The following is a 55,287-nucleotide window of genomic DNA, read 5'->3' on the forward strand; positions in this document are numbered from 1 at the left end:
GTGAAATGATTCTTTCCAAAGACAGGGGCATCAACTGATAATGGCTGCTATTACATATTCATATACCGCTTTACATTCTGTAGCTTACTTGGCAGGAATTCTTACAAGTCCCTCCTCACAGATGCCATGTCAGAGGTGAGGTGGGAACTGAGCGTGCTCTCGTGGGCTCTTTCAACAAACAGAGGAAGAGAAAGACAGGACGGCACATGGGGAAGGGAACCACACCTGGCATGCAGGTGCCCTGTGCCTCTCCTGCCTGCCCTCCCACCCCCACATATATTGGGAGATGCACTATCTAGAGACCTGGTGCTTCAGACATTATTGAGGACCATTTGCAGAACACACGGTTTTAACAACAAGGAGGACGTCTCAGTACTGGGAGGAAAACAAGAAATACATTTTGTGCCTTGAAGAATTCTCTTTCTACATTGGGGATAATTTTTTTTAAATAAATTTATTTTTTATTGGTGTTCAATTTGCCAACATATAGAATAACACCCAGTGCTCATCCCGTCAAGTGCCCCCCTCAGTGCCCGTCACCCATTCACCCCCACCCCCTCGCCCTCCTCCCCTTCTACCACCCCTAGTTCATTTCCCAGAGTTAGGAGTCTTTACGTTCTGTCTCCCTTTCTGATATTTCCCACACATTTCTTCTCCCTTCCCTTCTATTCCCTTTCACTATTATTTATATTCCCCAAATGAATGAGAACATATAATGTTTGTCCTTCACCAACTGACTTACTTCACTCAGCATAATACCCTCCAGTTCCATCCACGTTGAAGCAAATGGTGGGTATTTGTCGTTTCTAATGGCTGAGTAATATTCCATTGTATACATAAACCACATCTTCTTTATCCATTCATCTTTTGATGGACACCGAGGCTCCTTCCACAGTTTGGCTATTGTGGACATTGCTGCTAGAAACATCGGGGTGCAGGTGTCAATTGGGGATAATTTTATTATCCTCTAGGAAATAAGAAAAAAAATTCAGGGTTTTTTAATGATTAAAAAAAAGGGAAGTCATATCATGAGTTTCTACATACAGTTGAGATTCCCAGTTGCAATGGAAGCAACATACACTTCTCTGGAACCTGAGTCCAGTGAAAGAGAGCTAAGTCAATTCCACAATTCCTGCCATCTGGGGGCAGGAGGCACAACATTGGCAACTTATCCCCAGACAGGCCCAGTTACCCCACACAGATACAACCCCAGACAGAGTTCCTAAATAAGCCCATAGAAAGCAGAAGCGTAAATATGGGTGGATCAGCGCACACCCATCCCACGTTGGAAAGAAACAAAGCATAGGGATTCTTTACACAGAATCTTTAGCTTCACATTTTTAAATCATATTATTTGTCTCTGTCTCTGTCTCAGTCTCTCTCTCTTTCCACCCCCTCCTCCTCAGTTATTTACTGACATGGCCAATTGCTGAATTGCTTTTCGTGATTAACTCTCTTCTTTCAAGGTCAGCGATTGCCCTTAGCGTGATGACAGTGCTGAAGGTTAACACACAATTCAGATAAACCCTGAAATGTTGACCCATCATAAGTTCAGTGTAATTAAAAGGTGTGCCTATGCCTGAGCCAACTGCTTGAAACATGTTTTCTAGAAACCTAATGTCTCCGAACTTACCCAGAACATCTGTTCGTGAATTTCTTTCACAGGCCTATTGTTCAGAGCAATTTTCATAAAGCACTAAAAATCTGCATGTAATTAATGACAGCAAATAAGCTTGAGCTTATTTTTTTAACTAACTTTAAATAATAATTCCTGACTTAAAATTAGGAGGAAAGGACTTTCTATTTACATATGGCCCAAGGATATAAGGTAGATTTCGAATACTTTAGGAGTAAATGACTGCCCTGTTGGTAGACTCTGTGTTTTGACACGCATTGGCATTTCTTAAAGGATTGCTCCTTACAGTTATTCTGACCACAACTGTTTTCCATGCAATTGATTTTTTCATTAGTAATGGGATTAGTGCTCCCAGATATATAACACAGAGAGAGAAAATAAGAGAAAAAGAGATAGTCCCACTGAAACTATTCTAGAAAAGCCTTCCCTCCCTGCCTCTAGGCATCATTCCAGGATGCCAGGATGCATTTTGGCCATGTTTGGGTCAGGAGGCACTCAGGGGCATTGCTTAAGGAACATGAGGCAAAACTCTTGATCCATCCAAGTTCAGCAGTAAATCAGTGTGAAATGGCTGAAAGTGAACAAGGAAACATGCTAAGAATGAGGAATGTGTCTGGATAAACTAAATTCATTTTGAAAAATACCTATCTAGGGGTTTGTAATTTCAAATATAGAAATACTTAAAATAACCATGTCATCCAGAATGGTAAGGCCAGAAATTAGTGACCAAATGGACCGAAATTCTGAGAGAAGAGCTCGCCCAGGTAGTGACTATGGCAACCCATCCTTCATCTATCAGACCCAGGGGCAAGGAAGGAAGCAAAATGACAGTTACCAAATCCATTCTGGAACCTCCCATACATGAGCTCAATTGCAAAAATAATGTTATCTTTCTGGCTATTCTCCACATTTTAAAATACTGTTACTCATCTATAAAACAAAGACCATCATACCTACCTATTGTGGTTGCTGTGGGAATTACATGAATAGAAAGAAAGCTTAGCACCATGCTGGACATACAGTGAGCTGTCAACAAATAAATATTGTTGCCATTTCACATGTTTCACTTTTCAGCATTTGACCAGGAATGGATTTTATTGGAAAAGATGTATGTTTGATCATAGTCCTCTTTTCCCATTCACCCTTTGTGCTGCATTCCTTCTCTGCTCCAGGCACTGGGCAGAGCAGAGGAACTGAAGTCCCAGGTGATCAGGATCTTGCCGATACATGATTCACCATGGCGATTGGGGTTCTGAGACTGCAGCCCAGTCAGGCAGTGCCAATTTACAACTCAGGACGCCTTGCCGGCCCAACCTTTGGACAAAAGTGAGTTATTCTGGCAAAAAGTAAATAGACAAAACTTTTGTTTTAGTGACCTAAGTAAGGTCTTTCTCAAAAGGATCCAGGTGTACTCCAAGGGAGTATGATCCAAACAGGAATGTAATCAGTCCATTTGGAAGAACCTATAAGCATCTGAAAGTCAGGAAAATGAAAAATATAGACTCACATAATGGAAAGAGAGCCTCAGGCAAGACTAAGCCATTAGGACTGATGGTTATTCTGGTGCCAAAGACTCAGAGGATAAAAACCTCATCTCCCAGCCCTGTTCTGGGTTTAATCACATTGGTCCACACCCACATCCCTGTTCACACTGGTTCTACTCCCAGGCCACCCTGCAATACACATTTTGCTCAAATATTGATCCCTGCTGCCTCGCCAAGGCCTTCAATCACTGTGCAAGTTCTAAAAGATGAGCAAGTGTTACCTTAGCCTTAGCTAATACTTTAAGTCTAAAAGAAAAAAAAATGCATGACTGTTTTGTGGTCTTTAATACTGATGATTTTTTTTCTGCCTTTAAAACATTCTTTTTGATATAATTCCCTAAAAGAGACCAATTTTATTCACAATAAAAATTTGCTATGTGCAATACCATGGTCTCCTTATAATTATTTACAACAGTTTGGAATAATTTTTGTTGCTTTTATCATAATGTTAGTCTTCTAAACTATCATTCTTACATTTTGAATATTACAAATTATTATTAGTACAAATTTTAAGTCCATTGAACCACTCATGGCTGACCACTGCATTGTATTAAAAATCTTGCACCTTCCCTTTACATTTACAATTATTTGCTTTGTCTTTTGAATGTATCCCATACCTTTGTAAATTTCATCCTTCATCTGCATTAGTACTAACTTTTCCACCTAGATTCTCCTTTTGTAACTACTCAAAAAAAGAAATCTGTAGTAATACCAAAGCAGGAGCTCTTAATGAAATGGAATATTACCAATAATGTGGATGAAAAAATGGAATTTAATAGTGAATTGTAGGACTTTTCTAAGTACCAGATAAAAAGGGAAGCACTTTACACATATTATCTCATTTAATCTTTAAGGCAATCTTATAAGGTGCTAGTGTCATTACACCCATTTTTACAGATGAGAAACTGAGGCTGAGAGACACTAAGCCCTTTGACAAATGTCACAAAACTAAGAAGAGACAAAACTGAGAGTCTCATCTGTCTAGCTACAGGACCTAGCTTTTTAAGCATTATACCACGTGTGTAGGAAATTTTATGTGCACTTTTATGCATGTGCTTTCATGCAAAATAATTTTCATTGTTGAGGCAGCTAAAGGAAATCCCCACACAATGGAATAAAGGCTTTGGCACTTATCAGCCTCTTTAAACTTTCATTTTTTTCCTTCTAATGTACCCCTTGCTATTGCTTGGTTTCCATTCAATCACAGCTAGAATGTCATAAAAGAGGTAATAATACAAATGATACTGAAGGAACACATGCAGCCCTAGCCAAACTCCAAGGGGAAAACAGAACGACAGGAAAGCACAGTCAAAAGGCCCTCACCTTGTGGTGGCTGCTGCCTGCCCAGCACCCTGGCTTTGCAGCCATCAGCTGCACACGGCATAATGAAAATTTCCATCTCGAAGATGTTATTATGGGCCTCATAGAACAATCTGTGTAAGGTCATATTTGCATAAGTCAAGTGTTCCACAGTCTGTACAGCGTCTTTACCTAATGCAGGATTAAATCACTGGCATGGACCATAATTAACCCTCCAGATTGCCTTAAATGCCAGCCAGCTTTCACTTAGAGAAGTGGCCAGAACATAGAAGGAGTGAGGTATAGAACTGTAGTCAACACACACAAGCAATCAGGGCTCAGAAGCCATTTAAGAAATACCCTTCTATGCACCAGTGTCCTTTCATTTAACAAGTTAGTACAAACAAGAGAAAAGTTAGTGTGTGTGAGTTGGCAACAGTGAGGACTTCAGAGGACCATGTGTGATATTGCCAGATTGTCATCAATGCAACACAGACATCCTTTAGGGCAGTGGCTTCCAAACTGAATTTCCAGAAGCCCTGGCTTCCTGCCTCACAGATGCTTTAGGAATGAGAGTAAAAGGCCCATTGACGGGGGTGACATGTCTTCAATGCTTCCCTCAACCAGTGTGACTTCACTTCTATCTGTTAGGCATGCTGAGGTTTCGCACATGACTTGACTGGAAAGAGTATCTGATGCTAACACTGAAGTTGGAACACTGCTAATTCAGGGCAACTTCTACCTTTCAACTACATGCAGATGGTACTGGTGAAAGATTAAGTATCCTGCCCAGTGAGTGAAGGCTGGATCGTGGCAAAACCTAGGCCAGACACTAGGTATTTGTATTCCTGCTCCAGTGTTCAACTCACTACACCCTGTATCTTCATTCATGGCTTCTGTTCTTTCTACTCCTGCCCTGGGACAGACTTCCATGCTTAATCTTTTCCAATTTGGGTAACACACATACATGTGAGAGAAATACAAGTGGTTCCTTCATCAACCCTTTCAAAAAGTGGGCAGACCTATGAATCACATAAAGCACATGTTCTTTGGAACAGGCATACCTTTGGTGAACTATGTGTGCTTCCAAATCCCATGTTATACATCTGAGCACATGCATATTAATCTGTCTGGCCCTTATTCCTTCAGCAATTACATTGTGTGGTGCGCTAAGCTTTAACAAGCACCTGCACATATTTTGTCTCTATGGAAAAATTGGCCCTTTTGCAGAGAAGTGAGGAATTATTTATCCTACTGGGAATGTTGAAATGTACAATTAGATAGGGCTTTACAGATGATCTGATCCAACTCTTTCGGTCTACAAGTGAAAAAACTGAAATCCAGATATATTAAACATTAAATCAAATGGTGGGTGTCGTTAGGCCAACACTGAAGACTAGATCACCTGATTCCTAGCACTCTTCACGCTATATATTTCAGGTGTGTGCAGTCATGCCTAGAGATTTCAATGGGCCTTAGTGTTCCTTAATATGTTGTGATCCCACTCATAGCTGAACATATTACCTGGCATACAGATATTTGATTGTTCAAAGCAAAGTTATTTGCTTCATTGTATGAGTACCTGTAAGGACCTGTAGGGTTCTTTCCTATAAATTACTATAAATCCTCATGCTTTCCTTCATAGTATCTACCATGATTTTATGATACTCATTCACTCATTATTTAAATGCATTTATTTCTTTAATGCATTTCTTTCTTTTTCTTTCATGCCTTTCTCCCATATGAAAATATAAGTTCCATGAGAGCAATTGCTAGTTCTGTCTTGTTTTAACATTTTTTTCCAGACCCTAGCATAATGTCTAGAATACTGCAGAAGTTGAATGGGTGAATGAATGAATTTCACAATACCCTAAGAATATTTCTATTGCTATACTTATAATATAGTATTCAAGCTATGCATGCATGGTTTTAATAAACTAGGAACTTCTTGAGGGTAATGTTTATGTTTTGTTGTGTTGACAATACCTAACATGTCTTATCAGAACAAAGAAGGCTGTCAATAAATATTTGTCAGATAAAGAAATTTATTCATTTATCAATAAAATCTAACAATCTTGGGTGTATAATAGATACACAAACACACTTACTGATTGCTAAACTGGATGGTTGATTGGCTGATTGATTGATTGATAAAGCTCCATAAAAATCATATGTTTTCAGGGGGTGGCAACTTTAGGAGCCATCTTACTATCACAAAAAAACCTAGTGTTTTCATGAGAACCAAAACATGTTTATTTGAAATATGATTCCCCTGAATTTTATTCTTCTATCTCACCTTTCTTCTCTACTAAAGTTAAAACAGAAATATATCCATTTTGTGTAATAAGTTTTTACTCCTATTCAGGACACTGTACAAAGGTAAATCATTCAAGAGCAGGTTAGAGCAGGCTTCCCCTATATACGTCACTTCAAGTTCATTGAATCATTACTTTGAAAACCAAAAAGGGGCCAAAGTTCAAGGTAACCACTTATGACTGTGAGCATCATGGCATGTAATAAAATAGTCATAGAGCTACTGTTTATTGGATTTGAGAAGGTCATTCTGAGTAGAGCTCAAGGCTAAGTGTCTAAGTATATCATGGGTAATGCCTTGGATTTGTCAGTACCTTTTAAGAACATCTTTGCAAAGCAGATGACAGCCATGGAAATCTGAACACACACATACACACATTCACATAGATCTTTTCCACTAACATTTTGGCTTTTCTTTTGAAATTTTACAACATCTATTCTACAAAATGCAAACATAACAGAGACCATTTCTGAGCAGCTATTGAGGAATGAAGAAGCAACAGGAGTTGGTCTTTGATCTTTCCACCATATTCCAGGTGGAATTAAAAGAATATGCTCTATTTGGCAACTGGTTTGTATGTGGACACATAAGTGTGTGTGTGTGTGTGTGTGTGTGTGTGTATATATATATACACACACACAATATATACATATATATTGCATATATATGTACAATATATACATATATATAGCCATATATGTATATATATATATTGCATCTGCTGTTAGCCCTGCACTCAGGGGAAACCAAGGATCGATTGGTAATTGAGATCTGCCAATGATTTCAAACATCTCATTTCATGTAATCATTTTACCCTCTTTTCTTCATTATAAACCTTGTTAAAATGTTATTTAAGCTGCTTTCTCTCTCTGTTTCTCCCCATCTATTGGTAAAGGAGTTTTAAAAGCATGAACTCATCAAGGGCAGGCACCAAGACATAATATAATAAAGGTTAAATAAAGGTCTACATACTACACAAACTGTCCTTCAAAGCCTGCATCATCAAAGGCTACCCATATTGTGGCTATGTGACCTACTAGATGGCTCCTACATGAAAAGTAAAATATCCAGCATGCTCAATACTCCATATATTTTGGGTTCAAGCAGGAATGTGCCATACGTGTATGGGCACATTCAGTGAACTGGTTTGGTGAGCCCATCAGAAGCTTATTTGGAAGAGACATTAAGGAGCCACCTCTTAGAGACCTCTTAGAGGAGGCAGGCAGAATGAGCATGATCCAAAGGAAAGCCTCAGCATCAGAGTATTCTCGGACTGAGTCCTGCAGAAAGAGGCACTGCTGGGAGAAAAAGAGGAATGAAAAAAGCTGTTTCACTAATCACACTGCTTAGGAAAATATTCCTCTTCCTCCTCACAGAAATGATGATGATGATGATGATGATGATGACGACGACAAAGGTGAAGGAGGAGTGAGCCAGAAGCCAGAGACAGCTATCATTCTCTACTTCACAATAAGATGTAATGTAGCTCCCATCACCTCAGGACTCCAATCTGTAAATATAGCAGACCCCAAAGTCTACCTTGTTAAAATGGAGAGGTCGCATTAGCATCTGGCAGCAATTGGCATGTTTATAAGCACATCTAGGGAATTTCTGAAATATTCAAAGTCCTATGTGAGCATCTCCAGACAAGTGAAGTTTGGGTCATGTTCATGTTAAAGTGCTCCCATTTGTACCTGGAACACAGGGAGGCCTGAGAAGTCTCAGGACATATATAACTCCCTTTGTAATACCTTAGAAACTTAAATGGCCATTAGATAATATATGAGTTGGGATCTATAATCCATATGATTAAGTGCAGACTGCATTTTCATAAAATTTATTAGCTGTCTATTACATATGAGGACACTGTGCTAAGTGCTCTATGGAATTTAAAAGATTTTTAAAATATGGCACTTTTTGATACTGAACATGATATATTATTGATTGTATATTTGCATACAGTCGTATATAAGAACCCCACCTCCTCAACTTCTACTTTGATGTCTGGCAACTCTAGACCTTCAAGTCACTGCCATGAACCAAATAAGTCAGCTACAAAAGAAACTGTCAAAAAGCCCTTGTACTTTACTCTCAAGAGAAAGAAATGATGTTACCCTGAAGTGAAAACTGCAGGCTTAATACAGTGTAAAAATTTAGAGTCATTGATTTCAAGTTCAGCTTGAAATGGTAACCAATAGCGTAAGAAGGGACAACTGACAGCAGGGAGAACAACGTTGAAAAACTAAACACTACAGCAGTCCCATATTCTTGATTGAGGTTATGGGCTGAGGTACCTCCAGGACTCCAAGGGCACATGTGTGTCAAAACATGTCAACACAATGCGATGCAATGAGCACTGGATATTATATAAGACTGATGAATCACTAAACTCTACCTCTGAAATTAATAATACATTGTTAATCAATTGAATTTAAACTTAAAACAATTAATTAATTAAAAAACATATTGGAACAATGTTCCACATTCAACTAACACCCCCAAGTCATCACAAGTAGGTGAGTTGTATTCTAACTCTTTTGGTGACCTGGGTGACATATAGATACCCCACCTTTAAGATTCTCGTAATGTCTCTAACAATGTGTTCAATTAACTAGTTACAGGCTAAAACCCAGGATATCTCTCATGCAACTACAGAGACAGAGAAATGAAGACCTAGGACACCTGGCCTGACTTAAATGCCAAGTTAGAGATAAAACCAAATGAGAATCTGGGTTCTGACACCTGAGTGAGATATGAATGGCAGGAACAGAGCTTAGAACCTGAACAAAATTTTCATCTCCAGTCTCACATTCTGCAAGTGAAATAATTGAGATCTAGAAAGAGAAGTGACTTGTTCAAGGTCACAATTCAGTGAGCAAAATTGGGACAAGCACTCAGGTCTCAGGAATTCTAAAATTACATTCTTTTCATCAAAATATGCTGCATCTTTTCTAAGACAGTTTAATAGAACTTCCACCCCACAGGCTAGAAACTGTCATCCAGGCTCCCCCTCGCAATTGGCATACCATTTGAAGTAGCTGCTGTTCCTGCTTGCCTTCATCTAAGTAAAACCAGAGTAAGGAAGTTGGTTGGATTAACTCACTATAAGCAAATGTACAGCTTTCAATACCTGAAGTAGATTTTTTTTTCTGAAGTAGATATTTTAAGCAATTGCTGCCACATGTGTCTCAATTTGAGAGATTTAATGAGGAAAAATTACATTCTACCCACAACCTCTGGAAATAAGAGTCTTAAAGGAAATGGGGGACGAGATATACACATCTTCCTTTTCCAGCATTCAAATGTTTATTAAGAACCTACTATGTATCTGGGCTCTGCCTACAGTTCAAGTCTGCTAAGATCTTAAATGGAAATAGCTCAGAGTCTCAAAGGGTGACCCCCCAAGTCTTCTAACAGAGCCTGTGAAATTTAATAATTGGGAGGCTATCACCAAATCTCATTATTGCTGCTTTAAATGAAATAGATCACAGTTAATAAAGAGCCTGCAAATTAAAGTAACCCAGCAGTCTTAACTAGCAATTAAAATGACTTTTTTTTTCCTATCAAAGGTGAAACCATATGCTAGAGCAGATTTTGTCACGTACAAGATAAATGAGCAGTTTGGCTCAGCAGGGAATAATTCCCGTTCATATTGAAGGATCACTTTCAGTATCAAAATCTTGTTCTCTCAATGTCAGGATCCTGATACGGATTACCTGAAGACACGGGGGCTCAAGAGCCTTCCCTGTGAGGACCACAAGCACAAGTATGTATTCCCCTCATTTCTCCTCACACCCTCAGAGAAGTAAAGGAAGAAATGGAAGTCTGATATTAACTGGGTTGTGTTCTCAACCTAAATGCCAGCAGAAGCTTCACCTCTCACACTGCCACTTATGGGAGCACCCAACACTATTACAGAAGTACATAGGGAATGGGAAGCAGGCTGGAAGAGAAACGTGCCTGCCAACATCTAATCTAAATCGATGCCCATTTTATTCAGCCAAAAGCCAAAGACATAGCAGAAGACAAAAAGAAGAGGAAAAAGAAAAAAAATACAAAAATTATAGACGGACAGATGGATGGATGGATATATAGACAGATTTATATACACGTACACATAATAAGAAAGAGATGGATGGATGGCTGGACCAGTGAACTATCAGTATGAAAGAAGACACCCTTGTTAGACTACTACTTCATTCTGGTTGCTGAACATGGAGCTTCCTATGCATCATCTCATGTTGGCATCTGTAATATTATGGCTATTTTACCTATTTCACACATAAAGAAACTATCAACACAATAACATTGTCAGGGTTAGAATTAAAGTCTAGTTCTATGTAGCCACAAAACCTTTGGGTTTTCAACTACCCACATTGCTTCTCATTCAAGGTCATGCTGAAACTTGAAGACACTTGATTAGAAAAAGAATATAAGCCATATAGACTTATTCTGTGAGTGCATAATCATAAACCACACCATCAAATTTACACAATTATTTAACACATGCATTCTACTGAACACCAAGATAAAAAGGCAAGAGAACACAAGAGATTCATCACAAACCTCTCCCTACTTGATGGCAAGCAGGTGAGCACATTTCTGTCCAATATTGTCTTTCACCACCTCTATCCTCCACACCCTCACAGTGCCTACACCCCACCTCCCCCATTTTTCATTCCAGCTGTTTTCACGCTTTGATGTACAGGCAAATTTCCCCAGGTTTTGTCAAAATGCAGATTCTGGTTCAGAAGATCTAGACTCTGAGACCCAGCAGGGCTAACAAGTTCCCAGGTGGTATCATTGCTTCTTGTCTGAGGACCACACTTCAGGTAATTAGCCTCCATTCTATACACCATTGTTAGAGAAAGTCAACATGTTAACTATAAAAGGATATTGAGCATTATTCTCTGGGCACAAACCATATTTAATACATGTAATAAGAAATGTGATGTGAATGGAGGTTCGAACTATCCATATATTTAAAGGAAGAGCATCTGTAAGCTGTGAATCTCTCCAACTATTTCCCAAATTACCCAGCTGCAGTTTTATATTAGTAAAACCAAGAAATGTACAGTAAAGAAAAGATGCCATCTTGATGCTATTTAAATATATATTTACTTCTTATTCTTGATCTTTCACCCATTTAATTTTCTCTGAGAGATAATTCAGGTCACTTTTAAATGGGTTTCAATGTTTCCAGAGCTGCAGCTCATTATAAAAATGTTCACAGCAGATAGAATCTTGCTTCAGCACAGCACTATTTTCACGCTGGCAGACACAGAAATCGGTATGCAGATATTGTACCATAAACATTAATTTAGTATTATGTGGAACATTGATTGATTAATAAATACATAAGCCAGGAAGCCTAATTTAACTCTTAATTCACTTTTTTTTATTTCACAGAGAGGGAAAAATTAATCTAGAAGTGTTGATTGATTGAGAGTTTTAGTCTCGTCTAGACAGCAATGGAAAATGACTATGAACCTGGGACTTTGCAAACTGCATCATTTGCAAAATAAACCCAATCAACAAATTTCATCACACAGTGATTGATGGTCAGAAAGGAAAGGCTGTAGTGACTATGGAGGAAAAGAATATGTAATCATCCAAGGAAGCAGCTCACCATACAGAGTGGATAAAGAACAAAGAATTAGCAAATATTTTCAGCTCAGAGGTGGACACAAATAAAAGAAAATACACTTGAAGTTTTTTTTTAATTAATGAGCATTAGAGCACTCCAGTAGACTAGCAAATTAGAATTAGTACATTGCATTCTTGAGAATGTACAGAAAGTAAACGTATTTTAGCTGTTGTGGTCCTATAGCAAAGACTGCATGATGTAAAGAACCAACTTACATTCTTGCTATGATTAAAAGGTCACATTTAGAACCAAATGTTCTATATCGAGATTTGAATAGTGCTGAATTTTTTCTAAAAGCAAAGGAAGCATGTTCATTGTTCTCTTTTTCTGAAGAGTAGCAATTAAGCTGAGCAAGGCAATTGCTTATAAATTAGACCTGCATCTCCTTCCTGTGATTCTGGTTTTCCTTTCCAGTTCCTATTTACACAATGACAATCAAGGTCAAGTTCCAAGCCCTAAGCCTCAGAAAGCTGACATCAGAATCATCAATACTGTTTGCATTTAGTGTTTTCATGGAAGGAAGTGAAAGGAAGGAAAGAAGGTAACATTTGAGGACCCTACTATAATAAGAACTGTTAAATATTCTACCAGAGATTCTGATCGAAGTTCTCACATCAACACTTTGGGGGTTTTGTTGTTTTTTTTTAAGATTTTATTTTTTTTTAATTTATTTTTTATTGGTGTTCAATTTACTAACATACAGAATAACCCCCAGTGCCCGTTACCCATTCACTCCCACCCCCCACCCTCCTCCCCTTCTACCACCCCTAGTTCGTTTCCCAGAGTTAGCAGTCTTTACGTTCTGTCTCCCTTTCTGATATTTCCCACACATTTCTTCTCCCTTCCCTTATATTCCCTTTCACTATTATTTATATTCCCCAAATGAATGAGAACATATAATGTTTGTCCTTCTCCGACTGACTTACTTCACTCAGCATAATACCCTCCAGTTCCATCCACGTTGAAGCAAATGGTGGGTATTTGTCATTTCTAATAGCTGAGTAATATTCCATTGTATACATAAACCACATCTTCTTTATCCATTCATCTTTCGTTGGACACCGAGGCTCCTTCCACAGTTTGGCTATCGTGGCCATTGCTGCTAGAAACATCGGGGTGCAGGTGTCCCGGCGTTTCATTGCATTTGTATCTTTGGGGTAAATCCCCAACAGTGCAATTGCTGGGTCGTTGGGCAGGTATATTTTTAACTGTTTGAGGAACCTCCACACAGTTTTCCAGAGTGGCTGCACCAGTTCACATTCCCACCAACAGTGTATAAGGGTTCCCTTTTCTCCACATCCTCTCCAACATTTGTTGTTTCCTGCCTTGTTAATTTGCCCCATTCTCACTGGTGTGAGGTGGTATCTCATTGTGGTTTTGATTTGTATTTCCCTGATGGCAAGTGATGCAGAGCATTTTCTCATGTGCATGTTGGCCATGTCTATGTCTTCCTCTGTGAGATTTCTGTTCATGTCTTTTGCCCATTTCATGATTGGATTGTTTGTTTCTTTGGTGTTGAGTTTAATAAGTTCTTTATAGATCTTGGAAACTAGCCCTTTATCTGATATGTCATTTGCAAATATCTTCTCCCATTCTGTAGGTTGTCTTTGAGTTTTGTTGACTGTATCCTTTGCTGTGCAAAAGCTTCTTATCTTGATGAAGTCCCAATAGTTCATTTTTGCTTTTGTTTCTTTTGCCTTCGTGGATGTATCTTGCAAGAAGTTACTATGGCCGAGTTCAAAAAGGGTGTTGCCTGTGTTCTCCTCTAGGATTTTGATGGAATCTTGCCTCACATTTAGATCTTTCATCCATTTTGAGTTTATCTTTGTGTATGGTGAAAGAGAGTGGTCTAGTTTCATTCTTCTGCATGTGGATGTCCAATTTTCCCAGCACCATTTATTGAAGAGACTGTCTTTCTTCCAATGGATAGTCTTTCCTCCTTTATCGAATATTAGTTGCCCATAAAGTTCAGGGTCCACTTCTGGATTCTCTATTCTGTTCCACTGATCTATGTGTCTGTTTTTGTGCCAGTACCACACTGTCTTGATGACCACAGCTTTGTAGTACAACCTGAAATCTGGCATTGTGATGCCCCCAGATATGGTTTTCTTTTTTAAAATTCCCCTGGCTATTCGGGGTCTTTTCTGATTCCACACAAATCTTAAAATAATTTGTTCTAACTCTCTGAAGAAAGTCCATGGTATTTTGATAGGGATTGCATTAAACGTGTATATTGCCCTGGGTAACATTGACATTTTCACAATATTAATTCTGCCAATCCATGAGCATGGAATATTTTTCCATCTCTTTGTGTCTTCCTCAATTTCTTTCAGAAGTGTTCTATAGTTTTGAGGGTATAGATCCTTTACATCTTTGGTTAGGTTTATTCCTAGGTATCTCATGCTTTTGGGTGCAATTGTAAATGGGATTGACTCCTTAATTTCTCTTTCTTCAGTCTCATTGTTAGTGTATAGAAATGCCACTGACTTCTGGGCATTGATTTTGTATCCTGCTACGCTACCGAATTGCTGTATGAGTTCTAGCAATCTTGGGGTGGAGCCTTTGGGTTTTCTATGTAGAGTATCATGTCATCGGCGAATTCCTGATCAAAACTCTTCAGAGTGTAGGGATAGAGGGAACATTCCTCGACATCTTAAAAGCCATCTATGAAAAGCCCACAGCAAATATCATTCTCAATGGGGAAGCACTGGGAGCCTTTCCCCTAAGATCAAGAACAAGACAGGGATGTCCACTCTCACCACTGCTGTTCAACATAGTACTGGAAGTCCTAGCCTCAGCAATCAGACAACAAAAAGACATTAAAGGCATTCAAATTGGCAAAGAAGAAGTCAAACTCTCCCTCTTCGCCGATGACAAGATTTTATTTTTTTAAGATTTTATTTATTTATTCATGACAGACACAGAGAGAGAGAGAGAGAGTGAGAGAGAGAGTGAGAGAGAGAGAGAGAGGCAGAGACACAGGCAGAGGAAGAAGAAAGCTCCATGCAGGGAGCCCGATGCGGGACTCAATCCCGGGTCTCCAGGATCACACCCCGGGTGGAAGGCGGCGCTAAACCACTGAGCCACTGGGGCTGCCCAACACTTTGGTTTTTTAACCCCATTTTACAAATGCAGAAACAAGATCAGGGATGTTAGGAAAACTGGCCAACACTGCAACCATTTCTTTAAGTTGGATTCTCTGCATACTCTAAAGCACACAGTTTCTAGACTGTACATCAGAATGACATGCAGAGCTTGTTAAGACAGATTGTTGGGCCCTATGCTCAGAATTCCTGATTCAGTCAATGTATTTGTTTCCTATTGCTGCTATAACAAATTACCACAAATTTAGTGACTTTAAAACACAAGTTTGTTAGTCACAGATCTGTGAGCCAGCACAGCTCAACTAGTCCTCTGCTTAGAGTCTCAGGGGGGGCTGAAATCAAGGTGCTGGCAGGACTTCATTCTTTCTTGGAACCATGGGAAAGAATTTGCTTCATAGGTCATTCAGATTGTGGGCCAAATTCAATTCCTTGTGGTTGTAGGACTGAGGTCCACATAATCTTGCTGGCTGTCAGGCAAGGACCAAGCTTGCCTCTAGATGCTGCTTGCATTTCTTCTCAGGCTTTCCATGCAGCCCCCTCCAACAACACGAGTTCCTCTCACACTCAACCTCTCTGCCTTTCCCTTCTAATGAATCTCTCTGACTCCAGCCATAGAAAGCTCTCTACTCTTAAGGACTCACTGTGATTAGACTGTGCCCACTGAATAATCCAGGATAATCTCCCTAACTTAAAAGTTCATAAACCTCAATTGCATCCGCAAAGTTCCTCTTTATGTGATACACTCACAAGATCCACGGATTAGAGGGTGGATATTTTGGTGGTCCCTTCCACTTATTGTATCACTCCAGGCTAGGGTCCCAGAATTTCCATTTCTAATACATTTCTAGCTGATGCTGATACTGCTGGTCCAAGACTATGCTTTGAGAACCCCTGCCCTAGCTTCTTCTACTCCAAATGTGGCCCATAACATCCACATCATCTAGGAGCTTATTAGAAATGCAGAATCCAAAAAAAAATTAAAAAATTAAAAAAATTAAAAAATTAAAAAATTAAAAAAAAAAGAAATGCAGAATCCTGCACCTCATTCCAGACATCGTGGATAAGAAGTTACAGTTTAACAAGATTCCCAGGTAATTTATGCACACATGAAAGTTTGAGAAGCACTATTGGAGGACAATGAAAAACAGGGCAAAACATGGGAATAAAGTATATGTTTTATCTATTCCCAAAACATCTTGGAAAAATACAACTCCTCCCTTGTCCAGTTACTGCCTTTTATTTTTTCTGGACAGGAATGGAGGGAGGTATCTTACCTATGAAGTTATACTTGTAAAGAGATCCTGCACTTTCTGAGTGGCTTTAATTTGCTTCCCCCTACTCCCAATTTTAATTCAAAAGAGGAAAAAACATCTGCCTGTGAACTGAACCTGAGAAATGTTTGGCAGTCTAGAAAAATTGCAGGTTGGATTCGATTATTCATTGGGCAGCTTTGACAGGGACATCCATCCCTTGGTTATATCCAGGGTTTGATGGGAATAGATTTCAAGTGACGATCAGATGGGGTCCAGGAAGAAATACAGTACTGGCCGTCACCCATGACCAGAGACAATGTGAGAACTGATAAGCATGGTGTACTCTACTTTTACTTAGCCATTAATAGGATTTCTTCAGTCTTGGAAAAAGTTTCAGCAAAATCTCAGGGCCCCAGAGGAGAAGGAAATATCATTAACCCTTTTATTGAGGATGTTATTGGTTTTCTGTGAGTTACCATTAGAGGAAAGTGACTGTGGTTAGAATAAATTGAAGAAGACTCAGAGTGATACAGACAGCCTGGGACCAAACACTCAGCTAACTTCTATCTCCAGCTCAAAATGCCTGAATGTAATTACTGAAATTTAATCATTAGACAGCCAGAGAATAGTGGAATATGTTTCAAGATGTAGACATTAACTGAAAATTAATTATCTCAAACTCTCCTGCTTTTTCTTAATTTAAGGTGAGATGAAGAGAACAAAACAAAAATGGACAGATGTTTGGGAGTGAAAATAAGAATATATGAGTACAATGAAGTGCTCCAAAGTTAACTCCATTGGTATACCACAAACTGACAATCTCTCTCTCTCTCCCTCCATCCATCCCTCCCTTCTTCCTACTCTCTCTCTTTCTCCCTATCTCTCTCTCTCTCTCTCACACACACACACACACACACACACACACACACACTATGCTGTTTCTTTTTAGTGTGCCAAGCTCCAGGTAATAAACACCCATATCATCTTCTTAAACTGTCCATTTATTCCAGAGTGAGCATAAAGAATCATGTAAATCATTTCTCATTCCCAGCTCATTCTATCTTTGCACATGCTCCTTTTTGATCAGATAAGGAGACTGTGGCAGCATTTCCAACGCAAAACCAATCCTCTAAAACATTGCTAAATTCTCTGTGGGAGCTCAATAATAAAAGTGTCAAGTATTGACAAAGGATGTCAGCAGCCCAGAAATGCTTAATGAGGTACCTGAAAATGTTTGCAAATTATACCAGTCAAGAGTCGATAAGGCAACAAGCCATTCAGGCAAGATATAGGACAAAAGCCGAAGAGATGATAACCACCCCAGAAATCTTGAAGGGAAAAAAAATTCCCACCTCCCTGATCAATGCCATACCCCCGCCCCCCGCACCTACATTTCTGGAAACTGTTTACCTCAAGAAGCATTTACAGAGAAAAAAGAAATCAGTTTCCTGAAACCTAAAGAGTGTTTACTTTTGAAAACCACCTGGGAAAATGGCTTTACTTTCAATCTTTCAGTGATATGCCAGTGTTGTTTTTTATCTGTGTTTAATAGGAGTAGTAGAAGAAATAGGAGAGAATCCAGATCAAAAGTGGGATCTCTCTGGGGTCACTGGCAGAACACAAGATGACCCTCACTAGATTGGATTTCTGACCTGACAGGTAGTCTTCAAGGGTTGGAATACAGCCAATAAGACTCATGACTTTGCCCTGTATTTGAGTTTGGATAATATTTTAATTGTTTGACAAATGGTTAGTTTAATGTATCTCTTCTTTAGAGCATATGGCACAATATTTATATTTGTTTTTGGATATTGCTATTCAAAATGCTGCTACTTATCAGCAAGTGTCCTCTGGATCTTCATCTGTAGGCTTCACTGCAGTGAAGGTCAGCACTGCACTTTTCCATATACACACCATCATGTAAAGGATTTTCTAATCCCTATCATGACTGTTCCCCCATTCCTTCTAGTTTCCATCAATCTAATTGTTCTTCTTTCTCTTCCCCTTCATGTCCCAAGCAGTTCATTTCTCAAGTCATTAGCTAGGGCAGAGCAAGGTGAGAAACTACAAAGATGGGAATGAGACAGGACCTTGTTAGCCTGAAGTGAGCTGTGAGAGCCCCAACAGGGTCAGGAGAGTGCTTACCCAGGAGGGGTAAGGCAGTACTGCTGTGGGAGTGGGGTATGGGGAAGGAAACTGCAGTGGTGATAAAGATCCTTACATACTGAGGGATCAATTAGTACACTAATGTATTAAGGGCAAGGGGAGCCAGGTTTCTCACTGTCTGAGAAGGAGTTTACAAACACACAAAGGGAGAAAACTAAATGAATGCTACAGTGTGGGATTAAAAGTGGAAATATTCATATTAACTCATGTTTTCATATATAAAGATGGATTTTACAGTATAGATGCAAATGCATAGGGATGTGTGTGTGTGTGCTTGTGTGTGCATGTGTATGTGCATGTATGTATACATATACATTCCCTAGTTCCAACCACTGTGATAGCTCACAAGGAGTGAGATTATAGCAACAATGAGCCCACTCAGCACCCAGATCCTGACTTCTAAATACCATTTTCCAGGGGTGCCTAGGTGGCTCAGTCAGTTAAGCATCCAACTCTTGATTTCAGCTCAGGTCATGATCTCAAGGTCATGAGATCAAGCCTGGCATTAGGCTCCATGCTCAGCAGGGAATCTGTTTTGAGATTCTCTCTCTCCCACTCTCACTCCCTCTGCCCCACCCTTTGCTCGCACATGTGTGTGCTCTCTCTCTAAAATGAATAAATAAGTCTATAAATAAAATACCATTCTCTACTTAAAAAAAAATCCAGGGCTCGTTGAAGAAATGATTAATTCTAAGACAGGACCCAGGAAATTACAAAGTGACCCTGTGATATCTCATTAGACTAGCGAGCAATAGAGCACTCAAAGAATGCTGGGGCCAGATCAGAATATAAGGAAGCTTGCCTGAGCTATTTCCAGCCAAATCAGAGACAATCTGAGAATAAAAATAAATAATGACAATAAATTATAACTCTCCGAATAAAAGAGGAAACCTATGAGTTCATACTGATATAAAGTAAGAAAAAGAGAGAGAGAAAGAGAGAAAGTTTGGTAAGGAATGGGTTATTTCCATGATTTTGAAGTACCTGCCTGAAGTACTTATTCTTTACAAAAGGCAAAATAGTTACTTGACAGTGGGGAAGGTTGGCAGATACAACATTAATCAACGGATCACTGCGAATATTATCAGTAATGGAACAAACACGAATCATTCACAGCCTTGTAAGATGCAATGAGAAGACAGCACCACTTCCGTGACCCTCTTCCCTGCAGTGTGTAGCCTGGATCAGAGTACAAGCAAGCAGGGGACAAGCTCACATAGAGGAACGTACTACAGAACAGTTGCCTTGCAGTCTTCAAAAGGGTCAAAGTTATCAAAGTCAAAGAAAGGGTGAAAACTGGCTCCAGAATGAAGGAGAGAACAGAGCTGAGGCACCTAAAGGCAATGTGGGATTCTGAAGTGGAAAGTTTTTCTCTAACAGGCATTATGGGGAAAACTGGAAAACTTAAATAAGGTCTAAAGATTTGGTGGTTTAAAAAAAGAGAGAGAGTGAGAGGAAAAGGTTCTTTGTGCTGTCCTTGCAACTTTTCTGGGAGTTTGGGGTTCTTTTCAAGTAACTAAAAATAATCTGTGAAAGAAAGTTAATAAAATCACTTGAATCTTAACAATTCTCTCCTTTGGGGATTTCATTCATTCTAAAGTCTGCACAATCTTCACCTACCTCATTTATGAGATGATTTTCTGCATGAGTGACCTGTTGGTACATGACAAACCATCCCAAAACATTGTGGCTCAAAACCACCATCTACTTAGGTCAGTATTCTGTGGGTCAGAAATTTCAGATAGGGTCAGCTGGGATTCTTCAGGGAGACAGGGCTGGGCTTACTCACGTGTTTGTAGTCAGCTTCCAGGCCTCCAGGTGCTCCTGCTTCATGGAGTTAGTGGGTGTCAGCTGAGACCACAAAGGTCAGCGGGCACCTGTTGGTCAGGACTTAGTCAGCTGGGCTGGGCCTGTTCCCATGGCTGCTCAGGGCTCCAAGAAGAACAAGACAGCAAGGATGATTTCTACCTGTTTGCAAGAAAAATAAGAATAAATATTTTGTAGGATTTTCATGGAGATTATACAAGATAATGCAGTGTTAGCCCTTAACACACAGTAGGCATTCAATAATCTTTTCATATTCTCTATCCCTTCCCGAGCTAAAATCTACTCCCCTCTTGGAATTTCTCTTTTGATGTGTTCTCAATGGTCCTGACTGTGGAAACACTGTGATCATTTTCAAACTGTCCTTTCCCTTTACTGATTCATATGCAGCCTGCCCACCTAGAGCAAAGGGCTTATATCACAGCCCTCTATAACTTTTTTTTTCATTTTTAAAAGGTTTTTATAATCAAACGCCGTTCATTCCACTTCTGCAACCTTATTCAGCACACTAGGGGATGAATATCTCACCTCTCCAGCCTTTTGCCAGAGCTGAACTTTTTCCTGCATCCCCTGCTTTGGGCCTGTCAGCATCCACAGCCAGGTGGGTCAGATTGTACACCTGAGAGTTCCTCCTCAGTGTGCCCAAACACTTGACTCAGATGATTCACCTCAAAGCTTTGGCCTGGTGATATAACACAGGGCTCTAGGTAACTGGACTACTTAGATTCAAATGTCATCTCCAGCACTTACCAATTATATGGGCATATACAAGGTCCTTAATTTCTCTTAGTTTCCTCATCTATAAAATGGAAGTGATGACCACAGTGCTGCCTTATGAGGTGTTGGAGGATTAAATGAGAAAACCTACAGAAAGCACTTAGTCTCTGTCAGGTACCTGTCAAGGGCTGGAATATGGGTTAGCCATGCCTATTACCCCCTTGAGCTGATCCTTCCTTTACTCACTGTCTCTACTTGCTGTTCCCTTGATTCAAGCTCTTACCACCAGCTAGAGCAAGCATCATTACCATCTAACTGAAACCCAGCCAGGCATGGCCTCCTCAAAACCATCCTCCCCTACCCACACCAGAGAAACCAGTGCAAGGGGGAAAGGCCCAGATAACTTTTCCCTACTAAAAGCCTCACCGATAGCTATCTTCCCAAACTATTTGGGATTAAGAATCAGCGTATTTTCCATCCAAATATCAATTAACAGAACATATCTTTGTAAAACACAATAAAAATTGATTACAGGAAATTTTTCATGTAAAAAACAAAAGCACAAAGTATAAGCCCAAGATTTCTATTAGATTTAACAGGCATAAATACTCCCTCAAATTGCTTTGGAAGTTTTAAACACACTTATTCCCAATTTCACTATCTCTCTTTGGGCTCATGACAAATAGTTGCTTTCTCCCTTCAGAAGTACTACTATCAGGTGCTCTACACAATGGAGACTCTGGTTAGTTTCCTATTGAATTACCCCCAACTCTTAAAAATATATATTTTTAAATGTATACATATACATATATATTTAAACTTATATAGATTTTTTTTAATTTATATATATAATTACTTGGGGTTCCCCCGACATGCAACATTTCTATATCTATTCTTTCCCACATGTGATTCCCCTTCCCATCTTTATGACTAGAAAACTCCTAAACATCTTTTGTGATTCTATTCAGGTGTCATGTGATCTAACATCTTCCATATGTGCTGTTGGTATTGAGGCTCTGTCGCTGGCAATGTGGCCAATTGCTACCACTATCCTGACTGACATGCTTCTTGACTGTCAGCAGTCAGGTTGCTATGGTCCCACTCGGCCTTAATAGCCATTGATTGCTAAGTCCTGCTACCTCCGCCAAAGCTACTGCAGTACTAGTGCTTATACTTTAAAGGAAAACTTGCCCTGAGCGACTAAAGCCATTTGAGAACTTTTAGTGAATCCTGCTTACTCCATTTGTCTATCCTTTCTCCTAGGATAGCTGGGGCAATAAACTTGAAGACTGATCCAGAAAATATTTAAAGGACACCAGCCTGTATATCAAAAGCTTTGCCAAATGTCTACTCTGTACCTGACATCCAGGTGGATGCAGTAAATATAGAAGTAAAAGCATAGTCCCTTCAGAAAAGTAATGCTTAGAGCAGTTCAAGAAGCACTATAATCACAGAATGTACAAGTGGTTACAGTAATTCAAGGAACAGCATGTAAGTGGTGATATAGATTTTAGTGCTGGGTCTGTATGAGCCTCATTTCTGCACGTCATCTGCACAGAGACACTAACAACCTTATCTCTCTTTTCAAGGATGTTTGTACAGTGAACAGACTTGGAAGACAGAAATAATGTCTCCTTCTAGAACAGAGGGAAGAAATGTTTGTTGTGCAGTATAACAAAAATAGTGTCTCCCTCCTGGGCAAAAATTGGGCAGGTTTTCTGGCATCCCATTTATTGTAAAGAGGTTTCCTAAGGTCAAGTGTCATCGACTTGAAGCAAACCCAGGATATATGCAGCATCCAGGATCATGTGCTGCCCCATGGTGCTTGGGGGGCAAAGGTAGCTGACATGAGCATGAAGTACATGCTGCTTGCTCTCTGGGGAATAATAAAGTCCTTGGTCTCTTACCCAGGAGTGCCTTGCCGTCTATCAGATCTGTGAAACTATGACGGACTAACGTGTTATCTTGAAAGTAGGATAAAATCTAAGAACCTTCAGAGTTCTTGACATTTAGATGGGATCAGGGAATTATTTGAGGGTCCTAACACTCACTTGGGCTAAAATATGTAGGTTTTGTATAAGTTAGCCTCAAAGGCATCCTAGAATACAAAGTGAAGACCATATGGAAGGGCGAGAGAGTATAACCACATAGCGCATTTAGGAAGATTCAAGTAGAACAGGTTGGCCAGATCACCATCAAGGGTTTTACATAGAATCATGAAATAAATCAGTGTATTCAATTTGGCCTTAAGGTCCATTTTGAAATAAAATGTTTGATAATATTAACCATAGTCTTTGAATTAGCTTATATAGTACTTCGCAACCAAACTGATGAAGAAAAACTCTTCTGTGTCATGTTAATTGCTGTGCCAATAAAAATAGACATTCCTTACACAGCTTAGATTCTTTTTTTTTAAGATTTTATTTATTTATTTGAGAGAGAAAGCACAAGCAGTGGGAGCAGAAGAGGGAAAGGGAGAAGCAGACTCCCTGTTGAGCAGAAAGCCCAAAATGGAGCTTGATCTTGGACCCTTTAACCAACAAAACCACCCAGGCTCCCCCTGAGTTTAGTTACTTTTTTTTAAGATTTTATTTATTCATTCATGAGAGACACAGAGAGAGAGGCCAAGACTTAAGCAGAGGGAGAAGCAGGCTCTCTGCAGGGAGCCTGATGCAGGACTCAGTCCCAGGACCCCAGGATCATGACCTGAGCAGACACTCAACCACTGAGCCATGCAGGTGCCCCCTGAGTTTAGTTTCTTAACTGTGAGCAAAGTTCAATAGGTTTTGGTATTTTGTTTTTTGTTTTTTCACTGAAGCCCTTCTCAATATTTCAATACGGTAAAAAAATATTTTGAGTCACCAAAAGGGGAAGTTAGCATACAGGGTAGGCCAAATTAATCTGATCAGATATCCTTTGTTTGAGGAACTCTGATTAACATTTCCCAGAATCATTGTTCTGCTCCTCCTGATATGAGTAATGTTTGTATAATCCGTTTAAAAATCACTATGGCATTATAAGCAAACAAATGAAATGATAATTGAATAAAATTTAATCTGGCTGGATTTGCTTTCAAATGTGTCTATGGGATTAGGATTCTGTGGTCCTAAACCTTCATAACCTAAAAAGTGAAATTCCATAAAGGCTTATGTACATCTGTTCTCTGTTCCAATGGCCTATAAATTAATAAATCATCTATTAATTACACAGGGACATTTAAGTATTTCAGTCACACATCTTCATCTCTAGTTGAGTAAACTATTCCAAGATCAAGTCACACACACACACACACACTATATATATATATATATATATATATACACACACACATAGTGATATCACAATATATATATTTGAGATCTACCCTATATAATTCAGACATTCTTTACTTTGCCAAAAGAATGTACTTGGAGTTGTATTATACTCCAGGTCACTGAAAATAGAGCATAGCATACTTGGATTTTTTCAATGTGGAAAGATATACAATATATATCACACTATGTGTATTATATAGGAATGCATATGTAACATATATATATATATACACATTTCAGAAACACCTAAGCAGATCCTTTCAACCTAAAGCTAAAAGGATTAGGAAACCAAGTAAGACAAAATGATAACCCTTTGGTTATTGACCACTTTATAGCTGAAACAATGGTTTAACCATTGTTACAAGCACACACTACAATATAAATGTCAGTATCATTTCCTTAAAGTTCTAGGGGAAATTGCTACTTTTCACATTGAAAAGCTCCCTTGGCCAAAATCATTTGGAAGATTTTTCATCATCTATTGAAAGGCAAAGATCCAACATGTTGGCTCTCTGCTGCCTGTAAATTCACCCTTGAATCACCCCTAGCATGGAGCTATCATATAGAAGGTGGTCAATCAATTTTTATTAAATAAATAAATGAACTTTGCACCCTTTAGTTGATACACCTGATATTATACAACTTTAAGTACATTTGCTTATTCCTACGAAACTCTCTACCACCACTCCATTTCATTCAAATGTATTAAAAAGTTCATTAGAAAAACAGAGACATGTGAGCACCTGGGTGGCTCAGTGGGTTAAGTGTCTACCTTTTGGCTCAGGTCATGATCCCAGGATCCTGGGATTGAGTCCAGTATCAGGCTCCCTGTTCACAGGGAGTCTACTTCTCCCTCTCTCTCTGCCTCTCCCGTCTGCTTGTGCTCTTTCTCTCTCTCAAATAAATAAAATCTAGAAAGAAAGAAAGAAAGAAGGAAAGAAAGAAAGAAAGAAAGAAAGAAAGAAAGAAAGAAAGAAAGAAAGAAAGAAAGAAAAAGAAAGAAAGAGAAAGAAAGGAAGAAAGAGAAAGAAAGGAAGAAAGAAAGAAAGAAAAGAAAGGAAAGAAAGAAAGAAAGAAAGAAAGAAAGAAAGAAAGAAAGAAAGAAAGAAAGGAAGAAAGACATGCAAAAGAAATGTTTAAATAGTTTATCAGGGGGACCCCTGGATGGCTCAGCAGTTGGGTGCCTGCCTTTGGCTCAGGTCATGATCCTGGGATCTGGGATTGAGTCCCGCATCGGGCTCCCTGCAGGGAGCCTGCTACTCCCTCTGCCTGTGTCTCTGCCTCTCTGTCTCTCAGTCTGTGTCTCTCATGAATAAATAAATAAATCTTTACAAAAATAAATAGTTTATCAAGTACAATAGTTAAATTACTAAAATCCTGAGGATTACCTAAAAAAATAGTTAAACCAAACAATATAGTGAACATAGATAACATTTTGCTTATATAGTTTATACTTTTAAGTTGAAATGTAAATATGCTTGTCACTGTAGTTTTTCTTTAATGAACTCATTAATAGAGTTTTACAGGGATGCCTGAGTTACTCAGTGGTTGAGCATCTGCCTTTGGCTCAGGGTGTGATCCTGGGGTCCTGGGATTGAGTCCCACATCATGTTCCCTGTAGGGAGCCTGCTTCTCCCTCTGCCTATGTCTCTGCCCCTCTCTCTGTGTGTCTTTAATGAATAAATAAATAAAATCTTTTTTTAAAAAATGGAGTTTTACAATATTCATTTATTTTAATTTTTTATCTTTTTATGGTAAATAGCATTTATGTCATATAACCCTCTGGATTTTATGAAGTTTGTGGGTTTGGGGTATTTTTTAAGATTTTATTTATTTATCTTAAGAGAGAGAGATCATGAGCAGGTGGAGGGCGAGGGGAAGAAGGACAGCAAACTCCACACTGAGCATGGAGCCCAACATGGGACTCAATCCCACAACCCTGCAACCATGACCTGAGCCCAAATCAAGAGTCAGATGCCCAACTGCCTGAGCCACCCAGGTGCCCTAATCCTCTGGATTTTAACAAAGTAATATTTTGTTATTTTAAATGTCATGCCAAGAAGTTAGAAATTTATGCTGAAATCAATAAAAGATTTTAAACCACATAGGTGATTTTTCTGTCTCTAACTCCAAATGACTTTCATGTCTCTCTGGTTCTTCATTTGTGTGAGTGTTAGTTTTGGTATAGCCAGGATACTCCTCAGTGGCAAAGCCCTCTTCACTAGTGTGCATGTATGAGGACTCATTGCCACACATATCCCTAAATCGTTTGTGCTTATTAGGTTTGTATCCATCCTACAGAAAGATGAAAATCAACAATTTCCAACCTCAGTGAATTTAGGATCTATATGGGGAGACAGTCATATACAAAATTAACTGTTCTAGATTCTGAGTAAGATGCGGAGTAAGAGGATCCTCAGCTTACTTTGTCCCACAGATACAACTAGATAACACCCACATCAGTATAAATAATCCAGAGAACAACACAAACACTGGCAGAACAAACTCTCCACAGCTAAATGTAGAGAAGAGACCACATCCAAGGGTAGGAAGGGTGGAGGCATTGTTGGGAGCTAAATGGCCCCACAGGACTGTCTGAGGGAGGGAGAGATGCCAGGGTGGGGAAGAGAAAGAAACAGACATCCAGACACCCCAGGCACAAACCCCAAAACATTTAGCTTTGAAAACCAGAGGGGCCAGAACTTCAAGAGTTCTTACAATCAGCAGGACTTAACACCAGGAACTTTAAAAATCAGTACAACAAAGAGCCCTACAGAGATACAGCATAGAGGCAGCAATTTGAAAAATGCCTGGGGTAGAAGAATGGAGATTTGTTTGCTAATCTCAGAGCATGTGCTGGAGGGGCAGGGATTTGGTTATATGATTTCTCCAGACACAAAGGAGCTGGTGGGAGCCATTTCCCTTCCCTACCCCCCAGCATTACACACAGACACCAGCAGGAACTAGTCAGCACTTATACTTGCTACCTAATTTGACAATAGCACACCAATGCCCACATTCTCCTACAGACATGCCTCTCCAGCTAGGCCTCTGATCCAGGTCCCCTCCCACGGCAGACCCACACAAACTTTCCTAACACTACACATCCCACCCCCACATAGCTTCTGTAGATCTACCCCCTCCAACCTGACCTGCCTCAGCCCCTAGCAGTTTCCCTCCCACCAGCCCAGACCTTGCTGGCACCATAGGCCCCAGCCCCAGGTTTCTGTAAAGACCTGCCCCTTCCAATATGCATTTGGCCAAAACCTATCCAAAAAACAGGCCCCAAGCCTGAAAGTGTGTAAGTAGTCCCAACAGGGGCCAGCACAACTCCAAGTGACTCCTATACCAGGAGGAAGAAAAGATAACCACATACACAGGTCTGACTGCGGCCCCACCAATGGGCTGAGGGCAGATATCTGGTATGACTGCAGACCCTGCCTCCCAGTGAAAGTTTCTCAGGGAGCAACAGAGGGAAAGTACCTTGCAGTTCAGTGCTACTACACGTCTGGTAAACACCTGGTCTGACTCAACTCAAACCCAACATGGCCCCAGACTGGCCCATTAATGACATCGGCAAAGAGAGCCATTACAGAGGACTGGGCTGAAGATGAAAGCAGCTCAGCCCCAATAGTAGGGTACGTGCAATACACATAGGAGACAGCCCTGAAGCACCAGATTCTGGGCAACAGAGGACATTGCACTGCAGGGCACAAGAGGACCTCTTCTTCATAAGACCGTTACTTTAAAGAGCAGGAGGCAACTGATTTTTTCTAACACAGAGAAACAGACACAGAGACCTAGATAAAATGAGAAGACAGAGGAATATGTCCCAGATGAAAGAACAGGACAAAATCACAGCAAGAGACGTAAAAAAAAAAAAAAAAAAAAAAACAGAAATAAATAATATTCCAGAAAATTTTAAATAAGTCATAAAGATACTCACTAGACTTGAAAAAAGAATGGAGGACCTTCACCAAGACAGTGTGGTACTGGCACAAAAACAGACACATAGATCAATGGAACAGAATAGAGAATCCAGAAGTGGACCCTCAACTTTATGGTCAACTAATAGTTGATAAAGGAGGAAAGACTATCCACTGGAAGAAAGACAGTCTCTTCAATAAATGGTGCTAGGAAAATTGGACAACCACATGCAGAAGAATGAAACTAGACCACTCTCTTTCACCATACACAAAGATAAACTCAAAATGGATGAAAGATCTAAATGTGAGACAAGATTCCATCAAAATCCTAGAGGAGAACACAGGCCACACCCTTTTTGAACTCAGCCACAGTAACTTCTTGCAAGATACATCCACGAAGGCAAAAGAAACAAAAGCAAAAATGAACTATTGGGACTTCATCAAGATAAGAAGCTTTTGCACAGCAAAAGAAACAGTCAACAAAACTAAAAGACAACCTACAGAATGGGAGAAGATATTTACAAATGACATATCAGATACAGGGCTAGTATCCAAGATCTATACAGAACTTATTAAACTCAACACCAAAGAAACAAACAATCCAATCATGAAATGGGCAAAAGACATGAACAGAAATCTCACAGAGGAAGACATAGACATGGCCAACACGCACATGAGAAAATGCTCTGCATCGCTTGCCATCAGGGAAATACAAATCAAAACCACAATGAGATACCACCTCACACCAGTGAGAATGGGGAAAATTAACAAGGCAGGAAACAACAAATGTTGGAGAGGATGTGGAGAAAAGGGAACCCTCTTGCACTGTTGGTGGGAATGTGAACTGGTGCAGCCACTCTGGAAAACTGTGTGGAGGCTCCTCAAAGAGTTAAAAATAGACCTGCCCTATGACCCAGCAATTGCACTGTTGGGGATTTACCCCAAAGATACAGATGCAATGAAATGCCAGGACACCTGCACCCCGATGTTTATAGCAGCAATGTCCACAATAGCCAAACTGTGGAAGGAGCCTCGGTGTCCATCGAAAGATGAATGGATAAAGAAGATGTGGTTTATGTATACAATGGAATATTACTCAGCCATTAGAAATGACAAATACCCACCATTTGCTTCAACATGGATGGAACCGGAGGGTATTATGCTGAGTGAAATGAGTCAATCGGAGAAGGACAAACAGTGTATGTTCTCATTCATTTGGGGAATATAAATAATAGTGAAAGGGAATAGAAGGGAAGGGAGAAGAAATGGGTAGGAAATATCAGAAAGGGAGACAGAACATGAAGACTCCTAACTCTGGGAAACGAACTAGGGGTGGTGGAAGGGGAGGAGGGTGGGGGGTGGGGGTGAATGGGTGATGGGCACTGAGGGGGGCACTTGACGGGATGAGCACTGGGTGTTATTCTGTATGTTGGCAAATTGAACACCAATAAAAAATAAATTTATTATTAAAAAATAATAATAATAAATAAATAAATAAATAAATAAATAAACCACTGGGAAAAAAAAGAATGGAGGACATCAGTGAGACCCCAACAAAGAGATAGAAAACATAAAAAAGAACCAATCAGAGATAAAGAATTTCATAAATGAAATTAAAAATACACTAGATGGAATAAATAATAGACTAGAAGAAGCAGAAGAGCAGATCAATGACCTGGAGAACAGAATAATGGAAAATAATCAAGCTGAACAAGAAAGAAAAATAAGAGGAAAAAATAAAAATCCTTAGGGAACTCCGTGACAACGATAAGCATAATAACATTCACACTGTAGCAATCCCAGAAGAAAAGAGAGGAGGAAAATTTATTTGAAGAAATAACAGCTGAAAACTTCCTAAATCTGAAGAAAGAAACTGAAATCCAGATCTAAGAAGCACAGAAAGCCCCCAACAAAGTCAACCCAAGGAGGACCACACCAAGACACATTGTAATAATAATGGAAAAAATTAGTGATAAGGAGAGAATTTTAAAAGCAGCAAAACAAAAGAAAACAGTTACATATAAGGGAAACCCTGTAAGGCTATCAGCTGATTTTTCAGTATAAACTTGGCAGGCCAGAAGGCATGATACATTCAAAGTACTGCCAGGGGACGGGGAGACAGAAAAACAACAATAGCAAAAACAAAAACAGAAATCTTACAATCAAAAATCAGGGACATCTAGGTGGCTCAGTGGTTGAACGTCTGCCTTTGGCTCAGGTCGTGTTCCTGGGGTCCTGAGATAGAGTTCCACATCAGGCTCCCCACAGGGAGCCTGCCTCTCCCTCTGCCTACATCTCTGCACTTCTCTCTGTGTGTCTCTCATGAATACATAAAATATTAAAAAGAAAGAACACCCTATTCTACAAGGCTATCATTGAGAATAGAGAGATAAAGAATTTCCCAGACAAAATTAAAGGTATTCATGATCACTGAACCAGCCTTACATGAAATGTTAAAGGAGACTGACTGAAAAGGAGAGGCCATAAGTAATAGTAAGAAAAGTAGGAAGAACAAAAGCAGCAAAAATAAGCATATCTATAAAAATTAGTCAAGGGATTCACAAAGTAAAAGGATATAAAGCATGATACCACATAGCTAAAATGTGAGGAAGAGAGAAGTAAAGAATGGGCTCAAACTTAAGCAATCATCAACGTAATATGGACCCCAATATGCATAAGCTGTTAGATACAAATGTAATAGTAACTACAAATCAAAAGCTAGTAAGTACATATGCAAAAATTAGAAAGGAATCCAAGTATATCACTAAAAAAGGCTAGCAAACCATGAGAGAAAACAGCGAGAGAAGAGAGGAACAGAGAACTACAAAAACAACCATAAAGCAAGTAACAAAATGGCAATAAGTACATCCCTGTCAGCAATTACTTTCAAAAAAAGGCTACTATCAATGTAAATGAACTAAATGCTCCAATCAAAAGACCTATGGTGACTGAATGGTTTAAAAACCAAGATCCATCTATATGCTGCCTACAAGGGACTCATTTCACACCTAAAGACATTGCAGATTGAAAGTGAAGGGATGGAAGAGCATTTATCATGCAAATGGAGTGAAAAGAAAGCCAGCATAGGAATGCTTACATTAGACAAAATAGACTTTAAAACAGACTATAACAAAAGACAAAGAAGGACACTATATAATCAAAAAGGGAACAATCGAATAAGAAGATATAATAATTGTAAATATTTATGCATCATCATGGGAGCACCCAAATATATAAAGCAACTAATAACAAACATAAAGAAAGTAATTGATATTAATATGAAAATAGTAGGCGATTTTAACACCCCATTTACATCAATAGGTAGATCAACCAAACAAAAAATCAATAAGGAAATAGTGGCTTTAAATGGCATATTGGATGAGACAGATCTAACAGAAATATTCAGAACATTTCATCCTAATACAGCAGAATACACATTCTTTTCAAGGGCACATGAACATTCTTCAGAATAAATCACATATTAGGCCACAAAACAAGTCTTGACAAATTCAAAAAAACTGAAGCCAGAACCTCCATCTTTTCTGAGTACAAGACTATAAAACTAGAATTTAATTACCAAGGAAAAAAATCTAGAAAGAACACAAATACATGAAGGTTAAAAACATGCTACTAAACAATGAATGGGTCAAACAAGAAATCAAAGAGTAAATAAAAAAATACAAGGAGACAAATGAAAATGAAAATATACCAGTCCAAGATCTTTGGAATGCAGCAAAAGCTGTTTTAAAAGAAAGTTTATAGCAATACAGGCTTACCTCAGGAAGTAAGAAAAATCTTAAACAATATAACCTTACACCTAAAGAAGCTCGATAAAGAAAAACAAAAAAAAAAAAAGTAGAAAGAGGAAAATTTTAAAAATCAGAGCAGGAATAAACAAAATAGAAACTAAAAAAAATAATAGAAAAGATCAATGAAACCAGAACTAATTCTTTGAAAAGATCAACAAAGTTGAAAAACCTTTAGTTAGACTCATAATAAAAGAGAGAGAAAGGACTCAAACAAAATCAGAAACAAGAGAGGAGAAATAACTATCACCACAGAAATACAAAGGATTATAAGAGAATATTATAAAAAATATGCCAACAAATTGGACAGCTCAAAGAAATGGATAAATTCCATTTCGAACATATAGCCTCCCAAAACTGAATCAGGAAGAAATAGAAAATTTGAACAGATCAGCAATGAAATTGAATTAGTCATCAAAAAAATTCCTAAGAAACAAAAGTCCAGAACCAGACAGCTTCACAGGTGAATTCTATCAAACATTTAAAAAAGAGTTAATACCTATTCTTCTAAAACTATTCCAAAAAAAAACACACAAGAAGGAAAGTTTCCCAATTCATTCTGTGAGGTCAGCATTTACCCTGATACTAAAATCACATAAAGAACCTACAAAAAGAAAGAAAAAGAAAGAAAGAAAGAAAGAAAGAAAGAAAGAAAGAAAGAAAGAAAGAAAGAAAGAAAGAAAGAAAGAAAGAAAGAAAGAAAGAAAGAAAGAAAGAAAGAGAAAGAAAGAAAGAAAGAAAGAAAGAAAGAAAGAAAGAAAGAAAGAGAAAGAAAGAAGAAAGAAAGAAAGAAAGAAAGAAAGAAAGAAAGAAAGAAAGAGAAAGAAAGAAAGAAAGAAAGAAAGAAAGAAAGAAAGAAAGAAAGAAGAAAGAAAGAAAGAAAGAAAGAAAGAAAGAAAGAAAGAAAGAAAGAACCAATATGTCTGATAAATATAGGTATAAAAATCCTCAATAAAATATTAGCAAACTAAATTCAACAATACATTTAAAAACTTATTCACTATGATCAAGTGGGTTTTGTTCCTGGGATGCAAGGATGATTCAGTATATGCAAATCAATGTGATACATCACAAGAGAAAGGATAAAACCTTATGATCATTCAATAGATGCATAAAAGGCATTTGACAAAGTACAACATCCATTCATAGTAAAAACCCTCAACAAAGCTGATCTAGGGGGAACATACCTCAACATAACAGAGGCCATATATGAAAAACCCACAGCTAACATCATACTGAATGGTGCAAAACTAATAGCTTTTCCATTAAAATCAGGAATAAGACAAGGATGTCCATTCTCATCACTTTTATTTAACACTGTAGTATAAGTCCTAGGTACAGCAATCAGACAAGAAAAATAAATAAAAGGTATTCAAATTAGTAAAGAAAAAGTAAAACTTTCACAATTTGCAGGTGACATGATACTACATATAGGAAACCCTAAAGACTCCACCAAAGAACAACTGGAACTGAATTCAGTAAGGTTGTAGGATATGAAAGGAACATACAGAAATCCATCACATTTTTATACACTAATAATAAAGTTGCAGAAAAAGAAATTAATAAAACAGTCCCATTTACAATTGCACCAAAAATAAAGAATACCTAGGAATAAACTTAACCAAGTTGGTGAAAGACTTGTACCTGAGAACTCTGTGAGGGACACCTAGGTGGCTCAGCGGTTGAGCGCCTGCCTTCAGCCCAGGGCATGATCCTGGAGACCTGAGATTGAGTCCCACTTCGGGCTCCCTGCATGGAGCCTGCTTCTCCCTCTGCCTGTGTCTCTGCCTCTCTCTGTGTCTCTCATGAATAAATAAATAAAATATTTTTTTAAAAAAGATCTCTGAGAAATGAAAGAAATTGAAGATGACACAAACAAATGGAAAGACATCCCATGCTCATGGATGGAAAGAAAAAATATTATTAAAATGTCCATACTTCCGAAAGCAATCTACAGATTTAATGCAATGCCTATCAAAATACCAACAGAATGGAATTTATTTAGTCATCCATTCATTGAGTCTTTATTGATTCATTCAGCAACATTTATGGTCATATTATGACCCAGGTCCTGCAGAAGATACCACAGATACAAAAACTAATAAAATATTGTATAATGCTTCTTATTTTTACCCTTGGGTTACCTCTGCCCGACCTTTGTCGAGGCCCTATAGCTCTTCAACAACAATAAAGGATTATTGTCTACAGTTTTCTCTAGAATCTCCAGCCAACAGACCGTTGTTCAACCTTCTAATGTACAAATTTGTTTAAGTAACTTCCTTCTTCGAAAGCTTTTAGTTGCACCCCCTAACCTATGGAGTAAATTATAATTCCTTAAGTGACAATAATTTAAGAATCTTGCTATCTTCGTCCCAATATATCTTTCCAGTCCTAAAACACTAATAGGTGAGGAATGATTTACATTACTCCAACATTTCCATATATTTTATGTCATATATGTTACCCTAGTCTTTTCACATACATTATCTTCATAATAACACTGGAGATTCACAGAGCACTGCCTTGTGCTTCCCCAGAACATTTCATTTTCCTTCTGGGCACACCAAAGACAGAATGTGAACAGATTTCTAGGCCTGGTCCCTAAAAGATCTCCCACACTCTGTTCCTCTTCCTTCACTTCTGCAGTAAATTTGGGAACTAAATAGTAAGGACAATGGCATCCCAAGATGGAATCCCTAACAGTTATCCTGCAGTAGAGCTTCTAACCCCACACTACCTCACTACCACGCCCCAAAACTAAATCGGACTAGGATGTTAGGAAACATTCCATTTTTATTGTTTAAGTCACTGAGATTTCTGAGTTTATTTGTTGTTACAGCATCAACTATTTTATTCTGAGAATACAGGGAGACATTAATTTGATATCCTTTTAGAAATAAGAAAACTAAGATTCCAAAAGGCAAGTGACAATCCAAATTCATAGAGTTAATAAGTAGGATTATAAATTCAGGTCTCTATTTTCTGTGATGGCTTATTTCATACATCAACTTCATTGGGCTATGGAATGCCCAGATAGCTAGTAATGCATTATTTCTAGGTGTGTCTGTAATAGTGTTTCTGGAAGAGATTAGCATTTGAATCAATAGACTAAGTAAAGATTATCTTCACCAATGCAAGTGGGCACCATCCAATTCCTTAAGGGCCTGAGTAGAGCAAAAAGGCAGAGGAAGAGGGAACTTGCTCTCTCCTACTCTCTCCTGAGAGATTGTTACTCTCTCCTGCCCTTGGACATCAACTCAATCCACAGGGTTGGGTTTACATTACCTTGCATATAAGTCACCCAATAATCATGTTGAATGAATAAATGTGATGGTTTAACTGTTTAATCTATCACCAGTACATACCTAGACTTACAGCAAATGTCAGTGAAAGTCACTTCTGATAATAACACAGAAGGGTAATATATGCAAAGGCTCTTCTGGACAATATGTCCACTTTGATCTCCTTTTTAAATACAGGACATTAGTTCTGATTTTTAAAGTGTACTCTGAAATCCTCTGATCTTCTCTAATGAGCCACTTGATTATATAAGGCTGTGCCTCGTGTTTCAGAAATGAATTGGCACCGTCTGTGTTAGCCAGAGCTGGGTTTAGGAAATCTGAATAGTGAAGCAGACTATTAACAACCAGCTATTCCTCTGTTACTTTTGTTGCCACAAACCAATTTACTTCAGCAATTTTTACCTACTAAAAAAAAAATTACACAAATTAGAGCATGTCTTTAAAAATAATTTGCTTCTAAATAAACCTTAGATGCAATTAGAATTATGATACTTATTATGAAGACCTGTGTCTCCTTCCATTTGGTGCTAGTGACAAAGGTTAAAAATGCCCTCCTATAAAATACCACATAATTAAACAAAGCAATTGTGTAATTACCCACTACACAACTGGATAAATTCCAAGCTTCATAATTATTTTAACCTATAGATGATCTACTTGTACAAAAAAAAAATCCAAAGGATTGAAGAATAGAATTTCTCTTCAGTACTCTCTCTCATTTGTTAAGCTTCTCTTTTAAACAATAAAAATAACAAATAGCAAACAGTTTCTGCTCCTTGTATCTCCCTCCTCATGTAACCATGCATAGATATGGGCATAGAATGTCGAGATTTCTCTTGAGAATATTTAAAACCTAGCACTGGAAATGAGACATATGGTGGTAGGTGGCATACTGAAAACTCAACACCTACCAATCAATAGGTGTAAGAATAATGCATCAGGAGAAGTTGAAGGAACTCACTGTGATAATCTGATAGAGACAAACCTGTAAAACACAAATCCCTGTTTCCTAGGATCAAATTACACCACTACATAGGCAAGTTCCCACCAGGCCAACTTCCTGTGTTGTGTTTCTAAAAGTTTCGATCTAAACTGCACACCATCCCTTCATCTTTTCAAAGTGCCAAGGGGCAGACTCTCTCACCAAGCTTCAGATAAATGTCCAGCTACCTAGAGTCCACCCCCACTTTCCCTGTCACACTAAGATGAAGGACATCGCCTATGGGTAATCCTACTGAAGGAATCCATTCTGCACAATCCAATACACTCTGAGATGACAAAGGGGAAAAAAACTGTTTTAAAACCATCCTTCAGAATTTCCAGGTCACTGGATCATTTTAAAATCACAGTGATGACCAAACACTTTCATCAAATATCCATGATACACCGTAGGCATTTTGCAAAGTACTAATCCTAATACCTTAGCCAAATGTCACCATGGAGTAGGTACCCTTATTAATTATTTAGTCATTTTATTTTGAAAGTGGTATTCTTGCTTTAGGCTCAGACCACTTCCCCACAGTACACTGAGCAAATGTCCCCAGGTTCCAGGAGGCTGGGTGGAATTTCCCTAAGCAAAAAGTCTAAAAACGGATGATATCTGATGAAGTTGCATTCAGATCTCACTATAAGAGCTTGATAATAACTTTTCTGGAAGGCCATTTTTACCTTTTTACCTTCTGGAAAAGTGCACAACAGGGACGCCTGGGTGGCCCAGGAGGCTAAGCGTCTGACTCTTGATTTTGGCTCAGGTCATGATCTCAGGGTCCTGAAATCAAGCCCCATGTCAGACTCTGCACTCAGTGGAGAGTCTGCTTGAGGATACTCTCTCCCTCTGCCCCTCTCTGACATGTTCTCTGTCTCTCTCAAATAAATAAATAAATCTTAAAAAAAAAAGTGCACCACAGAACATGTTAACCAATGAGTCATAGGACCCAAGTTCAATATTCTTTGAAACCTCATCTCCCAGTCTGAGCATTGAGACTGAGGAAGAACAAGGGTCACTAAATGACTACAGTGGTCCAGGCAAAGCAGCCTGTATTTGCCCCTGAGACTCTCCTTTCTGAGTTTCCATATGAAAATAGATGTCTAAGCTATCTGATCTCCTCATATATTGAACACCCAGGGTAAGTTTCTTTTTTTTTTTTTTTCCAGGGTAAGTTTCAACTGGAAAACAACTTCAAGCAATATAAGGAGGGCATACACTTATTCATCATTTCTTATGCTAGACACCTTGCCTGGTGTCTTATAAAAATTATCATTTTAAATCCATATGACAGGACTTTTTTTTTCCCATTAGAACTCTGAGGTTCTAAGAACTTAAGTGACTTTGTCAAGGTCACCTAATAGAAAGTAATATAACTGAGCATTTGTCTTTCTACTACAGCATGTTACTTCCATGGATTTTAAGTTCAAAATGTTGAGTTTATGTTTCTTAACCTCTAAACCTTATTTTTTCCCTATAAAATTATAACATTCCCAAAATCACACAGCTGATAATTGACAATGTTTCCTTCTGGCATACCACATTAAAAGAAAATGAACATTTGGTCTTCCTCTGCTGATCCCCTTTTTCCTCTGGTCTCCTTTTCAAAACCAGGATCATCTTGAAAGCATTTTTTCCTCTCAGTGACATACATCCTGTACATCAAATGGATCTGGTAATTCTACCTTCAAAATCATACTCAAACCCATCACTTTTCTGCATCTCCATCTCCACCTCTAGAAATAGTTTCCATCCTCTCCAGCTGAGTATAAATGCTCTCCCTCATCAATCCAATCCTTCCAACAGAGCCAGGATCCTTTGGAAACATAAATGAGGCCAATATGTTATCTCAGCACTTAAAACTCTTCAATGATTCCTAAGTTTCATTTAGGATTATCCTTGGTCATTTCTCCCCTTCTTCCTCCCACATTCCTTACTCATTCTTTCTGTTCTTCACATGTATCAAGCCATTTTCTTTTTCTCTTCCAATAAAATATTTTACTTTATTTTTTTAAGATTTTATTTATTTATTCATGAGAGACAGAGAGAGAGAGAGAGAGAGAGGTAGAGACACAGGCAGAAGGAGAAGCAGGCTCCATGCAGGGAGCCCAAAGTGGGACTTGATCCCAGATCTCCAGCATCATGCCCTGGGCCAAAGGCAGTGCTAAACCACTGAGCCACCCAGGCTACCCTAAAATATTTTACTTTATTAAGTGAATATGATTTAAACATGACTGATGGCCAGATTTTACTCTACATCCTATGAACCAACCATATGATCTTGGTTGGTACAGATCTTCTTAGGAGGTCTTCTGTAAAGCATCATGCTTCCTCTGGCATTAAGTATAACTGACATAACATTCCATCAGTTTCAGGTGTATAATTCCATATTTGTATACACTGTGAAATTATTCCCAATAAATTTAGGGATCATCTGTCACCAAAGTTACAAATTTTTTTCTTGTGTTGAGAACTTTTTAGAGTTATTATCTTGGCAACTTTCAAATATGCACTACAATTTTATTGACTTGTAGTCACCATACTGTACATTCCAGTCCCATGACATTTATTTTATAACCAGAAGTTTATAACTCTTGATACCTCTCACTCATCTCACCCACACCCCCTCCTGTTCCCTCCTCTGGCAACCACCATTCTGTTCTCTTTATCTATGAGTCTGGTTTTCAAATTTATCAAGTCCTTGTCTACTTCACGGGCTTCAATTATGTTCATCTTTCTGCCTGAAGCACTCTTACTCTTCATCATTCTGCTTCACAGATACTTCCTCACCTGGATTTCCTTGCCCCTCCTCTCCCATTTCAACCAGGTTCCCTTCTATCCCCCTTCATAGTTTCCTGGATTAGGGCAATAGCTACATTGCAATAATAAAGGAAACCCAAGAAACAATGGCTTAAACAAGATGGACATTTCATTTCTCTGTCAGTTATAATCCTGACTCCAAGGCTATAAGGGAAATCCTGCCACCTTCAAACTGCAGCTTCCATTCTGGGATCCAAGGCTTTTGTTTCAGTTCTCATCATTTCCAGCCAGCAAGAAGGGGGAAAGGGCCAAAGAATATACATGATTCCCTTTTTAGGACATAAGTGGAGAAAAGTGGTTTAAAAAATGGTCCTTTTCCTGTTTCATTGGCCAGAACCTTAGTCGTGTGGACAAGCTATAAGAAGCGGGCAGTGTTTGGTGGTGTTCCCAACCAAAACTCAAGAATTCTATTATGAAAGACAGGCAGAATGCAGAATGCACATTGGTGGAAAACAAGCAGCCTCTATACATTCCCTTCACAGGACTTATTTCAATTAATAATTGCATGTTTATTTGGTTCCTGATTTGTTCAATGTCTGTCTTCTCTTTTGACCATAAGCTTGAGAGAGAAACATTTTACCTATTTGGATCACCACAATGTTCCCCATGCTTAACACAGTTCCTGGAGTATAATTAGATGAGTCATAAATGTTTAGTGATTGAGTAGACAAGAGTTTTTCAAGAATTGTGCAAACTAGTAAGTCTGCCTTCCTCTAACTACACTTCTCAGAGGATAGAATATATACTTTGTGTATGTGGGTATGTGTATCTCCATCGACCCTGCCAATTCCTACGCTGCCTTTGTTCTTGAGCACTCATTTCTTCCTTCTACACCTTATCTGGAGCTTAACACTCAACTAAAACTTTTTTCTTGACCTCATTTGTATTTGTCAATGCTGATCTGCTCCCTATTTTTCTTATAATTCTTTCTCTCTTGGTTTCCTCTGCTAACCAATGTTACTTCTGACCTGCTACCCAAATAGACCAGGTATCCTCTCTCATGCCTCTACAACTGAGGCTTTGTTCATTGATAGAGATTCCTTCTTTCATTCAACAGCTATTTGAATCCCTACTCTGCTTACTATGCTAGTCACCAAGACACAATATATATAATATAACCTCATGTTCCCAAAACTCTCCAAGTCTGTTTGGGAGGTGGACTAGAAAATAAACATTCAATTCAAAAGCAACAGGTGCCATAAAAGAGGTTTGCTTAAAAAAACAAGGGAACACATTTATTGAGTACCTGCTACAACCTAATTGCATCTGATACTAGTATCATCAGATCATCCAAACTTTAAAGATAAGGAAGCCAAGGCTCAGAGAGTTAAAGTAATTTGCTCAAAGTCAGACATCTCAGAGTGACAAACTGGAACTGCCAGTTCAAGACAATATGATGAACTCACCATCTCCTCCCCCACCCCCGTCTCAACAAGCTCTAATGCAATTCTCCTCTACTCTGCTCTGTTCTATCCTAACCTAGGTTCTTAACATGGCTTTCAGATCTGCATCTTCTCTTTGTCCACAAGCATGCAGGTCCAAACAGGCCCCCGTAGTGCCCTCCATATGTTGGGGTAATGGCTTCTCATGTTCTTTGCCTCAGTTTAGGGCCTTGTCAGAACAGTAGGCATTACTGGACACTAGGCAGTACAGAGTGAAAAGACCGCTGTTTGCTAGTGTGCCAATTACCTCTTGCTGCAAACAACCCCATACATTCAAACAACAATATATCCTTATTTCTCATGGTTCTGAGGTTTGATAGAGCTCAGATGAGTGGTTTTTGCTCAGGAGCTCTCATGCAATTGCGGTGAGATGATGGCTGGGACTAGAATCATCAGATGACTTCCTCACTCACACTTCAGGTTCCTGGGCTAAGATGGCTGGGAAAATGGGGACTGAGCAGACCTCTCTATATGGTTATCCTAGGTTACCTCACAGCATGGCTGTCTCAGAGCAGTTGAACTTCTCATGTGACAGCAGGCCTCCCCCAAAAACATGCATTCCAAGAGGTCTAGGAGAAAGTTTTAGGCTTCTTTTGATCTAGGCTTATAAGTTCCAGAATGTCACTTCTGTTGAATTAAGATAAGTCTAATTAAGTCAAAATATCAGTCCAGATTCCAGAGAGGCCAGTTAGACTCCACTTCTCTATGAAAGAAGTAGCAAAAAAACCCTGGTGGCCTTTTCAATCAACCTCACAGAGAGTTGAGTAACACAAGAGAGTAACACAAATCTGAGTTCAAATCCCAGCTCTGCCACTTACTAGCTGTGTAGATTTAAGTCAGTTGCTGAATCTCTCTGAAACTCAGTGTTCTCACCTGTAAAATGTTGAAAACAGTATTTATGTCACTGGGTTGCTGCAAGAACAAAGAGAAATTCAGGGTGTGAAATGCCCTGTGCCAGGCAGGTGCTCAGTAGGCGTTAGTCTTCTTTCCCATCATGTTCCACCCTCCCTCCCAAGCAGGTGACAGAATAGGATTTCCATAAACATTTCCTAAATAAATGAATGAGTGAAACTGTGCAACTCATGGAGCTTCCAAAGTAATCTTCCAACATGCTATTCTTCATGTCACTCTCATGCTTAAAAACACAAAGGACCTTTCAATTACTACAGAGTATCCCAAAACTCCCTGCTGAGCACCTAGAACTCTGGGACCTCTGAAACTCTGCTGCCCCATGACAGATCTCAGGGCTTGTCTGGACAGCTTTCCAGACCTCCTGCTAGCCCAGAGCCCAGCACCCACATGTATCATGCACTATGAGTACCCCTTGCTGGAATAGGAGCCAATTGAAAGAGCTCCCAGTTGCCAAAGCTAAAGCAATCCAAACAGGAAAATGAATAAAGTAGTATTGGATTATAACCTAAATATAATACAAATATTCCTGAGACCATACAGATATAAATAAATCATTTAATAATAAATGGGGAGAAAAGGCAAATACCCTGTGCAAAAGAATTCCAAATAATTTAAGTAAATACTCCCACTTCAAGATATGGAGCATAATACCCTCCCCCCAATGCCTCTACTGTGGAATGAGCATAGTGACTTCTTTCCAAAGAGTGTAGTACAGAAAGGGAGAAACCTGACCAACTCTACCTGAGCCAGGTGATCAAGGTCAGCATCAGTCATGTTGAAGGTATGTATTCTTGATTTGATGTGATGAAAATGGCACTTCACCTCTGTGATCTTTCTCCAAACATCCACAATCCCAGTCCAATCATAAGAAAAACATCATACAAATCCTGAGTACTTGACCAGTACCCCTCAAAACTTTCAAGGTGATCAAAAACAAGGAAATTCTGAGAACCATCACAACCCCAAGAGGAGACTGAGGAGACATGACAATTAAATATGATGTGGAATCTTAGATGAGTTCCTGGCACAGAAAAAGAAAGGATGTTAGGCTAAAACTAAGGAAATCTGAACAAACTATGGAACTTAGCAAACATAACGTATCATTGTTGGTTCATCAATTGTAACGCATGTATCATACCAATTTAAGAGATTTATAATTGAAGAAATTGTGTGGAGAGTATTGGAAAATCTCTACATTGTCTTCCCAATTTTCTATAAATCTGAAATTTGTCTAAATACTAAGTTCCTATTGGGGAAAAAAATAGCCCTTGCTAAACACCGAAATGACTAATGCCTTCCGAGGTACTATGGTCTTAGTGGTCATGCCAGGGGCAGGTCCAGCCCAGAAGCCGACAAGTTTTGGTATCCAGGTTGAGTTGGAATGCAGGCTTCCCAGTTTCGAATCACATCATATGTTAACCCAATGCACTTACTTCCTGCCTTCCTTTACTCCATGGCACAGCCACCTCCCAGTTCCCCAAGTTCAAGACTTCAGGGTCAGCCTTTCACTTTTTTGTCCTATCTTCTAAGTCCAGTTGCTTCTCATTTATAATTTTATCTCCAATCCAGTACCTCAACTCAGTACCACTGTCCTAGTTCAGGTCTTCAGCATCGATCATCCACATGCCTTTATGATTCTCCCTGCCCTCAGCCTCCCATTCCAATCCATCCTCCACAGTTACCAGAGTTGGTTTCTCCAAAAAGATATTTGATCATGCCAACCCCTGCTTAAAAGTCTTTCACTCCTTTAGATAGAATGCAGCCTACTAGCATTCATAAAATGTTCTTCACACTGGCCACTACTCACATTTCTACTTTCCTTCCCTCCCTTCTCCCCAATATCTCTTATGCTGCAGTCCAACCAGGTTGCCACTGCACTTCCCCACATGCATCTCAGGCCTTCATGCCTTTGCAGGTCCTTGAAGCCCCACCAAGAATGCCCAAGTCCTCCCCTCCCCATGTCTCCTTGCTTGTTGAACCCCTCACCCCACAAATCTCATCTCAGATGTTACCTCTTTCAAAGATTTCTCTTAGTCCCCAAGTAAAGACTCTCCCCAGTATCACCACCCATGTGTGATTACACTGACTTCCACAAGAAGAGTCTGTTCTGTGAGGGCCACTTGCCATCTACCTGTGTTCTCCACACCTAAGCAATGCCTTATACCTTTCACATAGCTGGTGGGTATCCAGTAAATGTATGCCAAATGCCTCTATTCTTGTGTGTGTGTGTGTGTGTGTGTGTGTGTGTGTGTGTGTGTGTTATGTGGATTTATTGTGGATTTATCTTTTAAGTTTTTATTTAAATTCCAGTTAGTTAACATACAGTGTAATATTAGTTTCAAGAGTAGAATTTAGTGACTCATCACTTACATACAACACCTAGTGCTCATCTCAGTAAGTCCCCTCCTGAATACCCATCACCCACCTAGCCCATCCCCCACTCACAACCCTCCATCAACCCTCAGTTTGTTCTCTATAGCTAAGAGTTTTATGGTTTGCCTCCCTCTCTTTTTCCCCCCTTCCCCTATGTTCATCTGTTTTGTTTCTTAAATTCCACATATGAGTCAAATCATATGGTATTTGTCTTTCTCTGACTTATTTCACTTAGCATAATACTCTCTAGTTCTAATCACATCATTGCAAATGGCAAGATTTCATTCTTTTTAATGGCTAAGTAATTTTCGTGCATGTCTGTTTGTGTGTGTGTGTGTGTGTGTGTGTGTGTGTGTGTGTGTGTGTTTACTACATCTCCTTTATCCATTCATTAGTTGATGGACATTTAGGCTCTTGCTATAACTTGGCTATTGATAATGCTGCTATAGACATTGGAGTGCATGTGCTCCTTCGAATCAGTATTTTTGTAGCCTTTGGGTAAATATCTAGTAGTACAATTGCCAGGTTGTAGGGTAGCTCTATTTTCAACTTTTGGAGGAAACTCCATAGTGTTCTCCAGAATGGCTGAACTAGTTGCATTCCCACCAACAGAGTAAGAGTGTTCCCCTTTCTCTGCCTCCTCATCAACACCTGTTGTTTCCTGTGTCATTAATTTTTGGATGCTTCTGTTCTACAACTCACTCCAGCTGTTCTGGGCCACACTCCCCGGGGTCCCCTTGTTCCTATACACCACCACCACCTCCCACCCCTATTAGAACTTTTTTTCCCAGATGATGTCCCTGTTTGCTTGGCTCAGGAACAGCCAGGACTCTGCAGCAAGAGTCAGCAGAATGAGAAAAGAATTGGCACCTTGAGTTTAATCACAGGCAGAAAACCAGGAGGCAACCTAAGTGGTGGCAGTCTCTCTCCTCTCATGTGAAATATATTTCCTTGTGTTGTTGTTATATCCTGCTGACTCAAGATGAAGCAGCTGCAGCCATCAAGAGGGCAAGGGAAACTGTTTGCTTTTCCTAATAACTACAGCATCCCATCACTTCCTCCCTGACTAATCAGAGTCACAGATTCCAACAGAGAGCAGGGGAGTGCACCCTGCCTAGTCCTAAGCCCATAGGCTGGTGCCCCACTAGCCTAGATGACATATTTAACTCTCAGCCCTCATAGTCTGTGAGACACTCCCCTAAAGCAGAGAGAGGTACCATAGGAACACAGGTCCAAAAAATGAATACTGAGTCATTAGAAACCAAATTAGTAAGACAGAGGAAATTATAAGAATAAACTTCCTCAGATAAATCATACATAAATTCAAAAATGGAGGTATCTGGGTTGGCTCAGCAGTTAATCATCTGCCTTTGGCTCAGGTCATGATCCTGGGGTCCTGGGATCGAGTTCCACATCAGGGAGCCTGCTTCTCCCTCTGCCTGTGTCTCTGCCTCTCTCTGTGTGTCTCTCATGAATAAATAAATAAAATATTTTGAAAAGAAAAGAAAGAAAGAAACTTGGGACACCTGGGTGGCTCAGCACCTACTTTCAGCCCAGGGCGTGATCCTGAAGTCCCGGGATTGAGTCCCACGCCAGGCTCCCTACATGGGCCCTGCTTTTCCCTCTACTTGTGTCTCTGCCTCTCTCTCTCTCTCTCTCTGTCTCTCTCTGTGTCTCTGTGTGTGTGTGTGTGTGTGTGTTTCTCATGAATAAATGAATAAAATCTTTAAAAAAAAAAAAAAAAGAAACTCAAACACGTTTACATAAATTGGTGTTAAAAAGAAAGCTTAACGGCACCTGGTGGCTCAGTCTGTTAAGTAAGCATCTGACTCTTGATTTTGGCTCAGGTCATGATCGAACCTCATGTTGTGTTGGGGTCCACACTGGGTGTGGGGCCTGCATAAGATTCTCTTTCTCCCTCTTTCTTTTCCTCTGCCCCTCCCCACCCTGAGTTCCCACACATGCGCATGTTCTCTCTCTCTCTCTCTCTCAAATAAATAAATAAATAAATCTTAAAAAAAGAGTAAGCTTAAATTTGGTCCTCTGGCCACTGAATACCAAGTGAATATTGAGAGCTACATCCAGATGTTTTCTAAAGTTCTTTTCAAATAATTCTATTTTATCACAACGAAACCATTTCTTCATTTTTGTATAATTTGTCTAATAATTTAAATTATAAATCATGGGAGTTTTTTCCTCTTGTTTTTATTATACATACTATATATATATATATATATTATCTCTTCTCCTAAATAGTAATTCTTATTCTTCAAAACACATAATGCCAATGATGAGGGATGGGGGGTAGAGTCTAGCACGAAATTACTGGAGACCAGTGCTCCCATAGTTGGGGCCTAACTATGTTGCATATCAGTAAAACTTCTCTCTTGCTGAAAAGAACTAATTTTTTCCCACTGGAGCCCAGACTTGTTCTCCATGATCCTAACACCAAATGTGGTTCTAGACCCAAAGCAGAAATTCAACAAATGTTAAAGGTAGCATTGTTACACACTACACTTTTCTTAATAAACCTTTATCAGATTTTATAAGTGGAGAGTAACTAATACACTAATAAGAATCAAAATCACAAAGACCATAGTTTTTACTTCAATAGGCCCACATTCGATCTTTAGCTAGCAGTGAGGTAAAAAGGTTCCTTTTTTTTTTTTTTTAATTCTCCAAACTGATATTTGCATCAGAGTTAGCAGCTGATAACAGAGAGATTATGAAAATTCTGGCTAAAATTAAAATGCCAAAACTGGATCTTCTGGATAATGAGAAACTGATTGCCTCTATTACTGGAGAGGAAATGAAAACAGCAATAGAAAAATTTGCAAGTAGCAAGCCTCCTGTGGTGATGAGTACCAACTGGAATAGGATAAAGCTTTTGAGGGAGAATCAAAAGATCTGTTATGCAGGATTTATGAGGACTGTCTACTTATGAGACCCATGAAAGCCCCAACGCAAGAGCCTTTGTTCTTATAATCTGTCAAAAGTACCAAGTTGGTCCCATTTGCTTAATTAATTGCACTGGAGAAGAGAAAAAAAAGCCTTCCAGGTAGGACTGGATAAAATGACTCAGGTTGAGACTAGCGGTGGTTTCTTGCATGGTTGCAGTTATTATATGTGCAAAATTTCTAATTTACAAGTGCCAGCAAATAGATTTAGACCTCCCTTCTATTGCACAGAAAGTCTTTATCATGTGCAAGAGAAATATTTACAAAGGCTTTTAAACAAATTTCATTTTCAAGAACTTTAGTAAATAACGCATAAGGCATGAACCTCTTTGTGACTATTACATCAATTATCACTGGAAGCGTTTCTTCTTTCTTCCTCCAGAGGAAGAAGCATGTGGTATATAGGTGACTTTTTGCTTCATTTCATCTGTTGACAAAAGTTTATGTTCAATAGGGAAGCGATTCAAGGTAAAAGTTAGAAGTCAACCATCCTTGGTAACTGAGCACTTCATTTTAAAGTAATGTATTCATTCCATTTTTCAAATTACTTTACAAACCTCACCTCATCAAAACCGCCAGAACTTACAAGTAAACACTTAACACAACAACCAAAAAAGACAAAGAGACAAAGCAATTGTGCTCAACAGCACTTAGCAAGTGATGAAGAATAAAATCTAAATCTCTCCAGCTAAAGATAACTTTTTTGACATGAAATCCAAACATTCCTTGGAAACTTTATAGTTGGTCACTAGCTTATTGTCTTTGGTTTCTCTCAAACTATAGCTCCATGCTATCTGTGGGTGAAGCAGAGGAGAAACTTGCACGTAGTTTTAGTTATTAGGAAATCATCCAATGAGACCATAAAAACACACACCACACAGTATATTACTGCTAATGGCGACACCCAAATTTCTCCCCCATTTCTCAGTACCTTTCCTTTCTGCTTAACCTGAAAAATCCTTGATGAACATGATCAGGTTCGACTTAAAGTAAGATTTTTCAGACTGGTAGCTTATTTGACCCAAAATATTTTCTTTCTTTCCTTTTCTTGTAATTATCAAGTTCCTTACTATTATAATTATTAAGTTATTTATTTCTTACTTCCCAGTGAAGTAAAAGATAACTACAGCATACTAAAGAGTCAGGAGCACCCCCTGTGCTTACTGTAGCACTATTTCCAGAAGGCAAGACATGGAAGCAATCCTAAAAGTCCATCAGTGGATTCATCGATAAAGAAAATGTGATATAGATACACAACTGGTCAGCCATAACAAAGAATGAAATCTTGGCATTCGCAAAAATATGGATGGACCAAGATGGCATTATGCTAAGTGGAATAAGACAGAGAAAGACAAATACCATATGATTTTACTTATTTGTGGAATATTAAAAAAACAAACAACTAAAAGCAAACTCATAGATACAGAGAACAAATTGGTGGTGGCCAGAGTTGGGAAGAAGGGGTTGGACAGAAAAGGTGAAAGTGGTCAAAAGGTACAAATTTCCAATTATAAAATAAATAAGTCTTGGGGATGTAATGTGCAACTTGGTGCCTGTAGTTCATAATACTGTACTGCATATTTGAAAGTTGCTGAGAAAGTAAATCTTAATAGCTCTCATAATAAGAAAAAATTATAACTATATGTGGTGATGGATGTTAACTAGACTCCTTGTAGTGATCATTTTGCAATATATACAAATATTGAATCATTATGTTGCACACCTGAAACTAATATAATGTATGTCAATTATATCTCAATAAAAAAAGAGGAATTAGTAACTCTAAGTATACTTAAGAGTACTTACTGAAAGAATCTTTTAAAACATTAACAACCTTGTTATGACACATATTTGACTTATAAACTGGGGTAGTTTCTTTTGACATTTTCTTATTCTCTGTTTGCATGTGAAATTAATATCTCTGCTTTTCCAGTATCAAAACCAGGCTAACTAAAGAACCATTGTAGACTGTTATGATTATAGAAATACATTGTTATTTTGCTTTGCCAAAACTATTGAAGGTTCCTGGAGAAGTCATAACAAGAAACAAATTGCTAAGGAAGCTATTAACTATTTAGTATTTCCAGACCATATGGAAATACTAATATTATGTGTCCATGAGGATATGATAGGCATGCTTAGTATAAATTAATATTCTCTCAGTGGAGTGTTTTTGGTATTTTTTTGTTTTTGCTTTTGCTTTTAGTATTTTGGTCAGATTCCCATAAATTCCAATGCCTTTCAAAGTTAGCACAGTAAGGTCTTTCTCATGATACACATGTATTTGGAAAATTATGTCCCAGAACAATTTATTACAGTTGTGAGAGCTGTTTCAACTAATCGGCTGACCCATCTAAGAAGGCATTTGCCAGCCATAGAATGGTAACAAGCCATTGTTCAAGGGTGGTCAGATTTTAGGAATTCTCTAGGGTTTCACTGGGCCCCACACTTATGACCCAGAATTATTGGGCTCCAGAGCTTATTGAGCCAAACTCCATACCTAGATTCAGTCTAAAATGATTCAAACCAGGCTGCAAGGGGACACAAGAGGGCCATAATCAAATGGGAAGTGTTGGAGGGAGGGGTGCAGGTACATGTATGTGTGTACACAGCATTTGTGCCTAAGTCTGGTGAAGATGGGGAAGATCAGAAGAGGTAACAAGTGAGCAACACCTTGAAAGGTGACTAGGAGAATGTCTTATTAATTCATAAGAGGAGGAAAGCATCCTATAAGAGGGAAGAAAGGAGAGGTATAAAGGCACAGAGGTCTAAGAAAGTCCAGGGAGTTAAGGGACAGTGAGATGTTCACTGGCACTGGATTATAAGGTGCAAGGTGGGGAAGGTAGTGGTGCCTATGAGTTTGTGGGACTTCTCCTGGAAGAGCACGATGATTCTGGAGGAGCATCCTTCAGGAGACACCAGCTAGGATATGCAACCATTTAGGTTTCAGAAGGGTGACTGAAGTGCTCAGAATGGTATAATGTCAGCAGAGATTGTAGCTCAGATACTGGAGGGTTCACATCCTGGCTTTGCCCTCATGCAGCTTTGTGACCTTTGGCATGTGACTTACTTATCTGTAAAATGGGAATAGTGACAGTACCTTTATGTCCTTGTGAGGATGAAATGAGTTAGTTATGTGTAAGGCATTTTGCATGCACCTGGCAAAGAGTAAGCATTACTTAAGTACTTAAGTGCTAGGTAAATAGATCAATGAAGGCAGCCATTAAAGTATCAACTCTTTACCCAGAAAATCTTCTCTGGGCTCCAGACTTAAAGGGAGCCATATTCATTTACAGAAAGATATTCAAAGGATCACTGAGCTCTCTGACTCTAGAATCTTAACCTAGTAACTTGCTCTGAGGAAGAATTCCAATCTTGACCCTGGTGTTAATTGAACTAAGCCTTATGTAAGAAGTTGCAGGGTTCATCTTAAAGGGTGTAAGTGTTGGGCTCCCCAACAGAAATGAAGTATGAGCCTCTTGGGTCACTTTAGCGGGGCAAGAAGAAGGCAACAGATGAATGAGTCCCAAGCAAAGCCAAGAGAAGAGATTTGTCCCCCTCAGGGCTCTCTGATTATCCTTTGCCTCTCTGAAAAGCAATCATTCCTTTTTATAGGTTTTTCATAAAGAAATACAAGGTTATTAAGAACATTTTTTAATTCACATAGTCCAGATATTTTTGGGTAACTATGTCATAATTATTGAGTTATGTGTCCAGATTGTATACAAAATAAATTGCTGTATATATATGAGCAAATGAAATATGAAGGACAATATTCCTTATAATTGCAGCTACAATCACCTAAATGGGTCATTAAAATTTTTATAGGAACACTCTGGTTGCACTTTGTCTTCAACTTAAGCCTGTGTGGCATAAGGGTCATCAAACTTTCTTCATACAAATAGAAATACAGAGTTATGTGGAATAATTTGCTTGCTAAATTCTTTTAGATTTGTATTGCATACTATTGGCCTCTACTCAAAATAATGAAAAAGAGAATATTCCAGTTTCATCATAATAAAATAAATGCATATATACACATATGTAACATGAAATGCTGACTTTTAAATTCAGTTATACTAATTAATGATATGTCAAGACCAGAGTTTATTAAAAACTAATTATTATAACTAATGGTGTTGGAATAGAAATCTATTTCCAATTGTTACAACTCAGCCACGGAACATTTCTTTAAAATGCAAATTAATTTTAATGTGCAGCATATGTCACCCCCACCCCACCATTACAAATATCTTTTTTTTTTTTTTTTTTTTCAAATATCTTTATGTATAAAAATAAGGGGTGAGGAAATCTAGATAAAATATCGTTTGTATGTAACTTGAGCTGGATGAGAACCATGAGAGTCTGTTAGAGCTTTCTATGGGATTTCTGGAAAAATAAATGCATCTGAAAATGTTTAATTAAATAATAAATTTTCTTTAAAAAAATAAAAAGAAAATGAAGTCAGGGAAATTAAAAAAAAAGATTGCTTTCTAAAAGAGACTAACAAAAGGCTTCTGATGTCACAAATTTTATTACCTTTCAATACAACTATGCTCCCTAGTGGGGACTTCTAAAAGGTTTAGTCTAAATTTTTTAGAAGTTTGTTTCATGTAAGCATCACCGCATATGCCAAATGATCCATTAAGGATGCTCTATTATAGCTTAAATAGTTCTGAGTTAAATACACAGGGTATCGTGGCCTAAGATGCTAAGAAAGTATGCAGCTCGATTCCCATTTGATGTAACTCTGCAGGAAGATGTTACTCGTGGAACATTTGCTGCATTAAGGAAACCATTTATATAATGCCTTTTATATTTGGATGCTTCTGACTCCTCCAGATAAAGTCCATCTTTCTCAAGATTGTGGAAAGTTAGTCAATTCCCATTATTCCTATATGAGATCTGCGTTTATAGAGTATGCATTGCAAACATGTCTAGAGATCTAAATTTTATCTTAGTGTTTTCATGAGGACTTTATACCACAGAGCCAACTCACTGTCCTAGACCACACCCCCAAGGCCTTCTATCTTGTGTCTTTCTCAAGATAGTAATTTCAGAGTTTAAAGTATGGACTGTCCAAATTTTTCTCTAGTTATCCTGCTCCTAATATGTGCCATCCCACTGATGGTCAAGTGTCCTGGAAACACCTTTGAGACCAGAATTATGTAAGTTGTGTCTGCATACATAGAAAGAAAACTGATAGCCACAAGTACTGAGAATGTCCTGGACTCAAGACCATGAGCATGCCCTGAGAATGCTCTACCACATGAGCCCCTGAAATCTGTTCAAAGTCAATGGTGCAAAAATATCCCCAGTGAATCTTGAACAACTTCCATGTTGAGAAACAGAGCCATTTGATACTCTATAGGCCAAAGCAAAGCATAATGTTCAAAAGTACTCATTCCTTGGAGGAAGATCCAATCACTTACTTCAGGGAACTACAGTTCTTCCACATTGTTCTTTTATATTTTGCTTTCTTTTCACTCACTCTCACTCATCAGAAATCACCAAATCCAGTTAGATATTATGGAAAGAAATCCAAGAACCAGACTGGTCTGAGAGAGTTGAAGAGTGATCAGAGGAGACTGTATGGAACAGGTAGGGTTCCATAGAAGCATTTATTTTAGAATTTCATGTAGGTGGAGGAGGGGTGAAGGAAGGCATTCTTAGTGGGTAATAGCAAAATGAACAATTCATAAAGACAGGAATTGCTGTGGAGTACTCAAGGAACAGTTTCACTGGGTCCCAGATCTATGTTGGGGATAATGAGCTCGGTTGGGTCAGATAGGAAAGGTTCTTAAATATTAGCCTAAGTGGGTTGGAATCTTTCACACAGCAATGAAGTCATGAAAGTTTCATTGAGATCATGAAAACCACATTTCGGGAAGGTTTATCTGATGACGTGCAGGAGAGATTTGGCAATACAGGATGAGTTGTAGAAAACTAGAAAATGGGAAGTATCAATATGTTGTAGGCCAAACTCTCCGTTTAGCTCCATATAGGTGATTTGATCTCAAAAGGAGAAGCCCAACAGAGGAAAAATAATTGCTTCCCTCATCGAATCTCGCTATCTCTGCAGTCCCCAGGGCAGATGCAGCGACATCTGCTAGAACAACACCCCTGGGAGAATCCCAAGTCGAGCTCTACACTCCTCCCCTCTTATTCACTTACTAAAGACACACGGGCTAGATAAGGAGAGGCCTTTCCTTTGAAGGGAAATGGATTCTCCTTGGCAGATAAGGGAGCTTTAAGATCAGTAAGTCTCCACCTGGGACAGGGCCAACTGAATAGATCTGAATTGCCCTGGGTGAAAGGCCTCAGTCTATAGGGGCTCCTTATTGAAGCTACTGATCTTCCTGTGTATTCTTCATTTGATTCCAGTCCTGTTTTCTGACACCTGCCGATGCAGGGCTAGGTCCATAATGCTGCCTAATGCCAGATCAGACCTGCCAATTTCATTCCCTGCATGGCTGACCTAACCCTCTCTCCACCGACACCTATGCTGACTTCAGCTTGCTTGACCTTAGTGTCTCCAGCACTGCTGGTGTCTAGCTGCCATCATGACCCTGACCCACCTTCCCATAGGGATGCTGTCACCTAAAGAAGCCAGAGAGGGGTTGCAGCCAGCCAGTCATAAGGTGGTGAGGGTCTGAAACACATCAAGAACAGGGCAAGAAAATAGAAAGCCATCAGATAAAGCACGCCTGATTTCTCCTATCAAGTCATAGAGAGAGGGCTGTAGGCCAATTGACTCCACAATGTACAGATCATTTCCATACATTTGTAATGCTCAGAAACATGTCAATGAAATTAAATCTCAAATCTCAGTCTCTTTATGGCAGTGATACTGAGTCCTGAGGCCTTGGCTCTCAGTAATTATCTACAAAGAGATACAATGAAAAAGAGACTGCTTTACTTCTCTTCCTTCGAAGTGATTTAAACGGAGTCACTGAAGAAAAACTTAGGATACTGGCTCTCAAGAATTCTTTATGACAAAACCCAGGTCAATTTCATTTCTTTCCTATAATACATACTTAAATTTTTTTGTCATCATCTGTTTTGTAAAATATTTACATTCTAAATGAAAATGAGAGATGGTAAAAAAAAAAAAAGAGAAAAGGAATTGTTAACAAAATGCAATACAAGATAACACAGTTATGGAGGGACTTTGCTATGGGCAACCACCTATATAAAATACTACAACATATAAACAGCCTTCTGGGGGATCCCTGGGTGGCTCAGCAGTTTAGCACCTGCCTTCAGCTCAGGGCGTGATCCTGAGGTCCTGGGATAGAGTCCCACATCAGGCTCCCTGCATGGAACCTGCTTCTCCCTCTGCCTATGTCTCCGCCTCTCTCTCTGTGTATCTCTCATGAATAAATAAATAAAATCTTTTAAAAAAAGGTATTAAGTATGTCCTATAGACCAGGGACTTATTAAAGTGTAAGAATATCGAGGGAATTTTTTAGAAATATTTTCTTCACTAGTAACAAGACAATCTCTTGTGATAAGTGCAATAAACACAAAATGTTATAGAAACACACAGATATAGCACTTAATTCAAAAGCAGAGTCAGGGCAGACTTCCCGGAAGCAGTGACTCCCAGGAAGTCACTGCTGTGACTGTGGGAATGAGGTGTGATGTGATGCTGAGGTTGAGTGGGAATTGACAGGGCAGGTCAGTAGATCCTGCAAGAGAAGGCAGCCACAGGTGCAAAGGCACAGCGCTGTGATGGTGCTTGAGACACACGGGGAACTGGAGATATTCCATCTCATGGGGGCACAGAGCTCGAGGAAGGAAATAGTAAGAGAGGGATAGAGGACAAAGTAGACAAGAACTGGGCCACAGAAGACTTTGCTCACTGCGTTAAGGATTTGAATTTTATCAGGAAGGCAATGCAAAACCATGAAGGGATTTTAGAGAGAACTGACATTATTGGACGT

At 39.0% G+C, this 55,287-nt stretch overlaps 1 long non-coding RNA gene across 2 annotated transcripts; it reads right to left on the bottom strand.

The window, feature by feature from the left end:
- Nucleotides 1-603: 603 nt before the first annotated feature.
- On the bottom strand, nucleotides 604-37,470 carry LOC140607865 (uncharacterized). 2 transcript variants are annotated; one of them, XR_012009781.1, is made up of 3 exons: nucleotides 35,916-37,470; nucleotides 20,753-20,931; nucleotides 604-967 (listed from the first exon to the last, which is right to left on the bottom strand). It is a non-coding gene; the product is annotated as an uncharacterized lncRNA (long non-coding RNA). The 2 variants fall into 2 exon arrangements; XR_012009780.1 differs by lacking the exon at nucleotides 35,916-37,470 and adding an exon at nucleotides 34,195-35,899.
- Between the last annotated feature and the right edge of the window lie 17,817 nt (nucleotides 37,471-55,287).

Source organism: Canis lupus, chromosome 17 (assembly GCF_048164855.1).
Source record: "Canis lupus baileyi chromosome 17, mCanLup2.hap1, whole genome shotgun sequence".
Lineage (NCBI taxonomy): Eukaryota > Metazoa > Chordata > Mammalia > Carnivora > Canidae > Canis > Canis lupus.